This window comes from Eublepharis macularius, chromosome 18 (assembly GCF_028583425.1).
Source record: "Eublepharis macularius isolate TG4126 chromosome 18, MPM_Emac_v1.0, whole genome shotgun sequence".
Lineage (NCBI taxonomy): Eukaryota > Metazoa > Chordata > Lepidosauria > Squamata > Eublepharidae > Eublepharis > Eublepharis macularius.
In genome coordinates, this window is record NC_072807.1 from 30,662,268 (window position 1) to 30,726,007 (window position 63,740).

The following is a 63,740-nucleotide window of genomic DNA, read 5'->3' on the forward strand; positions in this document are numbered from 1 at the left end:
CTGTTGTTTCAGACCTAGTGACATACACAGTGCAGTCCTAAGGAGAGTTACTCCAGTCTAAGCTCATTGAAGTCAATGAGCCTGGTGTTCATCTTGTTAGACTGGTAGACAGTACAGTAGCACCTTTAAGACTAAACCAACTTTATTGTAGCATAAGCTTTCGAGAACCACAGTTCTCTTCGTCAGATGCATGCATGTTCTCCCTGACAAAGAGAACTGTGGTTCTCAAAAGCTTATACTACAATAAAGTTGGTTTAGTCTTAAAGGTGCTAGTGGACTCTCTACTATTTTGCGACTGCAGACTAACACGGCTAACTCTGGATCTATGGTCTTGTTAGACTAGTAACTCTGATTTGAAGCCCAGTGCTTTTAAATTTTATTTATTTTAGTTTATTTATAGCCCACCTTTCTCGCTGAAACAGCAGATTACAGAGTACAGAAAGGAGCAGAGGGATAGGATCATATAGTACGGGACATCCAATAAACGATGCAGTAGAACTGGGAGTACAAAATTGAATGACATGGTGAAAAACAAACTTTTACGATGTGCTCAAAAGGAGGAGGCAAAGTTCCTGTTTGGATTTCTCTTTGCATTATCCTAGAATTTTGAGAGATGCTGATAACATTTCATTTCTTAAACAAATGTGCACTTGCTCAGTATCTGTAGGCCTCATATAATGACAGGTCATTTCTATGTATGTGATAATTATGATTGCCTTCCTAAATGTTTTTTTTTGCAAAAAAGAAATCCATAAGATTTGGGTGTGGACTTCAGCCTGAGTACTGTGCACTTTTATGACTGGACGCCTTGGCATTTATTCCCCCCCTCCCATCTCTACATAGTTCAGGGTTCTTTATTATTTTTGAAGGTTATCCATATTGCTTAGCAGTAAACAATGCAGAATCTGTGAGGGGGGGGCACAGTAGCCAAGGTTTTTTTTCTTTCTTTCAGCAAATAGATTATGCTAGCAGAATTGCTTTGCATTGAGCCATTTCCAGGGCTTGCGCCAGCAGTTGGAACCCTTCCAGGGCTAACGGGAGTTTTTTGGGGGCTGTGGGTGGAGAGAGAGGGGGTGGGCGGGGCCAGGATAGCTGGGTAGCACTAATCCAACTATGTGATTTCTCTCTCGTGCGCTGGCTGGCTGTTGCTGCTGCAGCTATTGCTGAAGGGATGGCTGCATACAGCCACCTCCCTGTGCCACCGCTAGCGAAGCTATAGCTCCCTGTTTAACTGTCTCCCCCCCCCACCACCACACACACGCACACAAGCCTGTGGCCGCACCTCTTCCCTCTCGCATGCTGCCTTTACTCCCATGGGCAGGCTGGCTCTTCCTTTCTATCCTGTAAGTGAAGATGTGGCCGTATTGCATGGCTGCGTGACGTCTCTGGCAACACGGTAAGCATCAGCCGCCTGGTCACATGCCGGCCCAGGCAGTAGTGCGGGGCGGGATAGAGGGTGGAAGGTGGGTCTGCTTGTGAGCCATATGGCACTCTTCTTTCCCCTCTCCGGGGCGTGACAGCCGGCTGTAGAAATCGTCGCTGGGGAGCGCTGCCTTCTCTCTGGGAAACTCCTAAACTCTTGAGCCTCTGCGTGTGTCCCCCTCCTCCCTTTCCCTGTCTTGATCAGACTTCCAGGACTCTGAGGGATCGGCGGCCAGCAGGATGCTATTCCCACCTTCTGCGCAAGAGTCTCCGCGCGCCCTCCCAGACGCTAACGACCTGTGCCTCGGACTGCAGTCTCTCAGCCTGCCAGGGTGGGACAGGCCTTGGAGCACCCAGGATTCGGATGCTGCAGCCCAGCAGAGCACGCCGTCTGGTGAGTGAGTCTGCTGACGCACAGCAACAGTTGCTGGATTGCCTTTTGTGTGTGTGTGTGTGTGTGTGTAGCTTCGTAACTAGGAGCCCCTCCCAGCAAAATAGCAGGTGCCCGGCATTCACGGACGGCTTGTTCTAAAATACCAAGGTGCTTTCCCCCCCACAAGAATACCAGAGCAGGTTGGAAGGTGAAGCAGAAACTGGGGGAGGGGAAGGGCCAGGAATTGGCCTTCCTCCTTGCCAAGAATAGAGAGACAAGTTTTTAATAACAATATTCAGTGAATGTATTGATTAATATTATTGGGAAAGGAGTGGAGGCAAGGAAGGAGTATTGCTGGCTTGTTTCACTGATGCGCTTATAGGGCCAGTTTCAGGTGGGTAGCCGTACTGGTCTGTATTAGAAGAGCAAGATTTGGGTTCAGGAGCACCAACTAAATTTCCAAGGCATGAGCTTTTGAGAGCCAACACTCCCTTCAGCTTAGAGGTCTAAAGCTATACTCAAGAATGGGCTTGTCTTGCAGACACGTGTTGTAGTGAGTGGTAGGAAGAATCAACTTATTACCATTGCAGAGACGAGCTTTAGAAAGATACATACAGTGGAAATTGGCTCATAAGCAGGGCAGCTGTAGAACCGTAGGCCTTGAGAGCCAAGCCTTCTGCCTAGGCAAGTTGGAGATGACTCTCGTCTCAGGGCTCCATCCATATTAGAGTGCCTGTTTTGTATCTGTCTGGCTGCTTTAGTCGTTCTGGATGTTGTATTTTTAAACTCTTGGTTTCCCTTGAAACCAAGCTTTGCCTGGACCTGGAACAGGGCAGTGTTAAACACTTGTCCCTTTGGTTATCTGCCCTGCCCTACCTTTTATGCATCACATATTAGAAAGCTACAGAGAAGCAGAACTTGAGAGGCCCAGGTAGGTTTGATATCGGTGCTCTTCAGAGGGGTGATTGGCTAGGTACCTCTCATGATTTTGTGAGCCTGTCTGGATAAGTGAATTCTTTGCTCTTCAGGGTTAAAGCTAAAATTCACAGGTGCTAGCTTGGGAGAGAAGCAGGCCATGGCTGTGTATATGGTGCTTGATGGAGTTCCTAGTAGTTGTGTGCGCTTAAAGATGGTGGCATTAGTAACAGTGTAGCCCCTGAGGGGCTGCGGCTCAGTAGAAGACACTCCTCTGCTTTGCATGTAGAAGGTCCCAGGTTCAATCTTTAGCATCTCCAGGCAGTAGATTATTTGAAAGATCTCTGCCCTGGAGAGCCGCTGCTAGTCTGAGCAGACAAGACTGACTTTGATAGACCAGATTCAGTATACAGCAGCTCCATGTCTGTTCATACCCTTGGGACCTGTGTTTAGAGAAAGCTTGAGTTTCTCCTCCGAAAGAAATGCAAGAAGAAAATGGATGTCGCATGGCAGGAAGCCGTCTTAGGTGGGCAGAAATTAGTCGCAGCAGGCCCATTGACCTGCTGAGGTTTTCTGTGCGGGAAAGTTCAATTTCCTTCACCTTCTTGGCCTCTTGTCTGGTCAGGAGTGGTGGTAAACACTCCACCGTAACAGAGCGGCTCTCGTGCAGTTTCCACAGAGAAACTAGCATGAAGTTGCAAATACCGGCTGCTTAAAGGGCCGGCACTTCTAACAAGAACTCGGTCTGTCAGTGTATGGCAGTCTCACCACTGGGACCTTTGGGCTTTAGATGACATGGAATCCGAGGGTGGCAAGAATTGTGGCGTTCTGTTAGGTGATCTCAAGATATCTGGAAATGTACCGGGAGCAAAAACTGATTCATAAAAGAGGGCCTTGTGGATGCGGTAATGAATTGTGACTGGCTCTGAATTGTTTTAATAGCCTTGACCTCTAGCTGAGGCTTAGAACATCATTGCTTGTCTTGCAACAGACTGTACAGCTGCAGCAGTACGGGGCAGGAGTTGTGTTCAGACATCTTAAGGTGGGGCAGTATTGGCACTTGGCTCAGCTGCTAGCTTCACTTCTGCTTTGGCAGACCTTTGCATGGCAAAGACTGTAGCGGCTGGCTGACCAGGAGCATAAAGGCAGTTTGAAATGGTGTGATACAAACTAAGGAACCAGCCTCTTAGGGTTATCCCCTTCCCTGTTATTCCTCACTGGCAGAAATTTCCATCTAGTACGTGCGCAGTGTTGGAGGCCTCAAACGCTAAACTGTTGTCTTGGACATTCAGTAATATGGTACTTAGCCAGTTCCTCTCCTAATCATCCTTTTGAGTTGAGAATGCTTTTCCCCCTCTCCCGCAGCTGCCTGAACAACAGCCTTTTGCCACTTCAGTAATACTGGCCTGCACTCGATTCCGTTGTGCTTACAAGAGATGCTTTAAAAGTAACGGCAAAATGTACACGCTAAGTACATTTTTGCTGTACTGCAAATGGCAACAAGCTGTAAAAACCTTTCTGCACAATCGCTTTTCTACAGATAGGAGCAGAGTTCATCAGCTTCCAGTAAGTAAAGCTTGTTTGCTCAGGGATGTAAAATGTCAGTTAAGCCAAGCGGTGCTTCAAGAAGCTGCTCTGATACCAAAATACGCTTAGATGGGGAGGGGGGGTGGCGGCTGTGGTATGTTCTTGCTAAATGTTTTTTAAGTGTCATTAACTGGATGGAGGTTACAGGTAAGCCACATTGGTCCAGAGCAAAATCCACAAACTGAAGACTTCTAATTCCTTTTTATGAAGACCAACCAAAATAAACACTGAACAGTGTGCAACTTTTCTGATTAATCAGGAACTGTCCATCCAACTGGATGTTTGGCAGGGGGAGAGAATTTCAGTCCACAGTTGATACCCCCCCCCCTTGCCTGTCTGCTATATGGAATTGCCAAGTAGGTTTGAGCAGATGGGTGGAGCTGGTATTGAATTGTACTGCTTGCCTTCTGGGACAATGTCTGCCTCCAGTTGCAAACGTAAAGCGATTAATTGAATGTATTTTTTAGCCTAGCTAAAGCTGTTCAGGGGGCTGAAATCTGTATCTAGAGGCAAGATTAGGTTGCGGAATGTCCGGTTTTCTTTTTATGCTGCCTCTCTAGGAACCTGCCCAAAGCAGCATACAGAATAGTAAAAATAGAACATTAAAAGATATTAATTTAAAAATGCAGCCTTAAAAACCCCAGCCCGGCCTGAAAACATAGGCTGTCAGAACAGGCCTCTGCCAGCTTAAAATAACAGTTCCCAGACTTAAAATAGTGTTAGAAGATCAAAAGATTTGTGCATGTAGCAAATGCCATCTGCAGGGATTCCTCAAAGAACCAGACTTAGGGTGTGAAAACCTGTGTGAAATAGTCGGGGTGGTGGCCACGCTAGAGAGTTAAAGCAACTGCCTAGTTAAGTCTATGTCAGTGGGTGGCAGGATCCTTGAAGGGGAGGGTAGTAGGTCCAAGATGTTCAAATGTGTGCTGCTTGTGGCTTTCTATCCTGGGTAAATAGGGTGAGATGTGAAAGGAGATAGCCACTAAATCTCCACAAAAATATTCTGGCCGAGAAGGAAAGCGCCTTTCCCAGTAGCAACCCCCTAAACAGTAGTGTGTTCGAACCCTGAATCCAGCCAGTGTCGGCTGTCGTCTTGTGGTATGAAAGGGCTTTGAATCACGTTGCACGAAGACTACCCCCTCCTCCAACTTTTAATTTGGAAGTGCACAATTGCACTTGGACTGGATGGCTGACTTTTATTGTTGTTTTTGTCTTGAGCAAAGTATTATTAAAACAAGCTGGACAGCAAAGGGTGGAGTTGAGACTGGTATTAGGTGAGCGTTGGTTCACTGGTTTTTATCCCCCCCCCCCATCTCCCCTCCTTAAATGTTTCCTGCTCATTAAAGCCTTGCAATGACTTTGCAGAGGCGTGGAAGAGGGAGTGCCAGAGAGAAGCGCTAGTTGCTTTGGTATTATTAAGATTGTCTTTGCTGAAGATATTCTTGGAGGAAGGGGATTCAACAAGCAAGATCAAGGGAGGGACACCTAAGTAGGCGTTTTATGCATCAAAGTCACCAGGGGAAATCGCCTTGACGACACTGCTCTCCTAAGCGAAGACTGGATGCTGTAGGGAAGAGCCCGTTTTCCAACCGACAGCTTCCTTACTGTGTCTTGATGCAGTGGCTGGCATCTTGGCATTGTGCTTGGCACCAGGGCTGCAGCATTACCCAGAGTTTGCCTGAAGACCCTAGCTTATGGGCTCGGAGGAATGGGCCTCGCCAGGGATGGATGCTGTGCTGTTGGTTCTCGGCAGTTTGGAAGCTGCTATAATGACTCAGCGGTACAAATCCTCAGGGAGCTGGCTGGAAGTGCAAAAAGTTAGCAATCATGCTAAAAATACTATTGCTGATCTGCACTCTTGCAGTGCCAGTGTTTGGCTGCTGATGAGCTGGGCACCGGGCACGCAGTGGCTGCTGGGACTTATTCTAAAAGCTCCCGGCTGCTCCTGCATGGAACCATAAATGCTCATGTGTTGCAACTGTGGTGGATCCGTTTATTTTGCTTAATATACCGCTTACAGTGCAGTGAGGCATCTGCCTGGATTCTTTGCAGCCTTCCTATGGAAGTACCATTGTTACTGCTGATGCAGCGAAGCAGGACTTCCCAGGGGCAGGTTTCCCCACATTTTTCCTGCCCCAATCCTGCCAGGGGTCTTTTTCAAGGATTTCTGCTTCAAAAAGTCACGACCCTTCTGTCACTGTCTTCCCCCAGCGAGTGAAGACTTTTTTTGTTTTGTCTGGCATTCCCTCAGTGGTCCCTCATCCCTTCCCTGTGTTTTAATTACTGTTTTATGTGGGTTTAATACTTTTAGTTTTGGTTTTAATTGTTTGTGTATGTTTTTGTATTTTTTTAAAAAACTGCTAGCATCTTTGGTGGCTGTAGTCAGGAAGCAAAGCAGCATAAAAAAAATTGTGTCATTTTTTTAAAAAACTCAAACCAATTCTAAACAGTAAAAAGTCCAGTAGCACCTTTAAGACTAACCAACTTTATTGAGGCATAAGCTTTCAAGAACCACAGCTCTCTTTGTCAGGTGCATCTGACAAAGCGAGTTGTGGTTCTCGAAAGCTTATGCCTCAATAAAGTTGGTTAGTCTTAAAGGTGCTACTGGACTTTTTGCTGTTTTGCAACTACAGACACATGGCTAACTCCTCTGGATCTATGACCAATTATAAAAAACAAACAAACTCAAAATCACTTCAGTCGGCAGGGAATGTTATCTCAGGGACCGAGGAAAGGAAAATGGCTGCTGTGTTGGATTTCATGCTTGTAAGCAAAAAGTATATATGGGATATGAGTAGAGTATTTTGCCCTAGAGGCAGGTGCTGGGTGACACATGTTTGTGTTGGCTTCCACTTGATGTGCACTGCTTTATACAGGAGTGTAAGCTTTTTGTGTACAAGGATAATAAAAAAATGAACATTTCAATAAATGAATATCCTCCTGGGAAGGCTAATGCTATTCATATACATCAGTCCTGGGCAGCAAGAGCTTGTTCTGTGCATAAAGGAAACTTGCCCTAGATGTATATTCAGAATACTTTAGTAAAAAACACACTTGTACCTTTTTTTTGAAGCTAACCAACACATCTTCAAACAGTATAATCTAGAACTCTATCAGGCCTAAATGTTCAAGGGAAGGAGCTTTCAGGGCATGGTTTTAAGCCTGCTTCATAACCCAACAAGTAGAAAGCTTTCGTGTTGTTTTGTGTTTGGTTAGTATTAATAAACATTGCATAGATTTTGCCTCCTAGTGGCTTCCTGCAGCTTTTTTTAAAGGTATGAATTTACAAGGCAGTCCTATAAGTAGAGATGCACCCTTTTGAACGGCCATTGACTTCAGTAGACTTAGGGTCAAACTAGACGTGCAGGGTTCCCCAGACCCAGCTCATGTTCCCCGCAGCCACACAGCAGCTGTGGGGAATGGCTGTTAAAAAAAATAAAAGAGAGCCCAAACGGCCTCAGAACACCCCTGCAGGGGAAAGAAGAGCCCCTGCTTGCCCCCCCCCTGGCCATTTCCTTGTGTCAGAATAGCACAGGAAGTATTTCCCTAATTTTCCTGCTCCGTATGCACAGAATACTCCATGTAGAGCGGTGAAAATAGAGACCCTCTCCTTGCTGTTTGGGAAAAATGGCTTAAGGGGAAGGCAGGAGCCCTTCCTCTCCCCTTAGTAGTGTTCTGAGGCCATTTGGGCTCCCCTTTATTTTTTAACAGCCATTCCCCACAGCTGCTGTGTGGCTGCGGGGAATCCAAACCCAACTCTTTAAAAACCCTTTGTGTCTAGTTTGACCCTGTGCTGTAAATTCTCTGGTCTCATGGTTCAAAGCAGTCATTAGCCCTGTCTTCCCCTTCTAAGATCGTAATGCTTTGGGTTATCTGGCTTTAGTTCGTGAAAAATTCAACCGTCCCCTATTTATTTTACATGCAAAGTTATTTTGCCTGTCATTGAGTGCATTTGGGCTCCTGTATGGGGTAGAAGGTCTATCTGCCACTCCTAATTAGAGAGATTACTTGTAAATTCATACAAGTCTTAATTTCCTGCCAGTGCTAGTTCATCCTCCCCCCTCTTTAACCATTTCTTGTTATAGGAAGATGTCTTGGCAGTGTGCGGTCAGTATCTGCAAAAAGCCTCTTGTTTTTTATATGAATCTGCAAAAATTTCTTCTTGGCCTGGCTTATGGCTGCGTGCCTCTTGTTTTGATTCCCCTCCCCCAGTCTAATTGGAGAAGTTTAGGTTTGTGCAAATGTCCTGTTTGAACCATAATAATGGGGTCTGTTGTACAATCAGAACGTCTGTGCTGCGTGTCCTTAAAGTTAAAAGACGCGGTGCTTTATGTGGGTTTCCTTGCAGTAGAATATGAAAATCCTGATGCTTGGTGCGAGTTCCTCTGTACTTTTCTGCTGCCGCTATAGCAATCATTCCTTGCTAGAAAGTCGGGCTGCTTTTTGTCGTAGGGTCCCTTCAGTCAAATCTCCCCCTTTATTTCCTCCCTACAGTTTTTTGGCCTTCTCATGGTCTGCACTGCATGAATCTCAACCCCTGAGTCATACCTGATTCTGCATAAAAGACAAAATGGAAAGCTCCCCCCCCCCCCCCTGCCAAAATACTGTGGTATCAAGAATGATTCTCTGCACTGACCTTGCTCTGTCGATGCTCTCCGTTCAGGCCTGCGAAGGCCCTCCCTTGCCCCCTGTGTGCCATGGACCCGGCTAGGCTCAGCTCGGGAACACATGGCCTTTGAACATCAGATGTGTTCAGACAGCACATCGTGCTCTTTGTGAGAAGAAAGATGTTCTATATAGATGTTCCCAAACAGCCATCTTGCAGCCGACTCAGGCTGTAGGCTTTAATTAGTAGCGTGCCCTGTTTGAACTCGGTGCTGCTGAATAGACGTGCATGTGTTTGGGGCGGGGGGGGGGGGGGCTGTCAGTGTATAGCATATTGTTGTCATTCTGTACCTGCTTTTGCTTGACTTCTTACCTGCCTGGGTTGCTGTTAAAGTGCTCCTGGGGAAGGCTCAGCTGGTCTTTTCATATACATCACCTGGTCTTATTAACCTTGCTTTTGGTGGAAAGCTGCTTCTCTTCTCTCTTGTTTGCATTTTGTTGCCTTGCTTGTTGCTATTTCTCCCTAAATGCATTTGGGAGAGAGAGGTCTAGGAAGAGAGCATTTTGTTATAGCCGTGAGGATTTTCCTTTCTGGGGTGTTTCTCTCTTTTCTCTCCTCTTTTTTTGCTGGAAGAGGCCTCAAACCCACAAGCTGGTGCCTTCTGAATCACTGGAGTAATTTATCTTTTGATGGAATGAAGTGTGTTCTTCTCTGTGCTTTTTGATCTGATAGGGGGGGGGGAAACAGGCTTTTCCCATAGTGGGTCTCTGCTGCATTTATTAAAACAGCTGAGTCACAAATGGTGGTGTCTGGCCCGCTGCCAGCTTTGGGGAGTGGCTGTTCTTGGGCAGAGCAGGATAGTGTCTGATTACAGAAAAGACCTGCTTCATTCTCCTTCTATGAGATGTCTCTCTGGATTAGGAAGTGTGTACACGGGAGACACTGTGAGTTCAGGTAGCTGCATACCAAAAATCTGTAAAAATCTGACTGTTCCATCTTTCTTGAAGCTTATTCTGCAGATGTCACTGAGAAAACAACCATGTGTGTGTGTTCTCTGGAGCCTTTACAGTGTGGTTTGATACTAGTCCTGGAGCCCAAGAACTCCGAACTAAATTGCTATCTTGCCTCGTGAATGCAAATTTCCTAGACCGTTTGGAGAAAACCGTAGTACGTTACGTTTTATGCTGAAAGTGGTAAGCGTGTAAACCTCAAAAATCAGTCTCCGTACCCTGTAGAAAGGTGTATCTTCCATATCATCTCCTCTGAACCAGCCAGATTTGTTAGCAGTTCAGTTGGCTGTTAGCTCCGACAGTGTACTCTCGAGACTGCGGTCTGCTTTCATGTAGCTAATATTCTTAAGCTGGACTGTGGAATTAGAACAACGGTGCTGTAACAAGAGGGGGAAACTGCTTCATGGGGGTTGAGCTGTCTGGGCTCTGTAATTAAACGGTTAGCTTAAACTGTGCCACTGGTTTAAGCTAGTTTATTTACTTTCATGCCAATTTGTGTTGATCACCTTGGTTGGTGAGTGACGAATGGGTCAACCTGGGGTTCAGAAGGGGGCACTCGAGATGAGGCTGTCTTTCCAAAAGGTGTTGGGGCTTTTCAGATGGGGGATGGATTTCATTTCTGGTTAAAAGGGAGGTGGAAGGGGAAATCGAGTTCCTTCAGGAAGCTGGTTTATGAAAAGCAATGTAACAGAAACTTAGATGAAGTGTGTATATTTCAGATTAGAACGTGACTTAAGTTGATTTAAAAAAGGGGGGGGTGATTTTTTTGCCAAACAGATTGTCTTAGCAAGTAAAAAATTTTAACATCAGAAGCTTGAAACCAGCCATTAAGAAGAAAGGTGGCGAAATATGGCATAGAGAGCTAAATTATTTACTGTATTCCCTAAAGAAGTGGATGGGATGCTTCTTTAGGGAACAATCACAGCCCCCTACACCTGAACCAATTTTTTTTAAAAGGAGGGCACCTGAAAAACTGTTTCAGCTCTATCATGTTGAAGTTTTAGAGCTACTTGACGAATTATTTGACAAAGTTCTTGAACATGGATGTGTTGACATCTCTTCACTAATATGTTGCTGAAAATCCTCCCACGTCTGAGCTTTGAAAAATAATTAAGAGAATGCCAGTCCTTTTAAAAAGCCACACACCCCTCCCCAGTCCATTAAGCTAGGTTCCATCCTAGTTAAATTGGTAGAAAGTTAAAAGTAAAACTTCCCAAAGTGTGGAAGATGCTGCCTGTGTCGTAAGCCTTTCAGTTCCTGCAAAAGACAAGCGTTGCTTTATCCGTCATTGGATTGCCAATATAGATATTGCATACTCAAACTTGTAAAAAAGGTTTTGAACTTTTACTGTTTCAAAGGTTCTTAAGCTACTCTTGAGAAGGTGTGGAATGGTAACTGCACACGCGTGAAGCTGCCTTATGTTAAGTCAGATGTCTATAAACATCAGTATTATCTACACTAAGAGTCCTCAGCATGGTGCCATGGCACCCACTGACAGCTTTCCTGGTGTGCTCCCTAGTTTTTTTAGAAGGTGGGTGGGAACCAGGTAGCTCCCTTGCCCAGCAGGGCTTCTGATTGGCTGCTTGAGATATGATTGGCTGTGCAGATGTTGTTTCGGCAGCAGCTTCCACCCCACTGTTTTATTCTCTTGCTCCTCTTTCCCAGTGTATTTTTTTAAAAAATTACCCCTCTTCTCCCCTGCACTTGGGTTTTGTGTGTATGTGTGCATGCGCATGGCGCTCCACCTCTGTGGCAGCCATTTTGTGGTTGCGCCCACCCCGTCTCAGGCTTCCAAAAGTGTTAATCTTTTCTGGGATGGCTTTGATTTAACTGAGTCACTGTTATTGTACTGAAAAGTTTCTTTTAGGAAATATCCAGTGGGAGGAGGATAAGGGAATGCGAGCATCTTCTGTAAGGTTGAATTCCTGTATCCAAAGAAACTGCTTTGAACAAGGAAGAGTTGAAAACCGAGCTTTTAAACTCTAATAAAGATGCTGAGTTCTTGCTAATTTGATGTTGCGTGGTGACCTGTTCCCTCAGGACCCCCGGAACAAAAATCACTGGCCGCCTGTGTACTTGGTGACTGGAATAAGTTTCCCCAGAGCTTGCCATAATTGTCCTAAGGAACACCAGAGAGTCAATAACCAGGATTTTTTTTAAAAGAGTCTTGAGTTTCTCTACGTTTCTGTGCTAATTTGCCATCAAAACTTCTTATCCTCAATCGTGATCAAATTAGGGGCTCACTGCATTAGCAGGTTGGTTGCGTTCTATATGACAAAGCTACCCGAGGAGCTGCCAAAGCAGCTCCAAGCCAAATGTATTGTACCCTCACCAGATACAGAGTTTATGTTAGCCATTAACAAGGAAGACTTGACTTGGTGCACAAATACATCAAGATCTTTATGCAAACAAAAATGAATAAAGAGGATCTTTATGCAAAAAATAATGGGTTTAGCAATACTACGGTAGCATAAATAAGGCCAAAAGGGACCAGAGAATCATTTTGGACTTGTGCCGGATGCATTCTCTGTTTTTGAACTTGGATGTTTGGAGTTTTTGGGGAACTCGGTGTCAACACTATGTAGACCTTGCTCTGTGGGCAAAACGGAGTGTGTGGTTGCCAGAGAGGCCTTGGAGTATACAAAAGCGCCACTTCCTAACATTACAGAAGTTTAAGGACACTGCATGTTTCCAAGAATATCTCTGAGCTCATGAGGGCTAGAAACTGGTTTTTAATGAGAGGCGACATTCTTGAGACTTTGCCGGTCTTACCAACTGAGCTTTTGTTTGTTTGATACTCTTTGCAGGGCAAAACTCAGGGAGACAACCCGGTTAGTAGGAGCAAACAGAAACAAAGCCGGGAATATAACAATATGTATCTCTATTCTATTAAAGTGCATTTAAGTGCAAATAGCAAAAGTGTTATAAACAGTGTACATAAAGCAATAAATATATCAATCACAATCCGTCAATGTCCATATATACATTCCACAATGGGAGATCCCAGGAAGGGGAGGTGGAGTTCCAGTTGGAAACAAATTTCCAGGAGAGTTCATAAATAATTAAAAGTCATAATCCATGCATGATGAAACCATTAATGCCGACGGTCCAATGTGTGCACTGATGTTTCCAATCCCGTTTCGTGGCAAAAAGGCACTTCTTCATGGGCATATATCTTCTGGAAAGTAGTAACTCCCGGTCCAACACACTCCCGGATCCAATACACAATCAAAAATTACGACGGACATCCAATACACAATCAAAAATTACGATGGACATCCGTCGTAATTTTTGATTGTGTATTGGATCCGGGAGTGTGTTGGACCGGGAGTTACTACTTTCCAGAAGATATATGCCCATGAAGAAGTGCCTTTTTGCCACGAAACGGGATTGGAAACATCAGTGCACACATTGGACCGTCGGCATTAATGGTTTCATCATGCATGGATTATGACTTAATTATTTATGAACTCTCCTGGAAATTTGTTTCCAACTGGAACTCCACCTCCCCTTCCTGGGATCTCCCATTGTGGAATGTATATATGGACATTGACGGATTGTGATTGATATATTTATTGCTTTATGTACACTGTTTATAACACTTTTGCTATTTGCACTTAAATGTACTTTAATAGAATAGAGATACATATTGTTATATTCCCGGCTTTGTTTCTGTTTGATACTCTTTAGCAGTAAAGCCCCCTTTTCATGAAAGCAAGCATATTTTTCTCTGTGCTCATAAAGGATGAGTAAAGGGAATGCCGATGTCTTGGCAGTGCCGTCACGTTTCGAAACCAAGCTTTGCTGCAAGGGTGTAGCTGGAATAGACAGCCTTCAGTAGGTGTTTGGCCAGGCAGTGCTGTGTGACTGTTGGTAGTGATACACACGTAGGAGGGCAAGGGAATGGGTGAGATCTCCTGAGGGAAGAGAGCAACCTTTGAAAGAGCAACCATGTGCAGTTTGAGAAGACTTTTATCCATTGACCCGTCAGTTTTGTCTTTGAGCTCAAAACATTACGGGTGATAGCCAAGCCTCTGCTGGGTGCTTGCTTCAGAGCTGTCCACGGTGGCTGAAAGATGAGGAAGCAGAGGTATTGTAATGCTTTAAAGAGGGCTGTGTGGGAGATTCCCATATTATTTGACATATGTGTGGAGTTCCTAGATAATGGGACTTTATTTGCAGCATAATAGTCTTAACTTGGAGCAAAATGGGTGTGCCTGGGTATCTAGTTACCTAAGTGGCCACAACCTGTGGGTCAACTCTGCTATGACATTTTTGGCTTCCTTTTTTGGAAGGACTTGCTGTTAGTTAGCGTTTAGCATACATATGTGAAGCGCAAAGGTACTGGTCCACCTGTCTTCTTAGAGATGCCGAGGAATGGCACAGTTATTCATTTTTAGAGAGGCTTCCTTTGGAGTGCAAGCAGGTTCTAAGAGACTTTCCCTATAGAAATTTTTCCTTCTCTGTCCGCCTGACCTGGCCTTTCCTGTCGGTCAGTTTTCCAATGTTTCATGTGCACTCATGACATAGAGTCTGCCCCCTGCTAATGAGGTCATGATGTTTGCTCCTCCTCCTTCCTGTCACGCAATGTGGTGTCACTTCCTGTTGTTAATTGCAACGGAATAGTTGTTACGCTGCCATCTGGTGGGTGAAAAGTAGATCCCAACTCTGGAATGGTTGAAGATGTTTGTTCTGCGCTGTCTGGGATGGGACTTGAGTGTGCATTGTGCCCAGTGCAGGAGTCTAGCTCCTGAGACACTGCAAAATATAGGTGGTAGGGTGCCATGTGCATTGATGCATAGGCTGGCATGGTGGAGGACAACTAAAACTTCTTACGTAGTTCGCAGCATTGTTTACATCCGTGAGAACATGGTGGGTAGATGAGGTGCACCTACATTGGAGTAATCCAGCATAACCCTGTGGATGATGCCCTGCTATTTGCAGGTTTAGAGAATGGGATGGAATTTTGCATTCCAGGTGATTTGTCCCTGAGCTGATGTGCGTTGCCTGGTTAATGGGAGCAGTGGATGATCCATCAGGTGCATATGAATCACGAGTTCTTGCTTCGTTTTACAGTCCTTAACATGCTTGGCAATCCTCTGGGGAAGCCGCCTTTGGGTTTCTTGTCGCTGGATCCCATCGGCTCTGAGCTGATGGACAATCTTTCAACCCCAACTCTGAGGAACTCCCATTTGGACAGCGCTCGCTCGCTCCTGTTTTCACGCTCCAGTAGCCCTGCAGACTCCGACACCAGTGGATTCAGCTCAAGCTCCGACCACCTTTCAGACTTAATTGTAAGTGTGGCTCCTTTCATTGGGGAAAGGAGGGGGAAGTCAGGGCAAAGCAGAGCAATGCAAAGTTTTACAGAAATGCTGACTGATTCCGCATACGTTGGATAATGCACTTTCAATGCACTTTATCAATCGTTTGAGGTGGATTTTTTGTTCCGCACACAAAAAAATCCATTCCAAATGATCTATAAAGAGGATTGGAAGTGCATTATCCAACGTGTGTGGAATCACAGGCTGGCTAATGGGGTTTTGGAGAGAAGCACCCAAGGATATTGCTTCCTTTCCCTTCAGATCATTGAGAAATGGAGCGGGGGTGGGGGGGACATTCGAGCAAATGGTTTGTTCCCCAGTTTCTCTTTTATCTAGGCCTGACTGATCCCTCTTGAAAGTATTGGGTGCTATGAGAGAAGGCACAGAACCTGCAGTAGAAACTTGCTTCGGATGGTTTATAAAGGAGTGTAGAATCCTAAACTCTGTCACTTTGGACTCAGGGCCAAGCTACAAGTCATGAATGACACTTGAACGGCAAGTGAACAGACTCACGTGTATTCCTCCCTGTTCACTTGCACTCCACTTGCACTCCACTCGATTACGTAGCCAAGTGGAGTGCAAGTAAACAGGGAGGAATACACGTGAGTCTGTTCACTTGCTGTTCAAGTGTCATTCATCACTTGTAGCTTGGCCCTCAGTCTTCCGGATCATTGATCTGCCAGACCTGGATGAGAAATGTTAGGAAATTCTAGGACTTTTTTGTTGTGTTTGTAAAAGGCAAGGAGTGCTATAACTTGTGGATCAAAGGAGCGTTTTTACTGCTCTAAAATTGGGAGGGATTACAGATTAGTTTAGGAGATGCAAAGGGTTTGAAATCGGCAGTTTTGTGTTTTCTTTTTTCTTTTAAAGAGAGATGCTTTCTTCTTTATTTTAAAAAGAGAGGTGGTAACTAGAAACTAGATGTGTCATTACTGTGAGATATATACCTTACACACTGTAATACTCAATTTGGATGTGCTTCTAGCTGGAGTATTTAGAATGTGGATTTGTTAAGACATAGAATAGGGAAAGGGACCATTAGGATATATTTTTATTTATGTCATTTATAGTCCACCTTTCTCACTGAGACTCAAGGCGGATTACACAGTGTGAGATTAGTACAGTCGGTATCAAGGACATTTCCATAAACAATGCCATAGGGTAAATAAACACAAGTTCACAAAGACATGGCAGTAGCAAGAATCCAATACAGAGTTGACTGCTGTGGTTTTTCTTATTCTCCCCCCGCCACACAAAGACACACTAAATTTTTATTTACATCATGTATAGTCCACCTTTCTCACTGAGACTCAAGGTGGATTACGATGCAGTAAGAGCATTATAATACGTAACAGTTACTCCATAGTGACTATGAAAAAACACTGCACAAAAAAAATCACTGCTCTCATTGATGTTTCTGGCCCTTACACCTCTAGAGAAGCTTCTTAAGTAGGATCATTAAAGATCAGACTCTACACGAATACAAGACCCCAGTTCTCTTTTTTTATCCCAAAGATCATGACAGTTGGTTATTTTCCAAGAGCCAAATGAAACTCCAAATTATTACTGTTGAGTCAGGCATCCTGCATTATTAGCTGTATCATGACAGCAGCCAGGTTCACATAAATGAGTGGCACACTGTAGCTGAGTGGAGCCCAAATACACTCACGAGCAATCGCCCCTTTAGTTCAATGCACATTTCGGATAAGACCCTTAATACAGAGTTAGCAATAATAGGTTGGCAACTCTTACCAAACGCTGTCATTGGAATTATTGCAAGGACACCTAAAATCCAAGAGTTGCCAGACTGTCATAGTTTTATGCTTCTGGATTTTAAGATCAGGTCAGAATTATCATCTGTGAGGGTTTCCCAACCCCAGTATGCTAGCTGAAAGACTGTTCACCATTGCTTTTAATAATAGGTTTAGACGATCTGCTAGGTAATCTAGTAATTTCCTCTTGCTCTGAAACCGGCTTTCCTAACATTGCTTTTATTAAGCTATGGAAATGCAGCAAGATTAAATCAGATCCCACTACTTTGGACGCGGTGGGACTCCTTCAGAGGAGTCCAAACTCCACGCTTGGATACTTAGCGTAAATTCCCTTTATGCCTGTTGAGTAAATTTACAAACCAGGAACTGACGGTGTGCTCAGTCCAGAAAGCGGTATTTTTAACACCCGTCTCCCTTTCAGTCCAGCCTCCATATCTCCCCGCCTCTGCCATTCCTGCCTATCGGTGGCATTACCAGGGATTCCCTCAGTGGAGCAGGACCCCACCTCAACCAAGATCAAGCTGCTCTGGCGGCAGTTGCTTCCACCCCGGCCCCTTTGCCTAAGCAGCGGCCAGGAACATCAACATGGCCTCCTTGCAGCTTGTCGGAAGGTCCAGACGACCCGTTCAACATCGAAAGGGAAGCCAGGCTTCACAAACAGGCAGCAGGTGAGCAAAGGCTAGGCCTGCTGGGCGGGGAGGTGGAAGTCTTGGCATGAACAGGCTAGAAGCTGTCCCGGCTCCTGAATGAAGCTTGTCTTTTTTGTGGCATCTCTTCTTAGCTGTGAACGAGGCAACTTTCACATGGTGTGGACAGCTTCCAGTACGAAAGTACAAGAATCCCATCTATTCATGTAAGGTGTTTCTGGGAGGCGTTCCCTGGGATATCACAGAAGGTGAGTGACATTGAGGGTGTCTTTTAAGATAAGAGGGGTAAGGTGGTGGCTCCGCAAGCAGCCGAGCGAAAGCTAAATTCTAGCAACGGGGTACCCATAGCTGGCAGAATCGGCAAATATGTTTCTACAGCCATTCTGTTTAGTCAGTGGCTTGGAATCAGATTGTGTTCTGGGTATAAACTTCAAGCAGTTCCTTGCAGGAACCCGTGTGGTGGTGCAGTGGTACTTCAGTATTTCTACAGTGCGCATCACATCAATTATCTTGTCTTCCTTACAACAACCCTATTAGGTAGGCCAGTATTATCCCCATATTATAGATGGGGGCCTGTGGGTTGAAAGTGGGTTGCTTAAGGACCATCTTGTAGTAGAGAGGAGGCTTGACAAAGTCTCCATCAATGGTCCATAAAACAACAATGTGTTACAACACGTACACAATAAATCCTTAAAAGAATACCCACAAAAATACAGTAACGTTTCCAGACTTGCATGTAAGCTATAGTTGTCCCATTAAATCAAATCAGTGTGGCCAAAATATATTTCTGTTCCTCATTGTTTCTTATGGTAACTCAGTACCTCATTTGGAAAATTAAGTGATTTTTTTTTTAAAGTTATGCCATGGTTAGTAAAAAAGCTTTTGGTTTATCATCTTTTAATTTAATTTTTTTAAACTTATTTTATTTTTTAGATAATTGGAAGTGGATCTGTAAAAAGCAAATTGGATTCACTTGGTTTATTTTATAAACCACTAATGCTGTGTCAAAAAAGTGTTTGGTTCTTGGTTTTATTCTAATGTAATCCGTATTTTTATTAACGTTCTTTTGGCTCTGTAATGTTGCTATTTAAGTTTAATTTCTTTTATGGTTAGATGTCCCTCCCTCTCCCCTTTTTTTTAAATTTTATTTAAAAGACAAGAAAACATAAGAAAATAAGTGTGTAATAAAAGATTATTCAGGTATTAGATTACAAATTAAGTTGACTCATACAATCGTACATAAACAATGCATATAGAATAATTTTGGGAGTTAAACAAGCAGTACGTTTAAACTTACATTGACCTAATAAACAAGAACATTGTAAATTTAACATCCCTAAGCCTAGATATATCATAATTCTCCTTCCCTCTCCATCCCTCCTTCCCTCTTCTTAGCAAGTTTTAGTTATGCAGACTTGTATATCAATTAATTTCTGCCTAAATAATCAAAGAAGTCCATCCATTTCCCCCCAGATTCAGCTTTCAGTCTATTATGGAAATAAGTAGTCAGTTTAGCCATTGATGCATATTCATAAATCTTATCTCTCCCTCTCCCTTTTTTTTAAATTTTAGTGGGTTGTAGGCAGGGGCAGAGTGGCCATTTAACTTCGAGGGAAACTACACAAGGTGCCTGGGCACGGGTCAGGTGGTCCCGCAAGGTTCCCTGGGTAGTGTAGTCTTACAAGAGAGAGAGAATCCATGATGCGATTCTCCTCTGGGAAGAAGAACAGTGGTTGTTTTTCTGAGGATAAAAAGAAAGAGGAAAATAACGTGGCAAGATGCTCTGGGTGTACCGTATTTGGAAGAAAAATAGGATATAAATATCAAAAGCATATAAATGAGGTCTAGCCATGGGGAGGCAACCACTGTGTCTGCCTGTGAACTTAGGAGTCTGTCTTGGGCAATGCCTTGTAAAGATAAATAGGAATAGGGGAAGCAGTCTACAGTGTTTCAGAAACATTGAAAATTAACATGTGTTAGATGACTCTGTCCTTAAGGCTTAGATAGGAGCAAAACAAAAAATAATATAGAAAACTTAATCCATCATTACTTTCAGGGCTCATTTCGAGGGGGAATGCACAGGAACACAGTTCCGGCAGTTCACCAAAGAGGTCACATCAGGTGGCCCCTCCCACCTGACTCGGCCATTTTGGGCCTGTTTCGGCCTGGATTGGGGCTGAAATGGCCCGGATTGGGCTTCTAATGGGTGGCCGCTCATCAGCGGCCTGATCCTGACCATTTTGGGCCCCTTTTCAGCCATTTTCAGCCCCTTTTTGCCATTTTGGTCCCAATTTTGGGCCTGAATGGCCAGGATTGGGTCCAGAACAGCCAGAATAGGTGATGTCAGGGGGTGGGGCATATGCAAATCAGTTATACTTTTGACGCACTTCCGGTGATGGCAAGAGGCGTGGCATATGCTAATGAGCTATGCTAATGAGTTCCTCCAGCTCTTTTTCTACGAAATGACCCCTGATTACTTTTATAAAAGGCTGTGGGGAGGAGGGTGGCCCTTTCCTGAAATGTAGAAGTGACCTATGGTGCAGATCTTAGCCAAGAGTCTAGGCAGTACCTGTTGAAATACCATTTATGTATTTAGATTCTTTAGAGACCTACAGACTAAAGCAATACAATAAAACCAAGAGAATGTGAATTGGCATGTATAATTTGTTTTGTTTTATTTTATGTCGCTTATAGTCCGCCTTTCTCACTAAGACTCAAGGCGGATTACACAGTGTGAGATTAGCACATTCAGTTTCAAGGACATTTCCCTTAAACAATGCCATAGGGTAAATAAACACAATTTTACGAAGACATTGCATTAGTAAGAATCCAATACAAATGGTTGTTGTGGGTTTTCTGGGCTGTATTGCTGTGGTCTTGGCATTGTAGTTCCTGACGTTTCGCCAGCAGCTATGGCTGGCATCTTCAGAGGTGTAGCACCAAAAGACAGAGATCTCTCACAGCCCGGAAAACCCACAACAACCATTGTTCTCCGGCCGTGAAAGCCTTCGACAATACAAATCCAATACAAAGTTGAAGAAATGCTGAAACAGTACACAAGCGATCCTAGGGCTGACATTAGACCACCTGAAGCTTAAGTAGCTCATAGAAGCACATGTTTACGACTACAGGTAGTGTGTAAGGCACTTACTAGTTATTGTAAGCCTGGACTTTGCATTCTTCCAAGCCTGTCCTCAAGTCCAGAGACCAACGAGGCCTCTTAGACCACAGGCTGGGGGAGATGGTGATGGCTGTTTGGTGAACCCTGCACTAGAAAACGTACTCTTAGGGAAAAAAGCTTAGATCCCTTTTCCTCACTTTAGTAGCCTTTCACTGGCAAGAGCACAAGCATGAGATTTGGAACTCCGTGCATTCCCCTTGCTGGGAAGTGTTGTACTCCTAGGAGAACGGCATTGCATGGCCAATCAGGAATCCTAGTTTCTATAGATCCTGTCACTGCCTAGGCAAATGGCCAGGAGATCAGGAAGGGGGGGCATACCTGGGAGAGGGTGGAGTTTGGAAAAGATGTGACGTCTCTTCTGGGGGGATGTGCTAGAAATTTCCCCTAACCTCCGTAGTAAAGACGGGGGGAAATTTTTAGAGCATCCCTGCGGCCAATTTCCCCCCAGCTTAATTTCTCAAGGTTGGGGCTGTGGGCAGGGAATTCCTCATCGGGCCAGGGCAATTGGGAAGCCTAGCTAGTGCTTCCTTGGCTTGCCGGCAGGCACCCAGTTAACCCTGTAGGTGAGGACTGACTCCTCCCAGTCTGTGTGTTGGAGTGGGTATTTTTTTTCTGTTGCCTCTGATGATGGTTTTTTCCTCCCTTGTGCAGCGGGTCTGATCAGCACTTTCCGTGTGTTCGGCTCGCTGAAAGTGGAGTGGCCTGGTAAGGACAGCAAGCACCCCCGCTGCCCTCCCAAAGGTAATGTGCCTAAAGGTAATACAGACAGGGTAGGAACCTTTTTTATCCATGCTACGTAGCGCACAGAGGGCTGCTGGGATAGCATGGCTGCACGCTGGTGACTGGCCGGTGGGAGCGCACCGTAGGTTGTCACATGCCGTTTCAGCTTGTCGGCTTGGGTGAATCCAGTACACTGGTGGTGGTACAAGATGGTGGGGAAAGGGCTGGGGTCCTGGGACATGGAAACCTCTGCTCCAGTCTCCACTCTTCCCAGTCCTCTGTATGAAGGGAATAACAATAATAGTTGGCTCTTAAAAGCACCCTGCATAAAACTGCTTTGCAGCAAAGGGGTTTGATCTGTGCCTTTTTGTGGACAAGCAGGCTTAAGTAACGGGGACTGAGCCTTTGCAGCCTTTCACACTAGCTCTTCTCCAGTTACTAACATTGTTCTCTCTGAAATGCCTCCCAAATGGTTCCATTCACATCTCCTTCCTCCACCTTTTTAAGAGTGCTGATTTGTCGGACTTCCATTGCAGCTGTGGAACAACTCTGGTTTGGGTGCAAACTGGTAGTGCAACAGTCTCCACTGATCCAGAGGGGTGGTTGCTGGGTGTAATCCTGTATCTGCCCGCCCTTCCCACTTCTGTATTGCTGTCTTCTCTTACTCTGCTCTGAAGGTTCTTAGGAAAGTGGGTTTTAATTTGTCTCCCCAATGAAGGAGCTTCTTCAGGTCCTATCTTGAAGCTCAGACTAGACTCCCTATAGGGGAAATGGGGAGGGACACTTGTCAAATTGGACTCCGTGCCTTTGGGACCGGGAAGGACTGCTGTCCATTGAATGCACCGAGTCAGACCAGTAATCTATCAGGGCCACCACAGACTGACTAACAGCAGAGTTCTCTAATGTCACCTACTCCCTAGAAGCACCCTTGGTGGCTGGTTTGATTATTGGTTATTCATGGAAATATCTGTGGTTGGCAGAACACCTTTATAAAGTATAGGGTATTTGTCACAGCTGTAACTAAAACAAGAATTGCTCAGTTGAGTCTAGTCTGCTGTCTTCACTGATGACAGTGTCTAAAGTGGTAAATTGGGGCTGTATTGGTGCAGCAGAAAGTACTCTATACACTGGAAGAAGAGTCTTAATCGGCGTAAAGAGAGTTGTTGGTGTTGCTTTCCCTGCATTGGAGCTATTCACCTGCCACATAGGAATTAGTTTTTGAGTGCCCCTGGGCAAGAAAGTAATCTGTTCTGATCTTGAGCTCGATGAACGTTATGGAGAGAGGATAGACATTGGTAGAGCAAGAACCAATTAGCAGACCCAGAAGGTATTGCTATTAAGTCTTGCTTATGAGTAGAGATGGGCATGAACGGAAATACGAACCAAAATTTGGCGTGAACCGGTGATTCGTCAGAGCCCATTTCTGATGAACCACCATGAATTTTAGGCTGGTTCATCTGGTTCGTTTTTTGGTTCGTCACTGCAGACAGCCTGGCACCAATCTATCAGTTTCCTAGGCAACAGGGGATGGACTTACTGCAGACCTTCTGCTGGCCTGGAAGTGACCGACTGACACAGAAGTTGGTTGTTGTGGGTTTTCCGGGCTGTATTGCCGTGGTCTTGGCATTGTAGTTCCTGACGTTTCGCCAGCAGCTGTGGCTGGCATCTTCAGAGGTGTAGCACCAAAAGACAGAGATCTCGCAGTGTCACAGTGTGGAACAGATGTAGGTCCTTTGTATCTACTCAGGAGGGGTGGGGTTGAGCTGAGTCATCCTGTAAGAGTTTCCCAGGGTGTGGAATGCTAATGGCGGGAGGCTTCACTGTATCCTGAGGAGGTTCTTTTGCATATGGATTGGTACTTGATGTGCTAATCTTCTCTGCAGGGCTATTGTCAGGGATAGAATGTTTTGTTAGCCTGGTGTTTTTCAGAACTGGCAACCATGCTCGATTCATTCTTAAGGTTTCTTCTTTCCTGTTGAAGTTTTGCGTATGCTTGTGAATTTCAATGGCTTCCCTGTGCAGTCTGACAAAGTAGTTGGAAGTGTTGTCCAGTATTTTGGTGTCCTGGAATAAGATACTGTGCCCTGTTTGAGTTAGGCTATGTTCAGCCACTGCTGATTTTTCAGGTTGTCCAAGTCTGCAGTGTCTTTCATGTTCTTTTATTCTTGTCTGGATGCTACGCTTTGTGGTCCCGATGTAAACTTGTCCACAGCTGCAGGGTATACGGTATACTCCTGCAGAGATGAGGGGGTCTCTACTGTCTTTTGCTGATCGTAGCATCTGTTGTATTTTTCGGGTGGGTCTGAATACTGCTTGAAGGTTATGCTTTTTCATAAGCTTTCCCATCTGATCAGTAATTCCTTTGATATATGGCAAAAACACTTTTCCTGTGGGAGACTGTTTTTCTTTGGTTGTTTGATTCATCCTGGGTTTGATTGCTCTTCGGATTTCATTTCTGGAGTAGCCATTTGCCTGAAGTGCGTGGTTTAGATGATTAATTTCCTCATTGAGAAAGTGTGGCTCACATATCCGTCTTGCACGATCCACTAATGTTTTCATTATGCCTCTTTTTTGTCAGGGGTGGTGATTGGAGTTTTTGTGTAGGTACCGATCAGTGTGAGTTGGTTTCCTGTAGACCTTGTGACCTAACTGAAAGTTTGCTTTGCGGATGACCCAGGTATCCAGGAATGGGAGTTTTCCCTCGATTTCTTTCTCCATGGTGAATTGTATGTTCAGGTGTATGTTGTTGAGATGATTCAAAAACCCCATGGCCACCCCATCCATCTACGAATTCTATGAACAGATGGATGGGGTGGCCATGGGGAGCCCACTCAGCCCAGTTATAGCAAACTTCTACATGGAACATTTTGAAAAAACAGCTCTAGAATCAGCACCCCACAAACCTAGTGTATGGTTCCGGTTTGTGGATGATACATTTATCATTTGGAGCCATGGGGAGGAAGAATTGATGGGGTTTTTGAATCATCTCAACAACATACACCTGAACATACAATTCACCATGGAGAAAGAAATCGAGGGAAAACTCCCATTCCTGGATACCTGGGTCATCCGCAAAGCAAACTTTCAGTTAGGTCACAAGGTCTACAGGAAACCAACTCACACTGATCGGTACCTACACAAAAACTCCAATCACCACCCCTGACAAAAAAGAGGCATAATGAAAACATTAGTGGATCGTGCAAGACGGATATGTGAGCCACACTTTCTCAATGAGGAAATTAATCATCTAAACCACGCACTTCAGGCAAATGGCTACTCCAGAAATGAAATCCGAAGAGCAATCAAACCCAGGATGAATCAAACAACCAAAGAAAAACAGTCTCCCACAGGAAAAGTGTTTTTGCCATATATCAAAGGAATTACTGATCAGATGGGAAAGCTTATGAAAAAGCATAACCTTCAAGCAGTATTCAGACCCACCCGAAAAATACAACAGATGCTACGATCAGCAAAAGACAGTAGAGACCCCCTCACCTCTGCAGGAGTATACCGTATACCCTGCAGCTGTGGACAAGTTTACATCGGGACCACAAAGCGTAGCATCCAGACAAGAATAAAAGAACATGAAAGACACTGCAGACTTGGACAACCTGAAAAATCAGCAGTGGCTGAACATAGCCTAACTCAAACAGGGCACAGTATCTTATTCCAGGACACCAAAATACTGGACAACACTTCCAACTACTTTGTCAGACTGCACAGGGAAGCCATTGAAATTCACAAGCATACGCAAAACTTCAACAGGAAAGAAGAAACCTTAAGAATGAATCGAGCATGGTTGCCAGTTCTGAAAAACACCAGGCTAACAAAACATTCTATCCCTGACAATAGCCCTGCAGAGAAGATTAGCACATCAAGTACCAATCCATATGCAAAAGAACCTCCTCAGGATACAGTGAAGCCTCCCGCCATTAGCATTCCACACCCTGGGAAACTCTTACAGGATGACTCAGCTCAACCCCACCCCTCCTGAGTAGATACAAAGGACCTACATCTGTTCCACACTGTGACACTGAGAGATCTCTGTCTTTTGGTGCTACACCTCTGAAGATGCCAGCCACAGCTGCTGGCGAAACGTCAGGTACTACAATGCCAAGACCACGGCAATACAGCCCGGAAAACCCACAACAACCATCGTTCTCCGGCCGTGAAAGCCTTCGACAATGACACAGAAGTGACGATTTGCTGACCTGTATGTGATGTTTTGACGAAACAAACATACCAGTTCGTGAACCGGGGCCGGTTCGTGAAATGCGACGAACCACGAACCGCATGGTTTGTTTGTCCCCCCCCCCCCCCCCCGGTTGGTGCCCATCTCTAGTTATGAGTAATCCCATCAACTGACTGGCCACTTCTGAACTTGGTAGACCTCTCCTCCTTTTTTTATGCAGCAAAGCAATTCCTAACTGCGACATAGGTAGGTGCCCTCCCAGAAGAGAGATCTGCATAGCCCATGCTGTCTTAAATAGACTCCTTGCCTCCTTCCTCCCAAGGGTATGCCTACCTAGTGTTTGAGTCGGAGAAATCTGTTCGGGCCCTGCTGCAGAACTGCTCCCAAGATGTGCTAAGCTCCAGCGGTCTGAGTGAGTACTATTTCAGGATGGCCAGCCGCAGGATGCGCTGCAAAGAGGTAAGCAGGCGTTCCAGTCCACGGTCCAACCTTTAAAAATGAAAACAACAAAAAAAACCCCTTTCTGAGTTTGACCTTATTTTGGAGTCTGGGTCTTGTCCTGAAACTGTGTGTGGGGGAGTGGATCCTATCCCTCCAGTGAGCAAAGTTTTTTTTTTTAATTTATTAAAATGTTTATACTCCATCTTTGTATTTGGCTTGAGTTTGGAGCCTTCGTGCAATCTAAGGAGCCTTCCTTTCCTTTTATTCCCTTCGAAGCTCACTAATTTGTAAATCTTGAGCAGGGGAAAATACATATGCCTTACCTTTTTTGGATGCAAGGGCTAAAAAGACTGAGACATATTTTGCAATTGCTAAGGTAAATTTAGGATTCTTGTTGCTAAGCGAAAGAGCCAGGGTTTCTGGAGTATAGTGATCCCTTATATTTTCGAAGAACCTGTATTCGAGCAGGATATGAAAGGATGTATCTATCCTACTAAGGCCACATGGGCAAATTCTGTCAAGATGGGGCCAATCTAAGGAGCCTTCCTCCAAATGAAACGTTTGTTTTGTTAGAGAACGAGCCAGTTAAGTTGGAGGAAGACTACTTGGACTATAGTTATCCACTAGCTACATGGATAATGCTTCCGAGAGTGCTGCGTGCAGGTAACACACATAAAGGAGGAACTTGCCTCTGCTTTGGAGTAAAGGATGGTCGTCCTAGAGGCACAGGGTTTTTGTCCTGGGTGTGGGAACTGTGGCACTTAAGGAATGGTGTGGGCTTCTTGATTAAACGTTCAGCTGCAATAATAGCCAGGCCTTGTTGAGGGTGATAGATGTCAGCCGAAGCTGCTTGTAAGCCTGTCTTGTCAGGATTGGCAGCGAGGGGCCGCATTGATCTTTCTCAACAATGGCTCCTTGTGCAGGGTGGTAGTTAGTTGGCTGAGCACTAAATCCATGTGCCTGGCTGCCGGTGGACTTCTGGCTCGCTGCCCTAGGGTTTCTGGTTGCAATTTGACTGTAGACAGCCCTGAGTATATTCTGCGTGCATTGCATAGAAGTCAGATTAATAAATATCAGCTTTTTAAAAAAAGTTCTGTTGCCTCTTGGCTGTGGAGATGCCCGGATGCAGCCTCTGCCAAGGAGCATTTCGTCAGAGCAGCTTCCAGGACTGCTTTATCAAGGAGGAGAGTAGTGGGGGGAAAGTTTAACCTTTTCCTCCCCTGCCATTTTCTCACTGGAAAAAGCTGCCCTTCGATGCTCTTATTTTCTGGGTAGGGAAAACTTAAAACTTTTTTTTTCTGGTGAGAACTTGGCAGGGGAGGAGCAGGCTGAAGTTCTTCTTCCTGTACCAATCTCCTTGATAAACCAGGTCTGGCAGCTAAATTTGCAAAAGGAAAAAAACTTAAATAGTAAGTGTAGTTGAGTTGAGTTGAGAAGGCACACTATCTCTTGGGCCTCTCCACTGTTTTCTTTGGCCGTTTGGCCAGAAAGAAAAAGCCCAGGACCTTAAGCAGAGGTTCCAGAGGAGCGCCTTTCTTATTTACTTTGCTCAGACAAGAGTAGACACTGCTGGAGAGGCACAGTGCTTATGTTGGTGACACAAACTTAAAATCGGTTTAATCTTTTCCAGTGTAGCCCATGTAACCCTCGAACAATGATTTGGTTTGTGCACAGTCCTGATGGGAGAAGGAATACCTTTTGACCTTATGCTGTTTCTTGGCAAATATTTTGTACAGCCATTAGTGGGTGCAGAATTTGGGTTTCTGTGATAATGTTTTTTGGCCCAAAACATGTAGCATGTGTCTCAGATGTAGCCTTCAGGACAGGAAATCACTCACCGGTATTCATGAATTGAATCACAAGGGGAAAAAAACACCCCTCGAGTGTTGGCACAAAGTGGGGAATGAACAGAATGCAGACGAGAGATTCTATTCTTGCTCAGCTGTTCCTAGATGGAGGAGTTGCCTTGGCTTCAGAATTACTGGCTGGTTGTTGAATTATTGGCAAGTAAGGGCCCTGACCTGGATAGCCCAAGCAAGCCCATCAGACATCAGAAGCTAAGCAAAGTTGACCCTGGTCGGTATTTGGATGGGAGATCACCAAGGGAGTCCAAGGTTGCGATCCAGAGACGGGCAATGGCAAGCCACTTAAGAATATTTCTTGCTTTGAAAAAACCCTATGGGGTCACCATAAGTTGGCTGTGGCTTGATGGCACAAAAGAGAGGGGAGGGCATAGAAGCAGAACCCTGTTCTCCTAGTTCTTCCAGAATCTCATTCAATGGCTTACAGAGGCAATCTTAGGTGCAGTTCTGCTTTTATTTATTAATGTCATTTATAGTCCGCCTTTCTCACCGAGTCTCAAGGTGGATTCCATAGTGTGAGATTAGTACAATCAGTATCAAGGACATTTCCATAAACAATGTCATAGGATTTTACAAAGGTAATAGCATTAGCAAGGATCCAATACAAAGTTGAAGAATTGCTGAAACAGAACATAATCCATTCTAGAACTGACATTAGATAACATGAAGCACAAGTAGTATATAGGAATACATATTCAAAGCAACAGATAATATGTAAGGCAACATAGTGGTGAAGTCTATGGTCCCTAACTCATTCGCGAAGCATCTGAGACCCCCTCCCTACAATACTTCCCCCCTATCTGAGTAAAAAGCCTTTTTGAATAATTCGGTTTTGAATAGTTTGCGGAAAGCCAGGAGAGTGGGCGCTCTCCTGACCTCCTCAGGCAAGCTTTTCTTACCTTCAGTGGGTGAAAAGGGGTGCCACTCTGCTTAGCTTTGCCCTATTCATGTTGCAGTCCGTAGTGCAAATGAGGAAGGTTGGATTCTCTCCTTTCTGTCTGGTGTCTCTGTCGAGGCCGCCTCCTATCCAGAGGCTTGGTTTTAAAGTACACACAGGGTAATGGAAGCCTGCTGGATGTTGGCTGTTGAGGAAAGTTACGATCATTGAAATACAGTTTGCAGAAAGGAAAGCAACTAGGAAAACTGTAAAGTGTTTGGAGCCCTGCAGTGAAAAGAGGGAAAGCCTGTGGATAACTAAAATACGTATATATTTTTTTCCACCCTCCCTCCCTCTGGGGTGACTTCAGGTACAGGTAATCCCCTGGGTCCTGGCAGACAGCAGTTTCGTGCGCAGCCCAACACAGAGGCTTGACCCTAGCAAAACTGTCTTTGTGGGCGCTCTTCATGGCATGTTGAATGCAGAGGCCTTAGCGGGGATCCTCAACGACCTGTTCGGCGGTGTGGTGTATGCAGGGATTGATACAGACAAGCACAAGTATCCGATTGGTGAGTGAGGACGGTCAGCGGTGGTCACTTCTCCCCTGTGGGTGGCCAGAGCGCTCTCTCGCTCTCGCCTGGTGTCTTCCTGTTCCCTAGGTCGAAAGAAGGCGTGACTGTCCCCTGGGAAGTCGGGAGAAAATGTTCCAACCTGTAGTGCTCTTTTAGCTGCCTCGGGGAACCCTGGCCTCCCTGTGTTGGGGGGTCACATGAGCACATATGAAGCTGCCCTTGTACTGAATCAATCTGTCCATCATGGTCTGTGTTGTCTTCTCCGACTGGCAGCGGCTTTCCAGTCTCAGGCAGAGATCTTTCACGTGACCTTCTAGCTGATCCTTTTAACTGGAAATGCTGGGGATTGAACCAGCGGCCTTCTTCATGCCAACCAGATGCTCTACCACTGAGCTACTGGACTCTCTTCCTCAACGTGCTGGGCTATGAGCCCAACTTGAATTCTCAGCGCAGGGAGTGAGTGGGGGCAGCACAGCAAAATGGGACCTAGATCCAAACACAAAATGTTGTGAGTTTGCAAGCCAGACATCCTTTTAATTTTATTTTAATTATTTTACTTCATTTATATCCTACTCATCTCTCCAGGGGAGAGAAGCAGCTTGCATCATTCTCCAGTGCTTTATTTTTTATCCTTACAACAACCCTGTGGGGTAGGTTAGGCTGAGAGGGTGTAACTGGCCCAAGGCTAGCCAGTGAGCTTCAGTGGCAGAGTGAGGATTCAAACCTGGGTCTCTCAGACTCTGGCACTCTCACCACTATCCTTTTGAAACCCTTTTGAAGTTTGAATGCAGCTCAGCTCCCATTCCTGCTGTAAAAACACACTGGGCTGGATTGGGATGGCAGATTAGGGATTCCAGCTAGAGTTTCCCAGACCCTAGCCAGACACTCTAAAACTGTATTATATTCCAGAATAGGTGGTCCCTGTTGAAATAAAGGGCTTTTCTGAAACTCCTCCTCCTCCAGTGAATAATAATAATAACATTCGATTTATATGCCGCCCTTCAGGACAACTTAATGCCACACTCAGTGTGGTTTATAAAGCATGTTGTTGTTATCCTCACAACAATCACCCTGTGAGGTGGGTGGAACTGAGAGAGCTCTGAGAAGCTGGGACTGACCCAAGGTCACCCAGCTGGCTTCAAGCACAGGAATAGGGAATCAAACCTGGCTCTCCAGATTAGAATCCTGCCGCTCTTCACCACGACACCCAACTGGCTCTGTGTTAAGGGAAGAAAGCCTAGATTGGCGCTTTGCTTGAGGGAGGAAGAAAGAGGGCACTAGGGAACAAGTCAGTAGGCATCATGTCAGGATCACTACCCTAAATGCACTGCTAAAGATAACTGGCAGGGTGGGGCAGGGAATGAGTCAGTGAGTTGCAACCCCGTCATGGGCTGCTCCCCTCCTCAAGGGGTAGGCATGAATGACTTCTGCTCCTGTTGCAAGGTTCCAGGATGGGGCCACCTATAAATCCCCATCGCTTTATGTTAACGCATAGTTTTTGTTGAGTGTAAGTAAGCAGCAGCCAAAAGCTGTTATGAACCCTGCGCATTTCCCAGTCTGGCAGACATTTCCATGCACTGTTCTTGGTGACTCATAAGCCTCCAGAGCTGCTGCTGCAGTTGGCAAACACTGCAGGTTCTGTGCATCATGATAATGGATGGGTTTGGTTTCAGGATCTGGACGGGTCACCTTCAACAATCAGCACAGCTACCTGAAGGCGGTGTGCGCTGCGTTTGTGGAGATCAAAACAGCCAAGTTTACCAAAAAGGTATGGACGAGCCTGTGGAATGGCTTTTAAAAGCTCCATTTTCGATCGCTAATTGGATATGTACCGGTATCTCCTCTGTTCCCCTTGGATCAGAGCAAAGCTCGGCAGGGCTGAAATTGGATATTCTAACCTAGTGTCATCTATTCTGGCAGAAATCTCTTCCCAGCCCCTGCTACACAGCTAGAGTGCCTAGGACTATTAACACAGGACCTTAGATAAATAAAACGTTGGCTATGGCCCAACCTGGAAGTGTGGCAGGGGGGGATTTTGTTCAAGTCTACTTTGTTCATGTATAGTGGTGAAGGGAGAGCAGAGACAAAAATACTAGTAAATGAAAATTAGCTGCTTGTACAGTTTTTGATAGAAGCCTGTCTTTCTCCATCCTGGTCTTGGTGCCTCAAAGGGTGGGTCTTGCCTTGGCGAAGATGCAAGTTTAGATGTTTACAAAGTTCTAGTTTCCTAGGTCACACAGACAATCATTTCCTGGTAACTTAGAGCTAAATTACACGAGGATATTCAAGTGAAGGGAGATGCAATGTTAGCTGGGAAGCGTAGTTTGAATTTCACCTCTTCCTACAGAGTCGGCAAAGATTGCTCCTCAGAAGGTTTGCTCATTTCCTCTTTGCCTACCTGAAGGCTCTGTCAGTTATTAACAAACCCTCTGAGAAGGATCTTTGCTGCTCTGTAGAGAGGAGAAATTAACAAGCCCTCTGAGGAGCGATCTTTGCCAGCTCTGTAGAGAGAGGTGAAATGCAAACTATGCTTCCCGGCTAACATTGCATCTCCCTTCACTTGAGCATCCTCGTGTAATTCGTCTCATATAGTTTAGCTCTTAGTTTGCCTGGTGTGTTTTGTGAACAGCTCTGGTTCTGATTGAACAACCTGTCTCTCTCTCCTTGGGAGAGGAAAAAGTGATCAGCCACCCTTGCTGATTATCCAGTATATAAAGCAGTAAAATTAAATTGTATGAGGCAGCCAATAAGCAATGCAATAGGATTACAAAAATTAGGAAAACCGTGCCAAAAAAAGAAGTATCAGACATAAACAGTGCACAAAACGGAATTACAAAATAGAATATAGTAAGAGGAAGGTAATACATGCTGTCTCCTAGAATCCTTTATAAAAGTTTGCAGCTTTGACTATAACCATGCTGCTTGGAATTCCTTTTACCTTTACACTGGCTCTCCCCGCCCCCCAATAGGTTCAGATCGATCCGTACCTGGAAGATGCCATATGTCAAGTATGCAAGTTTCATCCAGGCCCCTTCTTCTGCAGAGACCAGGTAACGCACCCTTTCTCTTCTGTCCGTTTCCAAGCTGTGGTGGTATGGAGCGTTTTTTCCCTTTAGAGCACATGCGATGCCAGAAAACCTCCCAAAGGCTCCCTTTCCCTTTGCAAGCACCGTTTTAAGTCATTTCACAGCCTTGTGAGAAGCGGCGGCTGCTCCCAAAGATCAAGGAAAGATCCTTGTGTTTCCTTAGAAAAGGGCGAAGTTTTGGAAAATGGCAAAGCATTGGCGAAGTTTTGGAAATGTGTAACCTTTATTTTTTAAAAAAATATTTCCAAAATAAAAGGGGTATAAAAAGAAGGGGAGATACGGGGTCAAAGGAAGGGTAGGATTGTGCACTACAAGAGTTACTAAAATACAGAGTACTCAAAACATACCTTATTCAGAGTTAATCAATCTTAAAATAAAGAATACATATACTATTCCAGCTACTGTAGAAAATGTGTAACCTTTACTTCACACCTAGGCCCCAGTAATGGCTGTTTGGTTGTGTTCAGGCCTGCCAGAAGGTCCCCTTGTGGACACAGAAACATTGCCTGCAGCCCTCGAATTTTTTTTTTAAGTGGAAGTCTGAGCTCCCTTTCCCAAATCTTCTGTTTCTCATTTGCAGAGGAGTTAGCCGTGTTAGTCTGTGGTAGCAAAATCAAAAAGAGTCCAGTAGCACCTTTAAGACTAACCAATTTTATTGTAGCATAAGCTTTCGAGAATCAAGTTCTCTTCGTCAGATGCATGTTACAGAGACTGGTCAAATATAGAAGAGGAGGAAGGAGAAGGGGAGGAGAGAGAAGAGGCAATTAGGGGGGGAGAGGGGGGGTGCAACCAAAACATTCCTTTGCTAGTATATGTAAACATCTCCTTTTGGTGTGTGGATCAGTTGGCTTCAAAGGAGTTTGCCCTGTTAGTTTGTAGCAGCCAAACAGCTAGACCATCCAATTCCAATGCAGTATGAGCCTTCGATAACCACAGCTCTCCTTGCTAGATGCATCTGACAGAGAGATCTGTGGTCCCCGAAAGCCCACGCCAGGTGCCACTGAGCTCCCCCAGACCCCGCCTCTGTAAAGGAAATCTGTTACCTGTGATAATGTGATAACCATTCATAGCCCCTATTCAGTCCCAGTTTGAGAGTCAAATTTGCATATGAATTCCAGTTCAGCAGCCTCCCGTTGGATTTTGTTTTTGAAAGGTTTCTGTTGAACTACAGCGACCTTTAAGTCTTTGATGGAATGTCCTGGTAGATTGAAGTGTTCTCCCACTGGTTTCTGGACGTTTCCATTTCTAATGTCAGATTTGTGTCCATTTATTCTTTTGCGTAGAGATTGGCTGGTTTGTCCAATGTACAGAGCAGAAGGACATTGTTGGCACATGAGGGCATATATCAGATTGGAGGATGAGCAGCTGTAAGAGCCAGAGACAGTGTAGTTGATGCCATTGGGTCCTGTAATTGTAGCCCCTATATCTACCCAGGGAATAACTAAATTGGTTAGTCTTAAAGGTGCTACTGGACTCTTTTTGTTTCTCATTTGTTTCCCTGGGAGGAAGCAGAATATAAATTGCAAGGGGATTCTTGTAGCCTTGTTGGCAGTGAAGTGTGTGCAGGCTCCATTCGTGGTCCAGAGAAGCCTGGACTATGTTGAGGCCCCAGCCATGATAAAAATACAACAACACAAAAGCAAAATAAAGGCACCCAAAAAGAGTGAAGAAATTTACTGGATACAAAAAAACCTTCCACCTCTTACCAAATTGCATCTCTTACTTGCTTAAATTTGTGTCTCGTTTTGATCAGAAAGAGATGCGCATAAAAAACTTGTAAAATGTATCAAAGCCCCCCCCCCATTTGTCAGGGTCTAAATTCAGCTCCTGAAAAACAACAAAACTCTCCAAGGCGTAACACAATAAAGCAAGCAATCAATATGATAAAGCCAGTAAATATAATCAAAGTGCAACAGTGCTTAAAGCGCCTACCATATATAGTTCAATAAATACAATTAATGGTATAAATATATAGACCAATTTCAAAATCACATCAATAAATATATACATGAATATAAATCTAATTTTGTTACATAAAATTCTTCCAGACCAACTGGTAAGTATATGCTCTTGTTTGATATAATACTCCGTTTCACTGTTACTTTAATAGATGATGGATGCGGGGTCTAAATTCAAGCATCAGGACAAATGACCTGCCTCTCTCTCACCCCCCTTCCCAGTTGATTTAAGCATATGTCACATTCATGCTTTGCCCTCTCCCCCCCCCCCCACCAAAATTCCCAATCTTTCTCTCTAGGTCTGCTTCAAATACTTCTGTCGTTCCTGCTGGCATTGGAAACATTCCATGGAGATCTTGCATCACCACCGCCCACTGATGCGCAATCAGAAGAACAGAGACTCCAGCTAGAGCAGCGTTCCAAGGCACCAGGAGCTGCTTGTAGTTCCAGAGTTGGAGAGGAGCCTCTTCCGTTTACCTGCCGAGGAAGAGAGCCCAGGCATGCTTGCCGGTGCCAGGCCCCAGGCTGGGGGGAAAACCCGTCTGAAGAACTTAACGGGGGAATCTTGCCTTCTTCACGTTTGCACTTGCTGGTCTTTAGTTGTTCCTGCACTAATGCACAGTGAATTTTTTTTTTGTCGGGGGTTTGTTTGTGGGGTTTTGAAGAGGGGTGGGCCCCTCGAATGATTCTGCAGTTCCCAGACTTTGGTTTCTTAATTTCTGACAAGAAGCATTGCAAGGGGCCCGTGTGTTGAGAAGGCGTTTAATGCAGACGCCTGTGCCTCTGTTTCGTATTTATCAAGGGCCCTTTTTTACATTCCTTGCAATACTGGCAGTAATAATGCAGGTCTCATTGGCTCCATTATTTTGCAGTTGCCATACAGTGCCTTCCCATTCGTTTAAACCCCCCCACCCCCATCTGAACGGAATAAACTGATTGTTCAGCTGGTGTTTTTTACTGTAACAACAAGGAGACGTTGTTCTTCACTTAAAACCAAAATCATATTTCATATTCTACGCTCCAGGATTTTTACCAGTTCCTTTTTACACTCTCTTGAAATGGTTTTTAAGTCAGTTGAGATGAGAATTTTTTTCTTTCCTGGCAGCTTTTAACATCATTGCAACTTGTGTCTGGGAGCTTGTTAGTTTAAAAAAAAAATAATAATAATTCCCAGTTGTGAATATATAGAAATATTTGCAACCCAGAAGGATTGGGGTTTTTTTTTGGATTTTGAAACTGGACCGGAGAAACGATTTCCGAGCTGCTGTATATAGTTTGTTGCACTTTACGTTGCACTTCAGGAGGGACTTGATTAACAGGTTTTTAATCACAAAGTCACAAGACTTCAATTTTCTTTTTATAACTGAACTGTTAAAAGGGCTGCACACTTTGGTCAGGCAGAGGTTCCTAGGAGCCCTTTCTGATTCAGGAAGGGAGAGAAACAGCCCTTTCAAGGAATGTTCCGTGCAGCCCACAGAATGTGCTGGGAGTTGAAGTTTTGATTTTGTTTGGGTTTTTTCCCCCCTTTATTGGAAGCTGTGTGCCAAAGAACCAGTGTCATGATTTCTCCCTTCTTCCTGCTGAGCTGATGTTTGCATATGCCAGCTGCTCTTTGTGGGGTTTTGTGAAGCAGTGTGTGAAGTCTCTACCTCATTGTAGTACAGGCAGGCAAGATTGCACTCTCCTACAGATGTGTGGAGTAAGCTGTGATGTAGTTCTTGGCACATAATAAAACACGTTGCAGCAGATCTGAGGGTTTTCTTTTCAGTGGCGGCTTGAGAGTGTTTGAAACATGCACGGGGGGGGCGGGGGGCTGCCTTTTACCCTTTTGATATAAGCAAGTATTGTCTGTCTGCTCTCAAATTCAGGTAAAGGACCAGATGAGGTTTCACTCTGGTTTCCTCTCTGCACAAGGAATGGATAGGTATGCTCTCTCTCCCCTGCTCATTTCCCTCCCAAATGAGTTCTCAGTTCTTTCTAAGGCTTCCGTTGAGACGCTGGGAATGGCAGTAATGCAACAGTGAGAGATGAAATCTCTTGTTTTTTATCTGCCTTTCCTCCAAGGTACTCACAGTGGCGTGCAAAGTTCTGTTTCCCATTTTCTTTTCACTGATCTTGAGAAGCAGGCTAGGCTGACAGGGTGACTGACCAGTCTGGGATTTGAACCAGGTCTTAACACTTGAACAGTCACACTGCACTGGGACAAAAGCATTCACACTGTTAAGACACACAGCAGGCGCAACTGCAAGGGTGGAAGTAAAACTCGAACACCATAGGAGAAGATTTTGCCAGAGGAAGAATTTGCACCAAGCGGAGCCTCACTGCATGCTACAGTAATACCTCTGCAGAGAACAGATAAACCTGCCCAGATGGCCTTGAAGCCTCCAAGCAAATACGTGCTCCAGTGGTCTGTCGTCATATTCCAGCCAAAAAAAAAAAAGCACCAAAGAGCATGAAAAAGCTGGGTGGAAATTAATAGTGGATTTGGTACATTGTGGTACAGAGACTGGAAGCTGATGGGCTGCTATGGGAAGGTAGCTGTCTTCCTTCATGACTGCATTCATATATTACCTTGCTATACCCAGCCATGACCCATAGTTGACAATTGAATCCCGTCCGTACTGGGTGGATCTTGCATTCCCTAACACTCTGCTTAGCAACACGCTGGACTTGATCCAAGCTCTTGCATTTGTTTCCCCTCCTCCTCTGTGTACTCACAGATAAAGAGAGGTGACTTGAAGCATCTAGTGGGTGAACCTGCTTGAGAAACTAGCATGATTTCGTTTTGTATAATCCTCACTACCATAAACCAGCCGGCAGTTTTTAGTTTGGTATAAAGGTTTAATGACTTAGAGGTGACTTCATCTGTTGGGACCATGGAAACGCATTTGTCTTTTTAAGGGGCCCCATAAGACTTTTCGGAGTTTGGTGCAATGTGTTAGCATGACTGGAAGGAATACCCATTGGGGAATCCACTCTTAACGTGTACACTGACTCGAAAGCAAAAAGGAGTTGCATTCAACCCATGAAATAAGATTCATTCTAGTGTTTAGAAGTCTGCTTAAAATTGATGTGATGTAGGGTGGCGGCCGATGACTTTGCCACCCTATATTCTCTCCGTCTTGCATTGCTTTCTGTTAGCTAACAAACTGTTCCCCACTGCACCTTTCTGAGAGGTAGATCAAGTTACCCTCTGGAGGACATGTGAATAATGAATGAAGTATTATGATGCCAAGGGGCCTAGCAGAGCTCCCCTGGAGATGTGAGCTAATTTTGCAGCATCTTTATGGAAGGGGCCCTGCAGAGGAGAAGCCAAATGCATGACCCGGTATGAAAAGTGTGGTGTTCTGTAAATCTTAAGGGGCCAGTCACTTGCACATTTTGAAAACGGGGCTTGGTTCTGTACCAAACTTGCCCTTTGCCCTTCCTTTCCTACCTACTACTTGGTGCTTGCTCTCAAAACGTGGGATAAGGATTTCTGATCTCTTCACTGCCCCAACGTGATGTAAGATTTTCCTTTTTCATTGTTCTGGTTTTCAGCAAGCAATGCAATGGGGGGCCTTCAAAAATTGGACGGGTGGAGGTTAGGACCCAGTGAAAGGCTGCTTGCTGCTTTCCCACCTGGATCTGTTTCAGCCCTTCTCATCTGCCTGCCTGTGCTGTCTGGCGGGGTATTTCAGCTCTTTGCACAAAGCATGTATAGAGCATACCAGCCTCTCTTTCCTTCAGCCAGTAGGTACCTGCAAGAGAAATGGGACAAGTCCAATTACCAGGAACACCGCAGAAAGGTACGAGAGAAGCTTCCGTCTGGTGACATTAGGATGCTGTGTTGTACGCAGTTTATGCCTCACCTGTAACCCCCCCCTCCCCTGGGCAAACAGCTGGGTGAGTGAGAAGTGGCCAAGTACGGAGGTGCATCGTCTTTGTGGTCAAATCCACATCCGCACCTAACCCACAGCCAGAGTTGTGTTACGCGTTAGAGCTATCACCCCACTGAACAAATCTTACATGTATGCAAATGTCTGACGTCTAAGTTGGTTAAAATTTATGCACTGAATAGACGCCATAGTTTGGGGGCGGGGAGGGGTGTATTCTGATGCAGGTACGTATCCGAGTATTGAGCAAGCATTTTAGAAGTGCTCCTGTCCCCCTTCTGCATGGCTGAACGTGAATGCCTCGCTAAATCTCCAGAACTGCAGGATTGGAGTCCAGTGGCACCTTGGAGAGCAGTGAGATTTGCAAGGTGCAAGGGAGTCCGAGTTCCCTTCGGACACAAGTCTGAATTATTTCTGCTGGGTAGTGGGTTTTTTTTATTTTACACTTTTTAGAAATGTTGCTGAATAAGGAAGAGGGGATGTTCTAGTAAATCAGAAGGACTTTAATTCATTAACAGATTAAAGGTTGCCTTCCTCAATAAAATTTGCATGACCCACTCTTCAGAAAAGTTAGAGTAGACATTCCATCCAAGAACTGGGTAGCCAGCAAACACTTCGTTTCAAAACTACAACATTGCTGGTTGTTGCCAGACAGTTTAGAAACTTCTATCACTCTTTGTCCTTCATAGCTGCTCCGCAGCCCCAGCACTCTTCCGTATTTTACTGTATCTCATCCCCTTACCCTGGTCCTTTTTCTTCCTGACCACAGTTAAGGGGGATTTGGAGGGGGGGGTGATGGCTTTAAGACCTTTTACCAAAAATCCAGCTCGCCTGACAACCGCTGCTGTGTTGGTACTATGGTTATTTGAGTCAGTTTTCTCATTGGCATACTAGCACTAGGGGAGACCTACGTACCAACACATGCCTCATCTAAAACCAGTAGAGGAGGAGAATACATGTCCAGCTGAGAAGGAAGCACGTCTCCACATTCCATCTTTATATTCTTCAATACCTGCATGAAACATTTTGTGAAAGGTCTTTCAACTGTTCCTTGAGACTAACTCGAGATGCTAAGAATCAAACCTGGGCTCTGCTCCATGCAAAGCGTGGTGCTCCACTGCTCAGCCACAGGCTCTCAATTTCTGAGTTTTAATATCTCTGGATTAAGATCTCTTTAAGAGTCAAAACCTTGTTCTGGTGGTGTGTGAGCTGTTACCCAGGTATCGTGGCAGCTTAACGGACCCATCAAGGATATTAAAAGAAGCCTTTTTAAAAGTGTTAAGTCTGGTAACTTCAGGGAAAGGCCCATTTGTTTGTCTGCACATGCACCTTTCCCCACTTCTCACCTGTGCATTGGGGTGTCTCCTGCTTGCAGGTAGAGATGGCCGCCCCTGTGGTCAATACAACAGCTCTCCCAACACCTCTTCATCTGCAGGTGAACCTGAAGAAAATGCAGGTAGAGTACTCTGTGTACAGTGTTGGATGCCTAATGAAGGGCTCACGTTGCCAATCTTGACCCAGAACGTGACATTTCAGAGGAATTGATTCCCCTTGGATAACGTCTTCAAGAATAGTTGCTCATATCCTGTCTATTGTATGTACAACACCAAGTATGTGCACTCGAGAGAGATGGAAATTGCGTTACAGCCGTGCTATAGCAATTGTTTGTTCTCATGGGGAAAATCTAGTTGCAACTGATTGCTATAGCGCAACAATATCCAGTAGAAGGTAATAAGAGGTCAGGTTGCCATCAGCTTTTTAAAAAATGTGTCTACATGTTATTTTATAACAATAACATTTGATTTATATACTTCCCTTCAGGATGACTTAATGCCCACTCAGAGCGGTTTACAAAGTGTGTTGTTATCCCCACAACAATCACCCTGTGAGGTGGGTGGGGCTGAGAGAGCTAGAAGCTGTGACTGACCCAAGGTCACCCAGCTGGCTTCAAGTGGAAGAGTGGGGAATCAAACCGAGTGCACTCCTGCACTCTTAACCACTACACCAAACTGGCTCGTTTTCCCCTTCCTGGTTGATAGCAGCTCCTGAAGGGTGTGAGGGAATGTGAAATTATCGAGAAAGTGCAGGCAGAAGGTTAAAACTCCTCACCTGTAGCTGTGTTATCCCAATCCAACCCCCCTTCCTTTGCAGCTGCAGTTAGCAAAAAAAAAAAAAGTGCAAGAGAGCCCATGTCTACAGATTTCCTTCCTCACCTATAGCATGAGAGATTAGCCTTTTAGCGTAGCAGTCTCCAAACCAAGACCCTCAAATCCTAAAGCCTGGTGTCTCTTATAGAACGGATGCTTTGCTCCTTGCTTGCTAGCTGTCTTACGTATCTGGGAAGTTCCCCAAAAAAGCCCTGCTCCAGTTCAGTTGCCAAACTGGAGCAAAATCTTTGTCCAGAAGCAAACCTGGGTTTTGAGGAAATCCCAACATCCATTTCTTTAATGCTCCACCAAAGGTGCAACCTAGACTCGAATGCCATTGATGGTCTCATAGCCCAGATGGTTGGGAGACGGCGTTCAATCACTCTTTTACATCTCCTGCCTAAACCATGTTGTGTTTCAGCTGGAGAAAGAGCGCCAAGCTGTTCAAGAGCGGGATAATCTCCTTCATTATACCAGACTGGGGGGCATCCAGCAGTCCCGAGGGCGAGTGGACAACTGGAACTTCTATTGTAGGCACAGGTCTGTGAAGAAGGGGGGGGGATGAAGGAGCTGGAGACTTACACATGGGCAAGGGTCCCCGCATACTCCAAGCTTGGTAGAAGAAGTAATACCAAAGGACTGTCATTGGTGAATTTAATCTTCGTGGGTAGGGAAATTGGCGGGAAGGCAATGCAGCGTGAACTCAGCTGATGCAGATTCCAAAGTTAATTCATGGGGGGGTCTGAAGAAAATGGCGGGGGGGGGGGTAGAGCTAGGAGCGTGGTCCCTAGGGGGAGAAGTTTCAGGGAAGAGCCACCGCTTTATGACCCACTCTTCCTCCGTCCTGCCCCAGTACAGCTTGAACTGGGAGAAGCGCCAGCGAGATCTCGAGCAAGTCTACTGGGAGAATCAACGGCTGAGGAAGCGTCTGGAAGGGAAGAAGTCGGAACTGGCTCAGGAACGTTGGCAGCAAGATTGGCGCGGGGAGCAGCTTGTCCGTAAAAGCCTTGCCCGATATCCCTGTAGCACAAGGAGCTGCCAGGTATAAAGGCCTGAATTAGGTCTGGCAGTGGTGGAGAGTGACGCGAAGGGATCACAGCTACGGCTACCTTGAGTGAGGGAACGTGGTTGCCCCCCCCCCGCCCCGCCCGGCCATTCCATCAATGTAGAAGCCACATTTGTGTAGAAGCAATGGGGAGGGGGCAGGTTCGTAGGGCAACTCTCCTACTGCCTGCTTCAGAAATCCCAGACACTGGTGTAATTCTTTTCACATAACCCCTGTCCTTCTGTGTTGGGTACTGCACCGGTACATTATCTCTTATGTAGAATTGAGACTTTCATCATTGTAACTATGTGATTATGTGGCTAACATGTCATAATGGGAAGTATCTTCTGGTGCCGAAGAATGTCATGGGTGCTAATGGTATAGGCATCTTGAGGGCATCTTTTTGCTCCGTCCCCTCTCCGTTGGGGGGTGGCGTGGGACATCGGCAGAGCTCATTCCAGGGCTGTGTTTGCCTCCTCGTCCACCCCTGCAGCCATGGACACTGAAACATTAATATTTCCCTTATTCAATACAACACCAAATAAATAAATAAAATTACGTAAATAAAATTATTGTGTGTGGCACCTTACAGAGTTAAGTTAGCAAAAATAGATCATTGCTCCAAAGAGGTTACAGTTTACAGACTGGAAAAAGGGCAGTGTATTAATAAAGGACAGGGCTGGACCTGAGCAGACTGCTTCAGTTCCCTGCTAGCCATGACATTGACTAGATAACAAATTAGTCTCTTACCCTAGCCCACCCGCCTTGAGCTCCTTGGAAGAAGGAGACTTTTAAATGCACTAAATAACTAACTGCCTGTTCTTCTCTAATAAAACTCTGTTCCTTGGCAATGGCTAAATCTTCAACATAGCTGTAAAGACCAGCCAATCATTTTTTGTCTACTCTCCATGGTCTGACCACAAGTTTTGCATTTCCCAGGCAGGAATGGAGAGATGGAGGCAAAGAACTGGGTGCAGCAGTAGTCCTGCTTTAGCAGGCCAGGGGAGTCCCAGCGCTTCTCCCAACAGAGCTTGCGTACCAAGCAACGGCCCAAGGACTGGTGCGATAGGCAAAGTGGCTCTGACGTCTGTCAAGGGCAGTTCTACCACAGATGCGGATGGTTCCTTAGCCAGGGCAGATTTGCGTAGAGCGGGTTCCCTTGAAAAGCCTACAGTGGAAGCAGCGGTGCCCCCCACCAAACTTCCCCCTTCCTTACATTTGTGGGAGAAACTCAAATTATATGAAAAGAACCCAATACCCACTTCGAAGGAGATGGGGAGGAAGCCTAAACTCCCAACCAAGCACATGGAACCTTGCTATGGAAAGACCAAGACGGACGGCAAGTTTGATGGGTAATCCGTGTCTGTTGATTCCTTCTGGAGAAATCTCTCGAGTCCCCACAAGATAACTGTGCTTATGAGTTACTAAAGGGATCCTTTCCTTTCCCCAAATATGGTGCTCTACATGTTTCAAATGAGTTTCTAGCCCTAACGTTACCAAGATCGAGTGTCTACAACCTACGGTTAATGTCTTCAACTTGTATTATGATGCTAAATAACTTTAATAAAAACAAATGCAACACATGCGACGTTCCTTTTAGCTGTTCGCCTAGTTCGATTGGCACTATTGTATTCTCAAATGAATTTTGGAATTGTAGCAGAAAGTCAGTTTTACTCATATGTAGTAGTAATACTTGCAAATAACCTGGTGCTCCACTTCCCATGTTACTGTGTACACTTGCAGTCATGTACAGGTAAAATACTGGAATTTGCCATTCTAATCCACCAGCACCCCAAAAGAAAGAGATGCATCCTAGAAACGTGTCCGATACCTCATGTCTCTTTGGGGAAATACCATATTGTTTCATTTTAAAATTATATACTGCATTTTGAGCCTTGAACGCATGCCGGAAAAGTGTCTTCTAACTTTTAAATAAGTAGCTTCCATCAGTAGCAGGGCAGCGTGGTGGCTAGAGCAGGCGCAAGTTTGGAATCGACTCTTCCATGAAGCACACTGGATGGCCTTGAACTAGTTACACACTCCGACTAAAAAGGGCCAAGCTAGACATGCAGGTTCCCCGGACCCAACCCGAGTTCGCTGCAGCTACGCAGCAGCTTTGGGGAATGGCTGTTAAAAATAAAGGAGAACCCAAATGGCCGCAGAATGCCTCTGGAGGGGGAGGAGGGACTCCTTCCTCCCCCCCCCCAAGCCATTTCCCCCTGTCAAAATAGTAGTGGAGGGAGGTTTTTCCCCTGTTTGTATTCTGTGGGTGGAAAAACTCTCCTCCTCTGCAAAGCTGAGGTCACACAGTGGGGATTAGGCTGGGCATGCTTTCTAAGCCCCATGTCATCTATGCAGGGTTACAGATTTCCTTTTATTTTGAAATACTCATGTCTTTTAGCCAGAAAAGCACAGATGATGCTAAAGAAGGCTGACTGGCAAGGGGGCTCTCCAGTGACTCCAAATCATCTTGCAGATTGCATTTCCAATTACCTTCAGCCAAAAAGCTACATGGTGACTCTCTGCCATTGGGTCCACAGCCCTCCTGATTCCAGCGTGCTCCCCAGATTGCCACAGTGGTGTGATTGCACGCTCTCTTCTCTGCAGCCAGCTTGCTTTCTTGCCCCCCTTCCCCCAACTCTTGCCTGATAAAGAGTTCTGGAGAACATGTGCATATTGTTGATTGCTTAAAGTACCATGTATTGCATAGCTTTTGTGCTTGGATTTTTGCTGTAGGGTTTCCAACTCCAGGTTAGAAAATTCCTGGCAATCTGGGTTGAAGCCTGGGGGAAGAGGGACCTCACATATATTCAGAGTCCACCCTCCAAAGCAGTAATTTTTTCCAGGGGAATTGATCTTGAAATTGAGCCTGAAATCAATTGCAATTCTGGGAAATCTTCAAGCCATACCTGGAGGTTGGCAACCCTATTAGCCTTGTTATCTAAAGGCTCAACCAACAGCTGCAAACGCAGCCCATAATTTGATAAACTAGAACTTCTTTTCTTGGGTAGGGAGGTCGAACGTGTTTCAAAGTACTGCAATACCAAGCAGATTTGAGCCCAATTCTGTATTGGACTTCTGCTGGTTTTAAATCTTTGCAAATTTGCTTTTATATACCCTATTACAGAAACGTCCTGGAAATAGACAATACTGTGTAATCTAATCCGCCTTGAGTTTCAGTGAGAAAGGAGGACTATAAATAATGTAATGTAGAAAGTGTGGGTTCCTAGGTCCTTCTACCACTCTCGCCCCGCATACGGAGGCTTCCAATCAAAACCTGAGCTGCAATGCTGTTTTTTAGCATCTACCTCTTTGGCAGAAGGTGGAGCCCGCCAGAAGCCTCTAGTTTCCCCTCCGCGCCGCCAGGAGGCGCTGTAAGCGGCACCACCTCGTCCCCTCTAGGCGGCTGAATGCTATAGTTCTCTTCCCGGCGTTCTTTGCTCCCTCTTCGCCCGGCTGCCGCCGACATGGTGAGTGCAAGAGCGGCGGAATCCACGGCCATCCCTGCTGGCGGGGCGGTTACCGGGGGAACGGCCAGTGGGCTCGGCATCGGCGGAGGCCGGTGTCGCTGGGCCCGTCGTCGGCGCAGCGGCGAATCGGCCGTTTTTGTCTCTGTGGGCCGGTTTCTGCGCGGGGGGTGGGGGGGGCGGATAGGCGGATACTCCAAGTCAGGCTTGTAGGCCGCGTTGCAGGCCCCAAGTAGTGCTTGCTGTGGGCAGGAGGCAGGCGAGCGGGCAGCTCTCAGTTACTAGGCCCCTACCCGCTCATAGGGTTGCCAGCTGGTGTCTGGCCATATCCCGGAATTACAACAGGGAGAAGTTTCCCTGTTGGCTGCTTTGCAGGCTGCCATTATACCCTGCTGAGGTCTCTCCCCTCCCCAAACCATGCCCTCCCCAGGCTGCACCCCCTCCCCCAAATCGCCAGGAATTTCCCAACCCAGAGCTGGCAAACCTGGGAAGGAGTGTGTGTTGGGCTTACATCGCGTTTCCTTTCCTTGGCGAGGGTTGCCGCTTCTATAGCGTTTGCCAGACAGGTGGGCATTCAGCAGGTGAAGCTTTTCAGGGGAGGGTGGCTCAGTAGTAGGGCCTTCGGTTTGCATGCTGAAGGTTCAATCTCCAGTTGAAAACAGGTAGTGGGAAGACTGGGGACCCTGGAGCACCACCAGCAGTCAGAGGAGATGGTACAGACCGGGATAGATCCGAGGTCTGACTCAGTAGCCCGGTTCACATGTTACAGTGAACATGGGTGCAGCCTGTGTAGAAGTGGACACTTGATTCCTTTCTTTATATGTACATTGAGTGATTCTCATGTGACGTTCAGCACATGTATAACTGAACGTGGGGTTGAAACCCCACGTTTATTCATGTACCAGGCCTTGGTTTCATTTTTTTGAGGATGATAATAACACACACTGAGTGTGGCATTAAGTTGTCCTGAACGACAGTATAAATCGAACATTATGGACTGGTAGCAGCTCTCCAGGGTCCCAGGTCCTATCACCTACCTGTGGATCCTGTTTAACAATGTTGGGGATTGAACCTGTGAACTTTTGCATGCAAAGCAATTGCTCTGCTGCCAAAACACAGCCCCGTCACTGAAGAACTGTGAATGACTACATGGAGATGCCATATATTAGCCCTGTTCATATGTAAGAGTGGATGCATGTACATCTGCATGTGTGTGTATACATTTGTAACAGAGAGCCAAAGTGCACCCTCCCTTTACAAATAAGACCGGGAACTAGATAAATGTGGCATTTCAGTCTTACATTCGGCTGTGTGTGCATTGAGTGTCACATGAGAATTGCTTAATGCACATACAAAGAAGAATCAAGTGTGTGTTGTACATATGCTTTCACTATAACTTGTGAACAGACCTAAAGTTTTTAAAAAGGTATTCAATCACTATTTTCAGGAACAGGGCTTTGGGTCAGTTTTCACTCATGCCAGAGTCTCATTTATGAGAACTCAGTTCTCATTCATGCCAGATTCATGATGGAGTCAGACATCCCTTTCTGTTCTAATGCAGGGGGATTTTAAAGTCCAAAAACAGTGTATTGCTGCCCCCCAATTTAAATGCATGTAAACTTGTATGTGCCAGGTGACTACATGGAAAGTCAGAAGACTTGATGGTTTTGGATGTGTTGACAGTACTGTGTCAAAAAATAGTCTGGCCTTAAAGCAGGAGTCCACAACATTTTATCATTAAAGAATTTACTGTCAAAATTCAGTACAAGAGATCAACAGAGAGCCAGTATAAGAAAGCCCATTTGTGTAATTGAAAAATACACCGTTTAAACTTGCTAATAATTGACATGTTGGTTAATAATCCATAGCGTTTCTGCAGCCCAAACACTAGTTGTTGTGAGTCTTTTAATAAAAAGTGGCACATAAGAAGGTCTCACAAGAAGTAATATAAACAGGAGCACCCTGCGCGATTGTTTAAATGCACGGGCCGAAACCTCTGTCTTGTTCGCACTTGGATTACTGGCAACTGTTCACCTCTATCATTTCCCTTTTCGTAAAGCATCTCTAAGAAGCCCCTTAGTCCCAGAATAATCTTTGGCTGCCATTCCTTTCACATACTAATGCTCTAGCACATTTCCCACGGCTCTAATATAGCTTAATTTCTTTATTTTTAAAGACCTTTATTAGGTTCTGTGTTGAGCCACATTTAGCTATAGAGAGATTGGCCACAGACCCCTGCCCTAAAGTCATCTGACTTTTAACACATTATCGGGGTCTTGTTTGAACCTCAAGTTTGTGCAAACAGTAGGCCAGTCGAGGGAACTGCCTGCCCTGTTTCATTTTCCATCTTTCTGTGTATTTTTAGGCCATATTTCCTCCAAGGACCTCAGGAATGGCATACGTTGTTCACAGCCACAACCCTGCGAGGTTGGTTAGGTGGAAAGAGAATGATTGGCCCGGGTTCATCCCAGTGACCCATCACATTTGTGGGAGATGTTGAACTTTGTCACTCAGTGAGCTTCATTGTTGAGTGGCGACTTTGAACCTGGGTCCCCCCAGGACCTGGTCTGATATGCTACACTTCGTGGCTCTTTTTGAGGGACTCTTCTTCTTTCCAAGCAAGAGAACTAGCTCAAGATTTAGAAACCACTTGCCAGCTAACCAATAATAGTTACGCTGTTTCACATGGCTGACTTGCTCCTTTTATCTTCGGACTTCCTAGGGACGTGTGCGAACAAAGACCGTGAAAAAGGCCGCCCGGGTCATAATTGAAAAATACTACACCCGTCTTGGGAATGACTTTCACACCAACAAGCGGGTCTGCGAGGAGATCGCCATCATCCCTAGCAAAAAGCTTCGCAACAAGATTGCTGGGTAGGCCTTAAGTTTTTTTTAAAAAAAATTCTAGTACATGCCAGTGAATTTTGAAAAAAATATTTTAAATGTGGCCAAATTCTGTGGAAGCTTCTGTTTTCTTTGGATCCTGTATTCGAAAGTGGTTTTGGTCTTGTCTGTGACCTGATCATTGATAGTGCAGGAAGAAAATTCTTGAAAGCATTTCCCGTGTTTGGAGGGTTCATTTCCATCCCTGCCAAACCCTGCGCTTTTCAGACATTGCTTCTTAACTAGCTGGAAGGTTAGAACAGCAGTGGCAACGGCACATATATCTGAGCCTGACCCTCAACCTGCAATTCCAAGTCTAGGGTTGACCCTTGTTCAGTTAGTTCTAGATTAAGCGTTCAGCAAAACCTCCCTCATTAAAAGGGACATCTGGAGACCGTTACTCAGACGTTGCCTTTGCAGGTATGTCACCCATCTGATGAAACGCATCCAGAGAGGACCAGTCAGAGGCATCTCTATCAAACTGCAGGAAGAAGAAAGAGAGAGAAGGGATAACTACGTCCCGGAGGTAAGTTTTGCCCTCACAGGGGGGTTTGTTTTGATGTGTTAGGAGCCTCCACTCACTTCAGTGCGGCTAGAAATACACAGCTTCGAAAAGCCACGTATAGTTTGTATGCCAGCAACCACCTCCCCAAAGCACAGCTGTCAGAGGGGCTTGTTGTTGGTTCACATGTTACCTTGTGCAAAGAAACTCTCTGGCCAGAGAACTCAGGTTCTTAAACCATTCCAGTGAATGAGCTAAGTCAGTATGGAGCTGGAAATGGCATGTTGAACTTCAGATCTGAGTACAAACCTCTGCTTGCTCGTGGAGTGGTCGGGCAAATTTGGGCAGTTGCTGTCTTCTTAACTACATTTATTATTCTGTAAAATGGGCTGTGCCGATAGAAGAATGGGCTAAAAATGTTTAGGTGGGGCAGATTTTATTTTGGAGGTTCGTAGTGGGCAAATAACCTTTGTTGAACCCAGTGCTGATTCCGCACATGTTGGATAATGCACTTCCAATCCTCTTTAGAGATCATTTGGAACTGAATTTTTCGTGTGTGAAACAAAAAATCCACTTCCAAATGATTGCTAAAGTGCATTGAAAGTGCATTATCCAACGTGTGCGGAATCAGTGCAGTTCTGTATTTAAAGAATATCCAGAGTTGAACTGGCAGAGCCCAGCAGCTTTGCATGCTAACAGTGCAGCGAGAACTGTATTTTTCACCCTTGCATACAAAGGGCTGGTCTGTCCCTCCTCAAACCTGCATTCGAAAGTGATTCTGGTCTTTTGTTTGTGGCCTGGTCATTGATAGTGCAGGAAGAGAATTCTTGAAAGCATTTCCCGTGTTTGGGGGGCCTGTTTCCATCCCTTCCAAACCCTGGGCTTTTCAGACACTTCCATGTTTTGAGCCGGGTGTGAGATGTTGTGTAATCTGTGCTAGAGAGACTGCTTCAGGAAGCCCTCGTAGTATTGCTTCTCATATCCACAAACTGTAGCTGCTACGTTCCTGACTGGATGTGTCAAAATGGCTTAGGCACCCAACTTCTCAGTAAACGTATTGTCTTTGTTCTGAGCTTTTTTCTGCTTTGATTGTATTGAGTCAACGTGAGTGTCTTTCCTGGTTGCCTATAGCTAGTTTCTAGGTTAGGGTTCCTGTCAAACTCAGGCTTAATCCAGACTACCATTCCACTTCCTTTAGGCACAGTTTATCTGTTTGCCTGGCTGATCGTTTGAGTCTCTTTCTCCAGTGTGGTGTCTGTGCATTTAGTTACAGGTGTTGATAGAAACACAGGCCAGGGGCTTCTTCAGACATTTGTCCCCTTGCTGCATAAAGCAGCCCAGTTAATTGTTCCTACTGAAATTAGCCAGTGCCTAGAGGTGTGGGTGCCTTATCCTCATCAAAAAACATGGCATGGAGAAGGCTAATAAGATATGACTAGAAAGGCATGTTCTGAGATACCTGTTGTGGGAAGTGCTTCCCTGTTTTTCTACCAATTTGAGATGAGGAATGCAAAAAATCATTGCTTCTGAAAGATGACCTTAATTAGTATAGAGTACATGTCATTGGTATGTCTTCTAGTTGTAGTATGGAGAAATAAATTCCAGTATGCATTTCCCACCCAACAGGTTGTCTCCTTGTTTTGAAAGCTGGAGGGGGCGGCATTATAATGGTACAAATAATGGGCCAAGTGGTATAGCAGCATTTATATAAATGTGTGCTCCCCATGACCAAGGATTTGGTAAACCTGATCCTGAAATTCTTTTTAAAAATGAGTAGGGGAAATACTTTGAGTGTTCTGGTTGTTTAATGGAACGGTTAAGGCCTGTACTGTGAGATAGTGTCAGAAGCTGTTTGGGGTTGCTGAATTTGGCTTGACCATTTAAAAAAAAAACACCTTAAATTTAACCTGAATGAGGATATACCCTACCAACCATCACCCTGGGGCCTGCTTGTTGTTTGCCCAAGGGCTCTGTGTCTTTTTTGGCCTGCTTTAGCTTGGCTAGCCCAAACATCTTCAGTGGAGCTTTTGCGGAGAAGATCAAAGTCTGGCTAAAGACATGCCGCAACACCCTTTGGGAGCTAAGCAGGTCTGCGACTGGTCAGCCCGTGAACGGGAGGCTTGCTGAGCGCAACAGATCTTTGTAAGTCCGCAGGAGTTCCCCTCACAGCTAACAGAGCCACATGGTTGGTTTTTTCCCCCCCAACATCGGGAAGATTTGCATAATCACATCCTCATGCTATTTGTGTGTGGTGTTTCCCCTGAATTTTTTCTCCTTTTGGCCACGAGAGGACCAAAGTTTTTGTACCACCCCTCAAGTTGTGTAACGTACCAATCATTATTGAGAATGTGTCTTTCGTGTGCGTAGTCTGGGACCAGTCTGATTGATTACTTGGTTCTTCATCAGGTTTCGGCCCTGGATCAGGAGATCATTGAAGTAGATCCCGACACCAAGGAAATGTTGAAGCTACTGGTGAGTGAGGAGCTGGGCCTGGCTGCCAGCGGGAGTGCTGTTTGAGGCCAGCCCCCCCCCCCACCTTAAGAACTGCTGCCGGCATGTTTTGTTAGCAGCAGTAGCCACAGAGGGGTGAGCTTAGCATAAAGCGATTGCTGCAGAGATCTGGAGTGTGGGCATTTACCAGTACGGGGCCTATTTACTACTGTGCATCAGAGAGGCTGTTTTGAGTTGCTTGGCGCCGATAGCTTTTGTAGCTTTTTCAGTTGAGCTGGGATTGGAGGCAGGGGGTGTCTTCCTCACTAACAGGCTGGCTGTGCACTGGCTGAAAGCTCTCTGTGCTGTTTTACTTTCAGGACTTCGGCAGCCTGCCCAATTTGCAGGTCACGCAGCCCACCGTAGGGATGAACTTCAAAACCCCAAGAGGTGCCATCTGAAACCATTGCTGTACTGTCACTTTTACAATAAATATATAGAAACAAAAGCCTGTGGACTCCCTTGTGTTTACTGTGACTATTTTGTGTGCTTTTGGATCTTCGAGGTTTGTAGTGTTGCGCTTGGGGAGGGGTGGGTGGGACCTGTGCCATAATCACTGGCCCATGTGGCAGTCTGGTATGGGGTGGCTGGTGAACAGAGAGTGGCTGTTGTCTCTGGAATCTCTGCTGAGCAAACTCTGTGTCGTCGCCGTTTTATAAAGTGCTCCATGCATTCATTGTACAATGATCCTTACAACAACCCTCTACGGTAGGTTGTATTATCTGCATATTGCAGATGGGGCCTGAGGCTGCAGTGTAGCCTGCCGAAGGACACCTGGTTCATTAAGAGGTTGCTCCAGAGACCCAAACCATAATGGCTGGCTCCTCACACTTAGAAGATACTGAACGGAGGTGGGGTTCAGTCTGAAAAGGTGCCCATGACTGAAATACCTGAGGCTGTGAGTTCTGTGGTTGGAGCTGTTAGGCAGTTTTACTTTCTAAATAGCTGCCGTGTGAGGGCCCTAATTCTGATTGGAATCAGTTGGGGGTATCCTTTACTTCTCTGCTCTGTTTTTTTGAATCACCAAAGAGAAATCCCACTGTAACCTACTAACTACTAAGATCTAAGACACAAAATTATACTAGGTACAGTGAATCAAAGTAGTGATATACTTAACTTGCTTTAGATTCTTCGGATGCAACTCTCTTTTGTGGGCTGTTTTTCCGAATAGCAACTCCATGGGCTGTTTCAAATAGAAAAAGAGGTCCACGTGTTTTTTTTTACATTTACATACCCAGTTCACAGTTGGGATAACTAAGAACCATCATCCGGTTGCTTTCCTTTCCTCTTTTGAGGCATGTGCCAGGGATATAGGAAATGTGGACCAGGCTGAATTTGGGTTTATGGGTATCCGTAAGAGCTGCTGTAGTATAGTGGTTGGGTTGCACACTTACTGGTTTGACTCCCACAACTGCCTTGAGCTCAGCTGGCCTTGGGTGAGCCACTCCTCTCAGCCCAGCTCTCCAGCTGATTGTGGTGATAATAATAACACTGACTTTGTTCACTGCTCTGAGAGGGCACTAATCTGTCCAGAAAAGCAGTGTATAACCAAACACTTATTCTGTGCAGCTACTATTGGGGGGTGGGGAGCTTGGAGGGAGTTAGCACTGCCTGTCGTTTGTTCCCTCAGCACTTTGCTGTATCAACACGACTGACCACTAGGGCGCACGTGGGAGCTTTGAAACGGCTGCCTTCTGCTCCTCTGACTTTGCAAAGAAAAGCAGAAGGCCTGTGTCCCGCTTGCAAGTGGATTAGAGATAACGGCATGTGATATTTGTAAATGCAGTGTATTATACTGGTTTGTTGTTTGATTGTTACAGTTCTAAAATTGAATAAAAATATTTAAAAAAAGAGAGATAATGGCATGTGCATGGGATTTGTGCTTTGTCTAGTGCCAGGAAGGAAGCCCCGAGCCGTAGTTCTTTTGGAGGTTGTAAGAGAACCAAAACTGGTTCTGTGACAATGATGTAGGAACAAGAAGCTGAAAGCCATATCAGGCATCCCGCTAATGCACGTATCATGAAAGAGGAGAACTTCCCTGAGAGAAAGTGGTTGGATGTTTGTGGTTGCTCAGTTGTGAAATATCCCGGCTGGTCTTCCCATTTCCTGGCACACTCCTCAAATGTATTGGCATTGGAAATGGAGAAAAGAATGCGATGTGATAATGGTTCTTAATTATCCCAACTGTGAGAACTGTGTATGTAAATATTTTTAAAAATTGGAATTTCTCAAACGAATGTTGGCTTTGTGCTCCAAGGGGTCTCTTCTCCCCCTCTGCCACCCTTAAGGGCGCTCAAAATGGCCGCCTCGCCTTAAAGTACCTGGCAGACCTGCCCAAAATAGAATTTCCTGGGCAAAGGTGCCTTGTCAGGCCACATTTCCTCCCTCACCCCTAGATTGTCATGCGTCTGGTTTGATGTGGCGTTTTGTGTGTTCTTGACGGATCTTGCGCCCACACAGAAGCAACAATACTGGAGTGGGGCTTAATTCTGGAGCCAGTCAATGCCGCTGGATGCGAAGCTCGTGGAGGCTGTGTCCTAGCCTGGAGGATAATTCAGCTGCAACCGGTGAGGACTTTTGGAATGGTGGGGGCCTAGCGGTAGCTGTCTCGAGCATTAAATGGTATCTCTGCTTAACTTCTTGTGCTGATTTCACAGTAGCATTCTGTGGTGTGGAGTGAAGACCTCTTGGGGTTTGTTTTGAGGTAATGGTGGAGACCCATAACTTTGCACCGTCCTTCAGGTGGGGGACTGGAACATTGCTTTTACAGAACATATAAATGACTGTATATATTGTGAATTTTCCATTCCTTTCTCAGGGGCCTCTCACAATCTCTTTCCTTTTTACTGCTTTGGTGGGGCTTGGGTGTGTTCCTTTTGTTGGGGTGTGAGCACCAGCAATTCTGTTCTGGATTCTCCTTTCTGCTTCCGCCAAGGGAGCAGTTGCCTCAATGCTGTTGGCTTTTGCACGCATCTCAGCCTCTCAAATGAGAGGGCTCGCAACGTGGCTGGAAATTGTACCCTATTTGGAAGGCCTGTCTGGTGGTTGTATAGATAAGATGGTGGGAAGGGAGTCTGCTGTGTGTGCAGACGCATCGCTTTCTGACTTGCTTCATGTACTCCTGTGGAATTCTTTAGTGTTTCCACATCAAGTGCAGTATAGAGCAAATTTTAAATAATAGTAGCTGGTTTGATGTGGCGTTTTGTGCCCCCTGGAGATAGAAGAGATCTACGAGATGGCCAAAGGCCCCTATCTCTCCTGGTTTCACTGTAGACCAATTTGGGGGATATTCAGCATCTACTTCGAGCAGGAAGGAAATTGCTTTTGACCAAAGTGAGCTGCAAACATTCCCCGCCCGCCAAGGTGCAATCAGCAGCTCCCTGCTTGCAGTTAATTTCAGCCACTACCCCTGACTAACAGAATATCCTCCAGAGCGGCTTCCATACTGAAGTTTTCATCCAATTTGCCTTCCAAATAGAAGGGTCTTTTTTTTTAAGTACCCACGCCATGTGCTCTGATTTTCCCCTCTCCATCTTTGAAAGGATCTTTTCTCAGATCTTTTTAGGAAGATGTCAGATTTGTGCATATTGCCATGCTCTGGAGGGGGAGGGGGGCATTTTCGCAGGTCCTGCCCATATTGTTGCCCTTTGCTGTTGCTGTTTTCCCCACTGCACTACAAGGAACTTCGTGAGTTTTCATAGCAATAGTGCTATAGCAATTGTTTTTAAAAAAAAAAAAAACCTTGGTTGGCTGGCAGAAGAGAGAAAAAATAACTCCCCTGCGGATGCAGTGTTTCCAAGGCAAGTGCCTCTGTAGGCAGCAGCCAATGGATTTAAAACTGAGACTCCTTACTGGGTGGATACAGCCCAAGGTGAGGTGAAAAATGTTCCTCTCCTATTGTCATTCAGGAGAGCGTGCAGGGCAAGGTTGCTTTCAGGAGGGCACAGGATAACGAGAAACTTGTTTCGATGTGGGGGTTTGTGTGTTGTCGTCTGAAGGGGGAATATACTTTGCGTAATGCTGTTGGAGACCGTGTTTTTATTGCTCTGATTTCTTCTCTTTTTCCAAAAGAAAGGCAGGCTCAAGTTCTGCATATCAGCGGGATTCTCAGGTGTGGCTGCAATCAAGAATGGTAGCGTTGCCCTCCTGCGTTCCTTCTCAGGGTGGGAAGCTGGAGAGATGGATCCAAGCTGCTCGTCAAATCTCCGCAAGCAGAACCCAACCCATGCGTGTTTCAGTATTGGACCTCTAGCACAGGCTCAGAATGGCACTACTATATGGACTTCAGTATCAACCTCTTAATGCCCAGCTGAAGTGAAGTGAAAAATGATGTTGCCTCTGTGAGTTCTTTCCCCCACAGATGGCACCAGAGAGACATCCAAAATTCCTCTAGCTAAGCCAGAGCTAAGATCATGTGCTTCTGAAAAGAGAGAAGGGAAATGCAGCCACTGCTATCTTCTTCTTCAAGCTCTTTGCCTTTGACAAAGAGTTGAAATGGATGGGGCACCGTCATGTTTTGAGATGAAAGTTTGTTTGGGGATCCCAAATTCTAAAAGCTGGGGAGTTCTGTCATTTAGTAATACAGCCTTGGTTCACTTCGCTGAATTAAAGGACTGAATTAAAGATTGCAGCAATAAGGGAGAAGAGGGCCTTGAAGCCAGAGAGCACAGCTGGTGCCAAGTCCTGAACAACTGGAGAATTGTAGCTTGCTCATGGAGGTATTCGGCCCATTAAGGTAATAGAAGTGTGTGCTGATATTACGCAGTCGTATCTCCACCTGCCTCATTCCCATTGGGTCACACCCCCCAAAGTTAAGAATCATGCAACTGTCTAGCTAGCTGTGTGCGCGCACACTAATGTATCTAGATGTGTGCATCTAGGGAGCATGCTGCCGCTGTGACCTACTTTAATTATGACGAGGGGAGGTGCGCGCATGCGCGAGGACTGTATGGAAGCGTGCATGGCTGTGAATTATTCATGGCTGGCCCATGTTAATGCAGGATTTAAACAATCTCCTCTATAATTCAGAAGGCAGGGTGCTCCCCCTGGTTACAGCTTTCCCCCAAGGACCCATTCATGGTTAGGTGAGCAGAGCAGAAATAATGTGTTTGGCTTGGCTGATGAAGGGGGAATAACTCAGTTGGAATCAAAGTGGAGTATGAAGCAGGTGTGGGCAAGAGGGGAGCCCCACGTATCTGAGAAGGCCCGTGAGCCCAGGCGACAAGAGCTGTGCTTTTCGATAGCTTAGCAAGGTAATTAATTGGTGGAATGAAACGGTAGGATTTGCTGCCAGCAGATGTAGCAATGCTTGCTAGCATAGAGATGGTCTTTAAGAGGAGATCAGACAAATTCATGGTGGAGAAATCCATGCAGGAGCAGCCAGCCCTACCTCCATGGCAAGAAGTAGTACACCTCTGAATACCAGTGCTAAGGCGTGTCAGGGGGACACCTGGGCCTCTGTACCCAGTTTGTTGGCCCTCTAGGGCATCTGGTGTGAAATGGAGGTGGATGGACCGCTGGACTGATCCAACAGGGGGCGCCTTTTAAATTCAGGACAGCGAGAACCTAAGCAAACTCCATCACTTGGGCCATCCTCTCTGTTTCGTGGACACGATCCCTTACCTGGGTGATCATGCTATGTAAACATGGAGATTGGATTCAGATAGAGAAGTCTGGCTTGTGAGATTCCCTGTTCTAATTCTTTTAAAGATGCTTTTAGGCTGTACCCATATACTTAAATAGATTATGCCTTTGCAACCTTTTTCAGAGGCCTATCTCTGTCCCTTCTTGGGAGCCCAGTTTTGCTTTGTTTTTAAACAATGAAATATTTTCTCCCCTCCTTACCTCCAAATTCTTCTAATCCAGCAGTCTTGAACCTTTCCAGACAAAGCCCTGCCCTTTGGCTCCCGGGAGGAACTGTAGATTTGTTCATCGCTAGTAAACTAAAATCTGTAATATTTAAATGCTTGTAAGCTCTCATTTACAAGCTCCTTTCTGACTACCATTTCTTGTTTTTACTTCCTTTAGGGATACGTGTGCTTGTTGCTGAAGAAGCTGGTGTGTCACCATTTTATATCACCAAAGAAGTATCTTTGATTGTCCTTGTCGCTTCCACAATTCTGTTCCTCTTTCTCCTGTTCCATCCTCCCCTTTGTTCATCTCTTCACAGTCTTCATATTCTCCTTCTTCCTTTTGGCTTTTTCTTCTGCCTTTTTTGTATTTCACCCAGAAGCTTCTGGGGAAACTTAAAAAGCAGCTATGCTACAGGAAGCGGGCCAAAGTTCTGTGAGAGAACGTTCTGACACAACTGCTGCAAACGGAGGGACTTTGGAGAGAGAGCGCGCACCTGAATTTCTACTAAAAACCATCCGATTCCACAGCTCTCTCAGCCCCACCCACCTCACAGGGTGATTGTTGTTGTGGGGATAATAATAACATACTTTGTAAACCACTCTGAGTGGGCCTTAAGTTGTCCTAAAAGGCAGAATATAAATTGAATGTTCTCTATGGACATAGAGTGGTGCTGCGCTACGCTTTGCACTAGAAGTAGGAGAGGAAAGCCAAGTTCAATTCTACGCCTGATGGTCTAATAAGACCAAGTGGTAAGCTGTAACCATGCAGCGCAAGAGAAGTAGCTATCCCTGCCTGATTTTCTTCCTAGTGAAGATCCCCGTGGCTTCAAGAGCAAGACAGCGATGCTAAGCAACTTGCTGCCAAGCAGTTCTCTTTTTGGCAAGCACCACCCGATTCTGGCCCAGGAGAGGCAAGGGAAACATATTTGGGACAAACTACAGGTTAGTTTCGTTGCAAGTTGGGTTGAGGTTCCCCAGACCTGACTTGCTCTCCCTGTGGTCACATGCGGCACCTGCAGGAAAAGCAAAGTCCCCAGGAGCCCAATTCTGCTCAGAACTCTGGTGATGATGTATCTCCTCCAGTTTGGTGTAGTGGTTAAGAGCGCGGGACTCTAATCTGGAAAACCGGGTTTGATTCCCCACTCTACTTGAAGCCAGCTGGGTGACCTTGGGTCAGTCACAGCTTCTCGGAGCTCTCTCAGCCCCACCCACCTCACAGGGTGATTGTTGTGCGGATAACAACAACATACTTTGTAAACAGCTCTGAATGCGTGTTAAATTGTCCTGAAGGGCGGTATATAAATCGAATGCGGTTGTTATTCCCCGCAATGCCATTTTCCTGATCTGCATGTGAATTTTCCGAGCATGTGAAAATCCAAAGTTCTGCAAATAACTCACTGTTGTTTGGTTTCAGATTGGGGAAAAGGTGTAGAGGGGAATACGAGAGACCTCTTCCCACTATGCTGCCATTCTCTTTGGCTGTGCTGTCGCATGATTGCAGGAAAATTGGTCAGGTGCAGGCAGCCATTGCCTGACTTGCCCAAAACTGTAATGTGTAGTTTGGCCTTTAGGCAAATCAGTTTTCATTTGCAGGTGCCAGCTAAACCTTGATTGTTTATAACTTCTTTTATGCCTGTCATCTCTCCCCACGGGTGTCATAAACCAGCTTACATAATTCATCTCTTCTCCGTTTTATCCTAACAACAACCCTGTGAGGTAGGTTGAGAGTAGGAGGCTAGCCCAAAATGACACAGCAAACTTCATGGCTGGAGTGGTGTTCAATCGGGTCTCCTAGATCCTAGCCTGACATGCTAACTGCTACACCACACTGGCGCCCTAGTTACAGAGAAATTGTCCTTACAGCAAGAATGGGCATTTCTTCATGCTCTGGTGAATGCAGCTTCGTTGAGCCAGTGTTTATTTCAAGATGGCTGGCTAAATGTTATCATTTATTCAATAAAACAACCCTTGTCTTTTGGAGTGTGTGTGTGTATGTCTGGGAAAGTTGCCTGTTTAATGGAGCAGATGCCCCCACTTAGTCCCAGCAGGCCAAGGAGAAGCTGCCTCCACTGTCAAAGCTGGTGGAATAGAGGCTGGGCTGAGCGAGAGCGCTCTTGAAGCCTGTAGGAAAATGCCAAGGACACAACAGAAAGGACGGCTGGTGGACAAGAACCGTAGCAGAATGTGCAAGTGGCAGGGGGCTGCAACACCTACCTGCGGAACAAGCGTTGGAAGTCTTTACCCAAGGAGGGAAGAGAACAGAATTGGCCGGGGTGGGGGGAGGCTGAACTTGGGCACATGGGGCTTCCAGATGCAGTTGTAGGCTTCAGATTTTAAAAATGTCTATTTCACATATAGAGTGAGTCACCTGACACAGAGTGATAATCTGGGAGTATAGATGGGCCTACAACTTTGGAAGTTAACCTATAGTAACCCTAATGACCTTAAGTAACCCCTATGCCAATTGACAACATTGAAAGTTGACCTATAGTAACCCCAATGACCTCAAGTAACCCCTCGCTAATTGAAAATTGCAATAGTTGACCTATAGTAACCCCAATGACCGCAAGTAACCCCTATGCTAATTGGCAACACTAAAAGTTGACCTACAGTAACCCCAATGACCTCAAGTAACCGCTTGCTAATTGGCAACTTCAAAAGTTGACCTCAAGTAACCCCAATGACCTCAAGTAACCCCTATGCTAATTGGCAACACTGAAAGTTGACCTATAGTAACCCCAATGACCTCGAGTAACCCCACGCTAATTGAAAATTTCAAAAGTTGACCTTTAGTAACCCCAATGACCTTAAGTAACCCCTATACTAATTGGAAACACTTAAAGTTGACCTATAGTAACCCCAATGACCTCAAGTAACCTCTTGCTAATTGGCAACTTCAAAAGTTGACCTATAGTAACCCCAATGACCTCGAGTAACCCCTTGCTAATGGAAAATTTCAAAAGTTGACCTCAAGTAACCCCAATGACCTCAAGTAACCCCTATGCTAATTGGCAACACTGAAAGTTGACCTATAGTAACCCCAATGACCTCAAGTAACCCCTCATTAATTGAAAATTTCAAAAGTTGACCTTTAGTAACCCCAATGACCTCAAGTAACCCCCTCACTAATTGAAAATGTCAAAAGTTGACCTATAGTAACCCCAATGACCTCGCGTAACCCCTATGTTAATTGGTAACACTGAAAGTTGACCTCTAGTAACCCCAATGACCTCAAGTAACCCCTATGCTGATTGGCAACACTGAAAGTTGGCCTCTAGTAACACCAATGACCTCGAGTAACCCCATGCTAATTGAAAATTTCAAAAGTTGACCTTTAGTAACCCCAATGACCTCACATAACCCCTATGCTAATTGGCAACACTGAAAGTTGACCTTTAGTAACCCCAATGACCTCAAGTAACCCCTCACTAATTGAAAATTTCAAAAGTTGACCTATAGTAACCCCAATGACTTTAAGAAACCACTTGCTAATTGAAAAGTTTGAAAATTGATGTATAGTTATCCCAGTGAGCTAAATTAATTCCTCTACTAATTAGACACTTGCAGGCTGCAGCTCTAGTGACCTTATTTTATCCTGTTCCATCAGAAAATGTATGTACTCCTACTTGAGTAAGTCCTGTCCATGCTAAGTATGACATGTATATACTGGGTCACCTGCGACCTCATGGGACCCTTATTTTTTCCTTAGAGCATAAGCTGCATTTCTAGTGTCCCATTTGGTCTCTAGTAGTGGTGGTGGAAAGGGTCGTACGCTGATCCCTTCTTGGGGTTTCAAGGCAAGAGACTTAACAGAGGTGGTTTGCCATTGCCTACCGCTGCCTAGCGACCCTGGTCTTCCCTGGAGGTCTCCCATCCAATTCCCAACCAAGGCTGACCCTGCTGAGCTTCTGAGATCTGACCAGCACAGGCCTGCCTGGACTATCCCGTATTCAGAAAACAGATATGCTGTATCTCCAGTGAGGTACTCGAGGCAGCTCCCAAATGAAGATTATAACTTTTGTGTTATCCTAAAAGCTTCAAACCTTAAAACAAGCCAGGACAGAAAACAGCATTTAATAGGTTAAAAATTACTTTTATCAGTAGTCCTCAAACTAGAAGGCAACCTTGCCCTCCGCTAAACCACAATGGAATCCTCAAGTGTATTCAATGGAGCCATGTTGGTGAGCACCAAAACAGCAAAATCTGAGTCCTTTAGCACCTTAAAGGTAAATGAGATCTTCAGGGTATAAGCTTTTGAGAGTCCGTCACGTGCCTGCCAAAGGGAGTTTTAGACTCTGGCAAGCTCATAGCCTGCAAATTTGATTCGTCTTTAAAGTGCTACTGGTCTGAGTTCTTTCTGTTCAGATATATTCATGGCTAAAAATAAATGTTGTCACCTGATGTCTAAGTAGGCCTTAAGGGTGAGGTACCCCCACTGAGCCTGGTTTACCACCCACCTCCCCACTGCAAGGGGCCACACAGAGAACAGGGCTTAGGGTGAAGATCTTAACTAGCAAGCAAGTAGGTAACCTGGCCCCAATTCATTTAGGGCCTTAAAAACCAAGAACCTGCACTTTGAATCGTGCCCGAAACAAATCGGCAACCAGTGCTGAGCTTTCTGCAGATGTCTGGTAGGATCCCTTGACCTCAGTCCCCAACAGTCGCTCTTCCACCTCTCGTTGCACCAGTTGAAATGCTTGGGCCATTATCAAAGGGCAAGCCCGTTTGCTGTAATATGTTAGATGTGACGAGACCAGTTTTTGTGGAACAGCCACAGCAAGGGTATTGTCAGCCAAAGACGATCAAATGGACTGCATGACATTGGGGAGGCCTCAGCCTCTAGCACCAGGCCAGGATCCATGCGTAGCCCTTGAGCGACAGGTCTGCTCCTTCAGGGGAAGCCCAAACCCATCCAGGACAGGCGAACTTTCCGGTTCTCAAGTTCTTTTGTCATTTATCAGATAACGTCTGTCTTATCTGGATTGAGCTTTTATTTATTGTCTTTTAGCCATTCCTAAGCATCTGTTTAGGACTTCCCCAGTCACACACCTGAGTTGGGCATGAGAGAGGAACAGAGATGGGTACCATTTGCATTATGGAATCACCTCACTCTGAAGTGCGAGGGCATCGCTCCCTGCTACTTCCTGGAGATGTTAAACAGCGTGGTGGATAAGACAGATTCTTACAGGATGCCGGAAGGATTCGTGGCAGCTGCTATTGAATGTCTAGAAGAGCCAGTAAGAGACAAGCTTCGCTCCTTGCGAAGATCCATTCAGGACACTAGAGGCAATTCTGTGCTGAACACGCACCTAAAACTGGGTTGGAACGGTTCCAGGACTACCTGGAGTCCTATAGCCAGCACCCACTCAAGGATCTTGCCAAAGAATGCACTGTTGGCTAACACAATGTAGTTATTAAGCCACTGAGGAACTGAGCATGCTTTCTGCAGGGGAGGGGCTCATGACCACCTCTTCCTAAGCCTTTAGAGCTGGTCTGTTGCCCACCTGCCACAAACAATATGTGACTGCTTGTCTCCGAGAGACGCCCTCAGATTCCCAGGAGAACTACAACCAGGGAGAAATGAGGTCTAGCCATACCTCTGATGGCACATCTGTCTATTCAGAAGTCTGCTCGCAGGAAACAGATTTACACTTCTGGGCCTTAAATGGTATAAAATTACCATAATTTATAATGTAAACAGAGCATCGCCTCATATTGTTATAGAAGCTTCCATTTCATACAGTAGCAATACAGATATTTCAATATTTCCATAATTTTCAGATATCCAGAAATCTTTTTGTCTAGTTGCAGGCTCCAGGGTTGTTGTTTTTTTTTTTACTTCAAGTTACAATAATTAGAGCATTGTGAAGTACAAAAAAATTACTTCATACCTCACAATACTTAGAACCTATAAGGTGAGGTTTGCTTGAGATATCCAGAAATAGCACTAAGATACTACCACACAACTGAAAGGCAAGAGAAATTTACAGGGAGACTGCATTACTGACACTTAAAGTAAATACTGCAATAGGAAATGTGAAGCTTTGGTGAACTCGGGGCTTTTTTTCAGCGGGCACGCAGTGGAACGGAGTTCTGGAACCTCTTGAAAATGGTCACGTGGCTGGTGGCCCCACCCCCTGATCTCCAGACAGAGGGGAGTTACATGGCCCTCCGTGCTGCTCCAGCGGCGTGGAGGGCAATCTAAACTCCCCTCTGTCTGGAGATCAGGGGGCGGGGCCACCAGCCACGTGACCATTTTCTCCGAGGGCTACCCACTGAGTTCCACCACTTCTTTTCCCAGAAAAAAAGCCCTGGGTGAACTGATATGGTCAATTAAATCAGCAAGACGGCTAGTTAAAGGGCACACTGCTGTAGGTTCTGGTGCTCTTTTAGAACTAGTTCTTCTAAGGAAAGGGACTATTCAAGACAGCCTCGCTTTTGCACATGCTTTGTTTAAATGTAAGTACTTACATTTCCTTCAGCATCACAAAATTCTCCAAATGTTGTTTTATAGGATGCAAACAGGAAAATATTCCCCAATTAACAGGCAGGTTTTTTTTTTAAAAAAAATCTATGGTAGTCATTAAGCATGCAGTGACAGGATAGGGAAGTAAGTATATAAAAGGGCAAAATAGGAGGTACTCAAGAGTGTGAATGTTTCAGCATGGAGAGCTTTGCACCTTTCTGCCCTTTAGCATCAGTAACCTGGAAGAAGCAATGAAATGATACAGCTTCCCCCGCTGGAGGACTTCCCCTCACAGCTGCCTGAAATGCCCTGCCAAATTCCTGTTCAGCAACAAGATTTCAGGCTGCCATGAAGATGGAACAACCTTCTTGGCAAGATTTGAGTCCAGTGGCATTGGACCTTTCCCTTCTTCAGATACCAAAAGGGAACTCTGACTCTCGAAATTTTATACTCTGAAAATCTTGTTCATCT

General features: G+C 45.4%; 2 protein-coding genes and 2 non-coding genes across 6 annotated transcripts; all 4 read left to right on the forward strand.

Moving 5' to 3' along the window:
- The first annotated feature begins 1,358 nt into the window (after positions 1 to 1,358).
- On the forward strand, positions 1,359 to 35,123 carry CPEB1 (cytoplasmic polyadenylation element binding protein 1). 3 transcript variants are annotated; one of them, XM_055002746.1, is made up of 11 exons: positions 1,359 to 1,396; positions 1,628 to 1,816; positions 14,990 to 15,207; positions 17,428 to 17,674; positions 17,788 to 17,901; positions 21,486 to 21,575; positions 26,069 to 26,205; positions 29,297 to 29,495; positions 31,172 to 31,266; positions 32,468 to 32,548; positions 34,842 to 35,123. In XM_055002746.1, the coding sequence occupies exons 2-11, from the start codon at positions 1,663 to 1,665 to the stop codon at positions 34,950 to 34,952; spliced, it is 1,446 nt and encodes a 481-aa protein (XP_054858721.1). In that variant the 5' UTR covers positions 1,359 to 1,396; positions 1,628 to 1,662; the 3' UTR covers positions 34,953 to 35,123. The 3 variants fall into 3 exon arrangements, with proteins under 3 accessions (XP_054858721.1, XP_054858722.1, XP_054858720.1); XM_055002747.1 differs by lacking the exon at positions 1,359 to 1,396 and adding an exon at positions 2,719 to 2,730 and having other exon boundaries at positions 1,648 to 1,816; XM_055002745.1 differs by lacking the exon at positions 1,359 to 1,396 and having other exon boundaries at positions 1,648 to 1,816; positions 21,486 to 21,590.
- Positions 35,124 to 44,975: 9,852 nt separating this feature from the next.
- RPS17 (ribosomal protein S17) lies at positions 44,976 to 51,399 on the forward strand. The gene is made up of 5 exons (XM_055003110.1): positions 44,976 to 45,079; positions 47,799 to 47,950; positions 48,380 to 48,485; positions 50,868 to 50,933; positions 51,272 to 51,399. The coding sequence occupies exons 1-5, from the start codon at positions 45,077 to 45,079 to the stop codon at positions 51,350 to 51,352; spliced, it is 408 nt and encodes a 135-aa protein (XP_054859085.1). The 5' UTR covers positions 44,976 to 45,076; the 3' UTR covers positions 51,353 to 51,399.
- Positions 48,058 to 48,190, forward strand: LOC129345870 (small nucleolar RNA SNORA71). The gene has a single exon (XR_008598630.1). It is a non-coding gene; the product is annotated as a small nucleolar RNA SNORA71 (small nucleolar RNA).
- On the forward strand, positions 49,220 to 49,354 carry LOC129345871 (small nucleolar RNA SNORA71). The gene has a single exon (XR_008598631.1). It is a non-coding gene; the product is annotated as a small nucleolar RNA SNORA71 (small nucleolar RNA).
- Positions 51,400 to 63,740: the final 12,341 nt, after the last annotated feature.

Coding starts and splice junctions, on each gene's coding strand:
- CPEB1 (XM_055002745.1), top strand. CDS start 1,663: ATGCTATTCCCACCTTCTGCGCAAGAGTCTCCGCGCGCCCTCCCAGAC. Junction 17,675..17,787: donor GCTTCACAAACAGGCAGCAG/GTGAGCAAAGGC, acceptor ATCTCTTCTTAG/CTGTGAACGAGGCAACTTTC. Junction 29,496..31,171: donor CAAGCACAAGTATCCGATTG/GTGAGTGAGGAC, acceptor GTTTGGTTTCAG/GATCTGGACGGGTCACCTTC.
- RPS17 (XM_055003110.1), top strand. Junction 48,486..50,867: donor GGGATAACTACGTCCCGGAG/GTAAGTTTTGCC, acceptor GTTCTTCATCAG/GTTTCGGCCCTGGATCAGGA. Junction 50,934..51,271: donor AGGAAATGTTGAAGCTACTG/GTGAGTGAGGAG, acceptor TTTTACTTTCAG/GACTTCGGCAGCCTGCCCAA.